The sequence below is a fragment of the Arvicola amphibius genome, chromosome 5 (assembly GCF_903992535.2).
Source record: "Arvicola amphibius chromosome 5, mArvAmp1.2, whole genome shotgun sequence".
Lineage (NCBI taxonomy): Eukaryota > Metazoa > Chordata > Mammalia > Rodentia > Cricetidae > Arvicola > Arvicola amphibius.
Window position 1 is genome coordinate 32869018 of NC_052051.1, and position 60948 is coordinate 32929965.

The 60948-nt window shown below is 45.5% G+C and overlaps 1 protein-coding gene across 1 annotated transcript; it reads left to right on the forward strand.

Moving 5' to 3' along the window:
- Nucleotides 1–16776: 16776 nt before the first annotated feature.
- Bfsp1 (beaded filament structural protein 1) lies at nt 16777–53526 on the forward strand. Its single transcript, XM_038331735.1, has 8 exons — nt 16777–17132; nt 27225–27285; nt 34430–34525; nt 36852–36944; nt 40203–40310; nt 49173–49393; nt 51145–51230; nt 52568–53526. Exons 1-8 carry the CDS (start codon nt 16777–16779, stop codon nt 53524–53526), a joined length of 1980 nt encoding a protein of 659 aa, XP_038187663.1.
- Nucleotides 53527–60948: the final 7422 nt, after the last annotated feature.

Here is a 60948-nt window from a genome sequence, read left to right on the forward strand (position 1 = left end):
GGATATTATTTTCTGAAAAAGAAAAACAGCCGGGCGGTGGTGGCGCACGCCTTTAATCCCAGCACTCGGGAGGCAGAGGCAGGCGGATCTCTGTGAGTTCGAGGCCAGCCTGGTCTACAAGAGCTAGCTCCAGGACAGGCTCTAAAAAAGCTGCAGAGAAACCCTGTCTCAAAAAACCAAAAAAAAAAAAAAAAAAAGAAAGAAAAGAAAAACAGAATTCGATCTGAGTTTCCATCCTATTAGCTTGTCTGATGCTGCCAAGCTGCTCTATAAATTTCAAATGCGCCAGTCCTACAGTCACTTGAGCCAATCTCTTGTGGGTAAAAGCCCTACCCCCACGTTATTCACAATCCATTGATAGAATCTATTGACAGTTTATGAATTTCCCCAACTGTATCTTTTAACTAAATCCCTGGTAGTAGAACCACTAGGTAAACACTCATTTAAAGAACCATGATGCTACTGTTGACTATTTCTAGAAATGCTATATGAAGGCACACCAGTGCATCATGCACAGGCTGTCTGGGCTCCTGGCTCATAGCACGAGGTGGATGTTTATGGGTTCTTTCATCTTCTTTGTTAGGGATATGGGAGGTCCTTCTGTCTATGTGTTGATTTTATTGGTTAATGAATAAAGAAAATTGGTTTGGCCTATAGCATGGGAGGAAGAAGGCAGAGTAAGAGAGACACCAGGGAGCTGCCACCAGAGTCAAACATGCCAAAACTTTGCCGGTAAGCCACTGCTACGTGGCAATACACAGATTAATGGAGATGTATTAAATTAATATGTAAAGTTAGCCAATAAGAAGCTAGAGCTAATGGGCCAAGCAGTGATTTAATTAATACAGTTTCTGTGTGATTATTTCAGGGCTAAGCTAGCCAGGCAGCTGGGAACCAATGAACGGCTCTCTCCTCCAACAAGTTAGGAGATACCACTTGTTCACTTTATATTTGTAGTACTTTGGATGAGCAGTGAGTTTGGATGTTTTTTATTTCGGGACAATATGCCTTCTTCAAGACCTATTGCTTTATGTAGATCTCTAAAGAAACAACTTGCATTTCAGCCTTCGCCTCTTAGTAATGGCTGATTTTCTTTCCATTTGCGAAGGCTGTGATCCTTAGGCTCACACAAGCTTTTCAACTGCTTGAACTTTGCCCTCTTTTCTATTGAAAGTTTGTCTTTTTCTTTTCAACTTGTTATTCTTTTAAAAATTGTGCATTTATTGTGTGTGTGTGTGTATGTGTGTCTTGGCACACACATGTAGAGAGGCATGTCAGAGAGCAATTTGTAGGCGTGATTTCCTGCCTTTCACCATGTGAATTTCAGGGATGGTCATCAGGTTTGGCAGTAAGCATATTTCCCCACTGAGCCTTCTCCTCGGCCACTAAGTTTTCTTATGTAGCGCCGTATCTTTATCTTTCATCTAACACGTGACCTTACACTCATATTTTGATTAGTCCTTAACATTGTTTATGGGTTGGGTTTTTTTTTTTTTTTCAGGCAACACATACACAAAAGGATTGCAGCAATGAAGGCAGGCCTACCAGTCTTTTCCTTATCAAGCCCTGAGGCAGTCATTTATTTCAGAAATGGTGACCACACAGATGAATTCTCTTCTCACATGAAAAAGGACACAAACAGCTTCAGAAGTAATAGGTATACTCAGTTTCAGATGGAACTTACAGTGTTAATAATGGCTTAGCCTTTGAGTCTCTCCGGATGCATGGGAAAGTCTTAGCATGTTATTTGTCTGAAAACCTTGCCTGGTTTCAGTTGCTGGGGAAAGCTATTATCTAGTTGCTAAAAGCTTAGAGATTTTGGAGAAAAGAAGAATTTTTTTTCCATTGATGCTTGGCTGAAAGACAGCACTAAAAAAATTGTGACTACAGCTTTAGCTTCCAGAGATAAGTACTGAAGAGGAGGTAAAAGCTTCAAAGAAGATTCAGCACTTAAACTGCACATATCATTCCCAACTCTGTATGGTTTGCTGAGAACTTATAAAATGATTTTGAAAGTTGCACATTTATTTTTTGTTTTATTACCTTCATCCAAGCCAGTACAGAGGAACCGGAGTTGGAGCTCGGTGGCAGGACAGTTTGTCTGGAGTGTACAAAAGCCCTGGGTTCGATCCCTGGCTACAAAAATAAGATAAAGTAAAAATAAAGCGAACTCCGGCTTGTCACTGTTGTTGGCTTGGTGATCTGGAGGGTTGGTCCATTAAAACAACAGTCATACATCATAAGAATGCAAACCTAGTCTTTGGCACAGGCTCCTTCATACCTAGAGCAGTCTGTCTGTCTGTATGTCTGTATTAGGTACTCTTCTGAGCTGTGGTAAAATACCATAACCAAAAGCAACTTATGGAAGAATTAATTTTGGTGTATAGTTCCAGAGAGATAAGAGTCTGTCACGGCAGGGAAGCATAGCAGCAAGAGGCAGGTATGAAGGCGGGAGTAGGAAGCTGATAGCTCACATCTTTAGAAAGAAGCATAAAGCAGAGAGAATAATGCACAGTATTAAGTGATTTTGAACTCTCAAAACCCACCTCCAGTGATGTACTTCCTCCAGCAAGGCAGCTCCACCAAAATCTCTCCATACACGGCTACGGAGAACCAAGTGTTCAAAATGGAAGCCTGTGTGTGTGTGGGGGGGGTGGGGGTGGGGTGGTTCACACAAACCATTTATGTATCCATATCTGTCTAGTATCTGATTACTCTGGGTTCATTATAAACAAAACATGAGTTTGAGTCAAATATAAGGAAAGTATGTAACCAGTCTAGCATTCTGATTCACAGTGAGTAAACTTACTAATTTGTTTAAAAAATTTAGATTTGCTGGGCAATGGGGGTGCATGACTTTAATCTCAGTACTTGGGAAGCAGAGGTAGATGGATCTCTGTGAATTTGAGGATAGCCTGGTCTGCAGAGTGAGTTCCAGGGCAGTCAGAGCTACGCAGAGAAACCCTGTCTTGAAAAACCAAAACAATTTTTTTTTAGATTTGCTTTATTTTATGTGTATGGGTGTCTTGCCCACGTGTATGTATGTGTGCCATGTGTGCGCCTGGTGTACACAGAGGTCAGAGGAGTATGTTGGATCTCCTGAGACTGGAATTCCAGACTCTTGTGCATTACCATGTGGGTATTGGGAACTGAACCTGGGTACTCTGTAAGAGCAACAAATGTTCTAAACCACTGAGCCAGCTCACCACTCACTTTTGCCCCAGCTGGAGAGCTAGGATTATAGGGACTTACTGCCATACCTGGCTAGAATGTCTTTGTTTGTGTGTGTGTGTGTGTGTGTGTGTGTGTATGTGTGTGTGTGCTGGGGATAGAACTCAGGGTCTTGAGCATGCTCAGCAAGAACTCCACCACTAAACTACATCTCTAGCCTCATTTTTTTCTGGTACAGATGCATTTTTCTCTTCAGAATATTTTATTTTATTTTGGTTTTTTGAGACAGAGATTCTCTGTAGCTTTGGAGCCTGTCCTAGAACTAGCTCTCATAGACCAGGCTGGCCTCGAACTCACAGAGATCCACCTGCCTCTGCCTCCCAAGTGTTGGGATTAAAGACGTGTGCCACCACTGCCCAACCAGAATATTTTAAAAATAGTGTTTTTACTTATTCCTTGAAAATTTTCTGCACTCATACAATATGTTTTCAGCAGATACCTCTATTACTTCCTCCAGCTTGCTCTACTGCTCCACACCCATCCCAACTATTGTTTATGGGTAAGAGTATACTGTAAATAAAAATTAATGACAAAAAGTACAATATAGTTGTCTTAGTTAGCATTCCACTGTTGTGACAAATATCTGATAGCCAGCCTATAACCCTATATATCTGTGCCTCTCAGAGTTTTGGAGGTTTCTCTCCATGGTCAGTTGGCCCACTGGGCTCACACTAGGGAGCATCTTAAGGTGGGGGCAAACGGCAGAGGCAACTGTTCTCTTCGTAGTGGCTGGGGAAGCCAAAAGAAGGGGGGTGGGTGGAAGGAGCTGGGGTTTTCCTTTGAAGGCATGCCTCCAGTGACCTCACTTCCTCCTAATTACTCTACTACTGCCCAGTAGTTCTGTGGACTAAATAAGCCTTTAACATGTGAGCCTTTGGGAATACTCAGCAGACCAACTATATTGGGAGTAAATAGATAAGCCAGTAAGACAGCCAATTATTATTGTTATCAAATATTATAGACTGTATGGAACTATGCTGCCATACTTTTTACACAGCTGCAAAGATGGAGGTGTGTTCACACCTGCGTCACGCAGACACAGAAAGAATGCATGGCTGTACAACATTAAGACAACTGTGATGTCACTAGGTGATGGGACTCTTCTTGCTTCGTTATGACCGCTCCACATCATTGTTAGGTATTTGGTCCATTGCTATGTTCTGCATGGCATTATATACAGAAACCAGAACAATGCAGGATGCCTGCCCCCTTCAGCAGTTGCTGCTACACTCTGAAGGCGGCCTCCTCGGCACCACCTGCCATCTTCTGTGCTGTGAGTGTTACACCGTCTGATGCACCTCTCTCCATCCAGGGGGTTGCCTGGGTGTCAGCATCCATAGCCTTTTCCCAGGCTAGCTCTGCTCTGTGTTTTCCTCTGTCTCCTAGAGCCTGGTCAAGCTCCAGTTGCCCACAGTAGCACTGTAGCTACAGTCCCATTACTGTCTGTTTTCCTGTTTAGGCCTCCCTTGCCCTGGACCTTGTCCCAGATACATGACCTGTATTTGAATTCTTGCTTCAAGGTCAGCTTCTGGGGAACTCCAAACTAAGACCAATGTTAAAATAAATCAGGCCGCTTGTAAAAATAATGGCTGATGTCTATTAAGCACACATCATGTGCCAGACAGTGTTCTAAGTACATCACTTAGCCCTCACGTCGACTCCGTTGGACACTACTGTCATTTCCAGTTTTCAGCAGAGGCACATGAGGCTTAGAGGGCTTAAGTGTTAGTAGCAAATCATGAAGCCTTTAAACCTTGATGAGTTAACTCAAGAGCCTGTGGCTTTAATTACATATGCCTTTGATACAGCGCATCAAATTATTTCAAATATCTTCACTAGTCCACATTCGACAGGCTTCAGAGAACATTTTGCTAATGGGTTTTGTTGATAGATGAGCTTATAGATTTTTCTTCGTGCTCTCTCAGCAATAATGTTGCACAGTGTGAATGGTCTGCCCCCATCCCACTGAAATCAGAGTCGCGTGCAACCTTTCTCTCGCCACGCAAACAGTTCAGCAGTGTTTGTTTTCCACCTCTGAGCTGTTCTTCAGGACAGGATATCTTTGCAGGCTAGGGCTAGATAACACTGGTTAGAGTGTGTGGAGCTATGTTTTCAGACTTCCCCTCTTGCTGATTTTGTGAAAACTGGCTGCCCAGTTTAAAATTTATTACCTGATAAGCAGAGCTCAGCATTTCTGCTGGCAGCCCCTGGTTGAGCAGGTGTGTTTTCCCCCTTGTGACGCTGGCTGTGGCGTGTCATCTTTAATTTGAAAGACAGCATTTAATTTGAAAGACCCTGGATGACCTGTCTTTGAACTGGAATGTTCTGATACCTGCTGGCCTTGTCAAGTTTCTTTTTTTCTTTTCCTTTATTACAATGTAAAATACTGTCCTCTCCTTTTGCCTCCCTCCTCTGTTGATCTGGAAACAGCACAGCAGATGCTTGTGTTCCTCGAAAATGTTATAAAGTTGTCTCCCAAGTTAGGTCATTGCCGTTGCAATATCTTTGCTTTGAGAGAAGACTTGGCCAAAAACAACAGAGCTGAGGGTCAGTTATTATTTCAGGGTAAAAAAAATCCTGAGATTAGCCAGGGGTTGTGTCTCCCTTTCCACCAAAATACAGACAGAATTCTTTCAGCTGGGCCTAGGCTATTTTGAAACCAATCTCTTTTTCTCTATTTAGAGCTAGGCTTAGTTTACTGGCTGACTTCCCCAGCTTTTGAATCTGCCCCGTAAAATATTAACTTTATAAGGCAATTTATCATACATCAATTTTCAGAAACCTTTGAGCCATTGTAAAATAAAATCGAACTCTAGAGTCAGAGACCCTAATTTTAGTTTAGGATTTTAAAGATATTTTTAGCTTATTGGTGATGTGTGTGTACATGTGTAAGTAAGTGTGCATGAATTTGAGGTGTAGAAGTGCCACAGTGCACACGTGGGTGTCAGAGGACAGCTATTGGGAGTTGGTTCTCACTGGCCTTTTTTTTGTTTGTTTGTTTCTGCTGCTCTGCATAGGCCAAACTGGCTGGCTCCTCAGCTTACAGGATGCTCTCTGATCTCCACCTCTGGTCTCACAGTAGGTAGGAGTGCCGGGGTTCCAGCTGTGCACCACTGCGCCTGGCTCTTTCTTTTTCTCCTAACAGGGGTTTTGGCCCTCTAACTCCAGTGGTAAGGGTTGCACGGCAGGAGCCCTTACCCGCCGAACTGAACCATCTCACGAATTCCCCATCTGATTTTTAAAACCGGGACTTTAAATTTCCAGCATCAGGTAAGACAATATGACCAGGAAGACTGAGCTCTTTCCTTGTGCTCACAGAGACAGAGGACGCCACTAACGTCTCAGCTGTCAGGAGTTGGCATGATTTCGTACTTAAGGTGAAACCAGGAAATGGTTAATTTTAACAGTCCACTTGCCAAGACGGGAACCGGTTTCATCTTCAGGGTTTGTCAGTTCCTATGTTGTAAATACTTTCACCATGATTGACTTCAAGGCGCTGACGTCAAGGTCAACCATGTGGCAGATCCCCTGCAAGTTTAAGGTTTGGCTCTCATGAGCTGCTCAGAAGCAGCTCTAGACAGTCCTGCGGGATGACTCAGCCAAATCATGTCCCCTAAGCAGAGCTGGGCTCCTTGGTTTGTTATCTTTGTGATATCCTGGATGTACCATGGAGGTTACTAGAACAGAACACAGCAAACCCCGGAAAGAGCAGTGCACTCAGATCTAGCGTGCGCTACTGCTTAATTTTCTGTTGCTGTAACAGAACATCTGAAAATAGATAATTTAGGAAGAATAGAGGCTTGTTTTGGCTTCTGACTTTGTTTCTGTTGTGTTTGCTTTGAGACCCAAGCGCTGGAGCCAGGGCCACTCTCATGCTAAGCAAATGCTTTATCTAACTGAGCCATCACTCTGGTTTCTAGTTTCCAGGTTAAAAATAATCTGTTGTTACTGTTTTTGAATGATAGGTCAGATTTATTTTCTTTAATAACAGACATGTGATAGCCAAACAGAACAAGTGGATCCTGCCCTGCAAAGGCCAACATAGGAAAATGATCGAGTCCTCATACCGCAGAATAGCTGCTGCAGGAGCTACCGGCCAGCTTCCTGAGGAGGGACCCAGGGTTGGGCAGAGCCCACCCCCTTTTCTCTCATACAGCTTAGGGGGCCATGGAGCAAGACATGGACAAATGATCAGAACAGCAGAAATGGAAGTTTGAAGCTGGCCGGGAGCTGCAGCAGCCAATCCTCTGGGTCTCCTGCTGCAGGCATCACATCCACAAGACCCTGGTGTGTAGGGGGAGAATTGCAGCACCTGCTTTGTTGTGTGTGATGCTGGGGCTCCAGGATTGCCAGGGTTGATGGGGTTACCAGAGTCAATATGGTCACCGAGACACAAGAAATACTCTAAAGTGGTTGACAGTACCAACTTCTGCAACCTCTAGGATATCCTCGTCACTTTCGGCAGCTCGCACACCTCCTTGTTCATCAGCCTCAGGCCACATCTTGAATCTCTTACCTTCAGTGGAAGTCTTCCAACCTACTCTTCTTCCTTGGCTTATGGTTCTTGAATCTGGGAAGTCCCAGGTCATGGTGCTGGCAACAGCTCAGCCTCTGGTGACGGTCTTCTGCTGCTTCATCGTGCAGAGGAGAGCTGGGGATCTAGTGGCCACATGAAGAAGACAGAAAGTGGTGCCAGGCTCCAGCACCACTGGCCCATTCCGGGAGGTGGGTGTTACTCTGGCTCTGAGGGTCTTGTCTTAGGACACAGCATCGGCTGAAGAACTTGTTCCCAAACACTGCCACACGTAGAGATGGCAATGCCAACTACTGGCTCAGGAGTAGTTCTGTGGCAGAAGATTTCTTAGCATGCACAGGATCCTGGGTTTCATCCCAGCACTTCAAGAAGAAATAAAACGCCGGGCGGTGGTGGCGCACGCCTTTAATCCCAGCACTCGGGAGGCAGAGGCAGGCAGATCTCTGTGAGTTCGAGACCAGCCTGGTCTACAAGAGCTAGTTCCAGGACAGGCTCCAAAGCTACAGAGAAACCCTGTCTCGAAAAACCAAAAAAAAAAAAAAAAGAAGAAGAAGAAGAAATAAAACAAACAAAAAGCAAAAACAAAGCAACTCCCCTAAATATTCCAATATATTGACTCTGGAAGACACGGCTGTGCCTTTGCACTCTACCCAGGGAGAACACACCCTCTTTAATTAGCATCTCCAAGTCGTACAGTTAGGGTCACTAAGGACAGCCCAAGAGCATTTTCAACGCAAGGGCCACTTACAGCTCTGTGGCTGGGGTGAAGACTGCTGTGTTCAGCAAAGGCTGACCACAGAGCAAAATAAGCAGCTGGAGTCAGCCTGGATGCCTTTGCGACGGGTTTTGTTTTAGGCTCATATCTGAGGAGCCACAGCCTTTGAGGAGGCCTGGGAAGTGTCCTCATTATCCATTGCTCACAGATCTCTTTCTCGTTCCCTTGCAGCCCTTTCCCAAGGAATTAATTTCCCCTCCTCCCAATGTTTCACAACTACAGTCATTCTGCTGACTGGCATGTTGTTTTCTTTCTTAATGAACGTATTGGTGTTCTGCTCCTATATATGTCCTCTAATGATGAAAGATGTCATAAAGCTAGCTATCAACATGGAGAGAAGTGGAGAACAGAGTAGATTTCAATTTGAGGCTGCTACTAAATTTGACTCTGCCCTTTGAAACAGTCCACTCAGCAAATCTGGAGTACAAGGCCAGGCCTTCCTCAGAGCTGCTGATAAGAGGCTGTACAAGGCTTTATCTTTGGTCGCACGATATCTGGCTTTCTGGTGAAAGTTTCAAGATGACCCTCCCAACATCCAACAATTTGATCTTTCATTTTGAGGTTCTATCTAAGGTTTATCCACCCCTCCCCCTTTTGTAACCAGGCTCTTAGTGTCAGAAGTTTTTACTAAGTTGATCAATGAGATACCAGGTTGCTCTGAGTTTCTATGTCACTAATGGGAATAGATGAGATAAAAAGAAGGTTTAACAGAAGAAAGCTTATGGCAGGGATAGTGTCTGAGGTTATAGACAATGTCAAGAAACCAATAAAATACAGTCAGGTGCCCAGGGAAAAAAGAGTAACAGTGGGAAACATTTTAAGCCTAACAGAGCGAGAGAAATTTGGAGGGAACACTTGTGGCAGAGGGGTCAGGATAGTTTCCTTGTTCTGCCAGTGACTGCCACATGCCAAACTATACAGGAAACTGCTGGTTGGTGGGAAGAGAGGCAGATGATGTGGCCGGGGAGGGCCAAGCATTCAGGATTTAAAGATTTTGTTTTAGCTGGGTAGTGGTGGCACATGCCTTTAATCCCAGAACTTGGGAGGCAGAGGCAGGTGGATCTTTGTGAGTTTGTGGCTAACCTGATCTACAGAGCAAGTTCCAGGACAGGTTCCAAAGCAACAGAGAAACCCTGTCTCACAAAACAAACAACAAACAAACAAACAAACAAACAAGTTTACTTTAAGCATGTGTGTGTGTGTGAGCACATGTGCACACATCTGTGCACACACATGAGCAAAATGCCCTTTGAAGTCAGAGCAGGGCTTTAGATTCCCTGGAGCTGGAGTTACAGCTGGCTGTGAACTTCCTGTTTGGATGCAAGAGAGTGCACACTTTTAACCATGATCTTGGTCACCGAACCATCTCTCCATCCCACATCTAGGGTTTAAATTGCCCTGGAGAAGGATGGAGGGCAGAGCTCTGAGGATTCACAGGTAGAAGATGACTGATTGAAACTGATCAGATCAATGTTGGTCCCATCTTCATGAAGCTATAGTCGAGGAAGAACAACCCAATGGGCAGTTCTACCAGGATGGGGGAGAGCTGAATGAAGACGCTGTTAAGGACATGAATGTATAGAGCAGAAGACTTTTTGAGGTCTATTTGCACACATTAATATGTATCAGTAGTTGGGCAGGAGGTCAGATGGTTAGGACGGGTCGTTCTCTGAGTTTGTTTGTTTTAAGTCCTGTCAACCAATGGAAATTTTGATAGAAAATGTAGGGGCTGGTGAGATGGCTCAGCAAGGAAATATATGTGCTGTCAAGACTGACAACTTGAGTTGCATCCTTGGGACCCATGTGGTGGAGGTAGAGAACCGACTCCCACAGATGGTTGTCTGATCCTTCCCTCAAGTGCTATAGCATGTGACTACTGATTCCCTACACACATACACACACACACAAACACACACACACACACACACACAGAGAAAGAGAGAGAGAGAGAGAGAGAGAGAGAGAGAGAGAGAGAGAGAGAGAGAGAGAGAGAGAGAGACAGACAGACAGACAGACAGACAGGATGAGAGGGAGAGGGGGAGACAGAGAAAACTTAATAAATTTAAAAATTACATATTTTTAAAAAGGAAACTTTTAATTAGGTTGGTAGTGGCACACACCTTTAATCCCAGCACTCAGGAGGTAGAGGCAGACAGATCTCTGTGAGTTCGAGGCTAGCCTGGTCTACAGAGCAAGTTCCAGGACAGCCAGGAGTGCTACAGGGAAAAACCTTGTGTGGGGGAGGGGCGGGGAGAAAGAGAAAGGGAACTCTTCTGTGAGAGTCCGAAGATGAGAACTGAGAGGACACAGCCCCCACGAGCCTCCTGTGCTCCTGGTGTGCAGGACTTGAAAACAGCCCAGGAGATAGGCAGCTTAGGATAGCACTACTTCCAGTTTCAGTCAAATCTGGGAAGACAGTCAGCCTTGGAGATGTTTCTTCGTGAAATATTTCAGACAGTCCCATCTGAGATCATGGGAAAGTAGTCCTGGACAAAGCAGACACCTCTGCACCCCCAGAACCCGCCCCCCCCCAAACAATGGCTATCTCAAATGTATATTTAAGTGGTTTTTTTGTTTCTGAGACGGGGGTCATTAGGTCTGGCTGGTTTTGGTCCCACTCCCACTGTAGAGCCAAGACTGTATTGAACTCCGCTCCTCCTGCCTCTGTCTCGAGAGTGCTGGGATTCCAGCTGTGCACCAGCACAGCTGTGTGCTTAAATGTAGGTGTGAATTTCTACCGGAAACAACTACCCAGGTGTCGGTCCCCATTTCTGTGGGATCCATCCCCTAAGTGATTCAAAGCAGGGCTTGAAACACCCTCCTTAAGTTTTTAAAATCATAGTAGCAACCTACTATTGTCCTGCTTTTGTGTGGTGTGTGTGTGTGTGTGTGTGCACGCGCGCGTGCTCACGCATGCACACATGTGTCTTCAGTCAAAGAACCAAGCAGTCAACTGTCCTTCCATAAATTTGGGTCATTTGACACTTCCGTTTGCAAGAGGTAAAAGGCTTAGCACCCTCTTGCCTTTCTATTGCTTGACTCTCAAGTTTCACTTTCCCGAATGTTCTCGGAGTCAACTACGTGTACAACTACGTGTACAACTACGTGTACAGTTGGAGCCAGTTCTGAGTGTGTCATCACCCTTCATATTAACTTGCCACTCCTTGCAACCCTGAGCACGCATTGCTGTATGTCTGTAGAGACGGGGCCTGCTTGGACCACTGCCTGCATTAAACAGGGATCCTGGAGCAGAGTCCGCCCCGTCTTTCCAGGGTCAATGGATACCTTACTCAGAAGGAGGCTTTGCCTGGCTTGTCTTGGCTTTTGAACAGGTGCACTTTGCCAGGAAAGCTTCAAGCAGCAACTGGGCAATTCCTACTGCCCCGTGCTCTTTGCAATTACCCTGAGACCTTCTGGTAGGGTGCTCAACCTTAGTACAGTGTGGCCCTCTGGTGGCAGACATCTTTACGTCATGGGAAAGAATGTGAGCAAGTGACACAGGCCAGTGAGTTTAAACATCTGTTTACTTTCCCTGGTTTAGGGGTTAGGCATCACAGGACCCCTCTCTGTGTCTTCTTCCCCGGTCTTCACTTGATCATCTCTCTGTATGGCTGTGCTCTAATCTCTTCCCATAGGGACACCAGTCATGTAAAGACACACCCTATTGACATCAGTCATCCTTAATTGCCCTTTGCAAGGTCCTGATTCCAGGTGAAAATCACATTCTCAGAGGGTCAGGAGTCAAGCATGTGGGGATTGTTGATGAGTGAGTGGGTCAGAGGAGGGGCAATTTAGCCCATAGCAAGCAAGGAGGAAATGTGAGGGATTCTTTAGATCAAATCAATTATTGAAAAAACAATAATAAAAAGGGCTAATACACATTTAAAAAGTGTTAAACATGATTAGCCATCAGATAAATACAAATTAAAACTGCTTTGAGGGCTGGAGAGATGACTCAGAGGTTAAGAGCACTGGCTGTTCTTGCAGAGGTCCTGAGTTCAATTTCCAGCAACCACATGGCGACTTACAAGCATCTATAATGAGATCTGATGATCTGATGCCCTTTTTTTTGGGGGGGGGGGGAATTCAGGCATGCATGTAGATAGAGCATTGTATATATAATAAATAAATAAAACTAAAAAAACTTCTTTGGGATGCCACCCCATTTCAGGCACAATGATATAACCAAGAAATCAAACTTACATTTTAAAGAACACCACCCCTTTCTGTTTGTTAATGGGATGTTTCTCATCTGGAGTTTCCTGGATACTTTCTCACGGTTGCACCCGGGGCATCCCCGAGTTATAGAAGCAAGAATGCAAGCATGAAAGAGGGTGCTTCCTGTATGTGCATGAGAAGTGTGGTGATCCAGTACCTGTAAGTGGTTCGTCCCAGTTTTCACTGCTCATACTGTGACCAGGTTGGTTAAATCACCTACTGAAGTGATGGGTCCCGAATTGAACCTTGTGGTTTTTTTTTTTTATTCTAATAGCATTCATTTTCTACCTTCACTCACAAACTAGGGGCTTTTCATTCGATGGCCTGTTGAAATTCTCTCCTAACCTGTCTCTAGGACCAACTCATTCATTCATTCATGATTTCTTCAACATACCAGGAGCTCTGTTCCTACTGAGTGATTGCTCAGCAGCCTGCACTCATTGGGTTGTTGATGTGAAGGACCAGCTCTTATCCCTTCTGTTCACTTAGTAGTGCACTTGGAGTTAAATGGGGTCATGTAATTTGCTTTGGCCAGTTCATTGATATTGTCTGGAAACGTTCAAAGCCAGTCTATGCAATCGTTCTTTCTCTAAGATGAATAGCAGGACTCAAAAACAGTGGCTACTTCAATAGCCTGGATGTCAGAATGGATAAGCACACAGAGCAAAGGTTATAGCTAACCTCAGACAGATGTGTATCACGAGCAGTAAATGAACCTCTGCTGGTTAAGACCCTAACACTGGGGTATTGTTATCACAGGCATAAAACAGCCCACAGGCGCTGGTTCTCTGTTGGTCTAGTTTGCATTCTGTCACTGGGATGGAACTTTCTGACTGAAAGCAATTTGGGAGGAAGGTTATAGACCACTCTGGGTCTTGTATCTTGGCAGGAGGGACTCATCTTGCTCAATTATTAACTGAGTCGATGCACACACCACCATGTCTGGCTTATTAGTAGATAAGTTTAAAAAATATTTGCTGCATTGTATGAAATGGGAACAATGCTTCCTCTTCTGTTAGATTTCAGGGCTATATTTGTCTTCAATGGGGTTATTCTGTGGGGTAGATGGGATTGGTGTTGAGTCTAGAATGATGGAGTAATACACCCAAAACCTTGCCATAGTCTGAGCGAGCCACCTGCTCATTCATTTGAAGTGTGCATGCTCTCTTGTGTGTGCATGTATGGAGGCCAGGATGTTGCGGGAGCTCCTTCCGCTCCTTCAGCCAATAGCCGATGAGATACCAGCCCATTGGGGCATGGTCTCTCTCTCTCTCTCTCTCTTTTTTTTTTTTTTTGGTTTTTCGAGACAGGGTTTCCCTGTAGTTTCTAGAGCCTGTCCTGGAGCTAGCTCTTGTAGACCAGGCTGGCCTCGAACTCAGAGATCCGCTTGCCTCTGCCTCCCGAGTGCTGGGATTAAAGGCGTGCGCCACCACTGCCCGGCCATGGTCTCTCTTTTTAAAAATGCGGCTACTTCCCTCCACTCGCGCTCTGGCTTCTGGCAACTAGGCTCCCTTCCTGATTGCACAGAGGGCTGTTGGCTGGGACGGGGATCTGTAAGTTTTTCCCCTTTAAATAAATAACCATTCTATTAATCATAATTCCAAACTGGTGTGGGATTGTTTGTGACTTACGCCTTCACCAGGACTCAACTCCAGGTGTCTTCCTCTCTCACTCTACACCTTAGGTTTTGAGGCAGGGTCTCTCACTGAACCTGTAGGTCAGTGGTTCAGTAAGCTTGCTGGCTGGAGAGGCCCTTAGATCTGCTTGTTTGTCCCCCAACCCCAGCTCTGAGGTTACATAAGACTAACAACAGCACATTCTACTTTTACATTGTCACTGGGGGGGGGGGGTGGGAACCTCACGCGTGGGAGTCCTTTATTTACTGCGCCATCTCTCCAGACCCCCGTTTAATTCCTGACTTTGGTTGTCTGTGATCCTGTAATTTGACTGAACAAGAGGATGTGAGTGAACTTGCTACAAAGGAGGCCTGGATGGGCCTGTTTGGCAGGGCTTCTGACATTGCTAACTCAGAAGGACACAGGGTATCCAGAGGGTGCTGACTTGCAGCTAGAAGAAGCATTCCACTGAGCTGGGGAGCCAGAGCGTAGTGTCATTGCATGCCACTTACTTAGTTTGGGGTGGTTTGTGCTGTAGCAATGACTGATTAACACATGATGTCACAGGTCATGGGTGATTTACAGTACTCGTTACATGTGGGTTTTGCTCTCTGAGAAGCAGGAAATCAATTCACCATGCTACCAGCAGTGTGTGGGACACCCACAAAAATACCCACACACCCTCTTCCAGTTGACCATGAAAATTTATATGTCTTAGGAGGGAGGGACAGAGGAAGGGGGAGGGAAAGAGGGAAAGAAAGAATAGTCACAGCACCACACATACAGATTTTACATGGATTCGGTCCATACTGAATTCTTTTTTTTTTTTTTTTTTGGTTTTTCGAGACAGGGTTTCTCTGTAGCTTTGGAGCCTGTCCTGGAACTAGCTCTTGTAGACCAGGCTGGCCTCGAACTCACAGAGATCCGCCTGCCTCTGCCTCCCGAGTGCTGGGATTAAAGGCGTGCGCCACCGCCGCCCGGCCTGAATTCTTATTATACAGGCTTCTTGAAGTGATAATAAACTCAACAAAGACCTAAGTGATCTTTGCTATTTTTAATAGCTAGCTTTAAGTTGCAGCATAATTATGTGCAAACCATATGGTTGGTAATATATGGTATTGTTAATCCTTATTTTAGAAAAGAACAGTCCTTTTTGATAATGACTTTTTAAAAATTGTGTGCAATATAGGTGCACTGTACGTGGTTATACAAATGTAAGCATGAGCAGCAGGTGCATATGTTGGGGCCAGAGGAGGACATTAGGTGTCTTCCTCTATGGCTGTCTGCTTACTGTCCTGAGACAGAGTCTCTGACAGCGCTGGATGTTTGTTGTTTCTCCATCAGTCTGTCTCCCGCTCCAATGCTGGAGTTAGAGGCCTGCTCAGCTACACCCAACTTTGCATTGGCACTGAGGACTTGAACTTAGGTCCTCATGATTGTACAGCTGGCACTCCTCCCCACTGAGCTATTTCCTCGGCCTCTGATAATACTTTTTAAAATATTTCAATGTGACAAATATTTATATTCAGGGATAGTCTTGTCAAATAGTTATTATTTTCAGCATCACATTTTGCTTTAGAAGTTTCCAAAGCCTAGCTATTGAATTGTGTGAACATATATATTTTAAAGCTTGTTATCGAGTACAACTGCTATTTCTATAATAAAAGTTAAAATGAGGGTTGGATAGTGTATTAAATCCTCAGACTATAAGGATTTCTATTATGTCCAGAGCAGTTACTATCAACTCTTTGGTGAAAGAACAAGGATAATGGTTCAGAATTACTAGTCTTGTTTCCTAAGTCACTGTATGTGTCATAGATTCGTCAGAAATACATACACAAAGGTACTTGTAAGAAATTACTAGAAACACACCTCAACACTTATGTGATAGACCATATTATCTTCATGCATAGTTAGAAACCTCTTACCCAAGACAGTCTCTACATGTTAAAATTACAATGGCTTAAATAACCCGAAAACAACAACAGCAAACCAAACAGGTATTAATTAGGTTCCATAATGAAAGCAGGAAGGGACAGGAGAAAGTGCCAGGCACTCTGCTGCAGGACTCATTAGAGTTTAGCAAGCTGGCCTTGGGTCACCTACACAGTGCCCAGGGGAACCAGTCAAAAGAGCATCATGCACCTCTTGTGCCCTGACCATCCATCCAGTCACGCAGCAACAGGCCTCCACAATGGTGGAACAAAGCGGTCCTCGCCTAATGCCCCTTCCACCCGGGCGCTGTATGGGCAGCTAATCCGGCGCACAAAGCGGGCTGAGGCTACCCATTGTTGGCCGCCCGCCCTGAGGGCACATCTGCTGACGGGCTCTGGAACGTCCCAGCGCTGCAGGCTCGGTGCTTATTTAGCGGGCGCAGAGGGGGCTGCGGCCTCCCGGGAGCCATGTACCGTCGCAGCTTCGTTTTCCAGGCCCACCAGGAGCGCTACGAGCACGCCCAGCCCGCGGGCCCTGCCGTTCAGCCCCGGGGAACTGCAACCGGCCTGGCGGCACTGCAGGCTCTGGGCGAGCGCGTGGTCGCCCAGGTCCAGCGGGCCCGGGCGCTCCAGCAGCGCCATGCCGCCCTGCGGCGACAGCTCGACGCCTTCCAGCGCCTGGGCGAGCAGCCGGGCCCCGAAGACGCCCTCGCCCGCCACATCGAGGCCAATCTGCAGCGCGTCCGCGACCTGGTGGCCGAGCGTGCTCGGCTGGAGAGGCAGGAGGCCGAGGCGCAGCGAGAGCTCGACGAGTTCCGGAGCAAGTAAGAGGCACTGTCAGAGAAACTGAGGCCGGGCGCAGGGTGGTGGGTTGGTGGGGGTTGGTGGGGGGCGTGGAGGTAATGGGGGACAGGTGCAGACTGTCCTGCAGAGAGGGGCGTGCGGATGCATGGGTCCTGAAGATACCCAACTTCCAATTCGATGGCACCTTCCAGTTCCCAGCACATAGTTTCATTTGCTTTCAATGTGGTTTGTGATGTAGGTGTAATATGCCGTGAAACGCACAGATTTTAATGGCGTAGTTCGAGTTTTCAGCGCTTACTTTGAGCCAACACCCAAATAAGCAAGGTGGTTTGCACTCGAGGTGCAGCGCCCCCTGTTTTGATTTTAATGTCAGCAGCCATTGCTTCTGTTGGTTCTAGAATTTCAGAATGTGCACTCTCACATGACCAATTTCTCTGACTTCATAAAATTTTTTAAATTTAATTTTCCTACAGGTATATATTGTACATTAACCATATTCCTCCCCGTACCCTTCTCCCTTCCCTTTTCTCATCTCTCCCTCATCTCATTTATCTCCCTTCTCCCCTAACAATTTCATTTCTTACTTCTCGTATATATGTGTCTATGATTTTATGTTAACTATATAAAATCTAGGAACCACAAATGAGAACACATATTCGTCTTCTGAGACTAACTGGCTTCGTTGGCTTAATATGATCATCTCCAGTTGCAATTGCATCCATGATCCTGCAAACAGCCTTACTTTCTTCTTTATGACTGAAACACACACACACACACACACACACACACACACACACGTCTGTCATCTATCTTCCTTTACACATTTTCCTCATCCACTCTTCTGTTGTTGGATACCTATCTTGGTTTCATAATTTAGCGTATGTAACTGGAGCTTCGGTAACCATTGGTGCAGTACTAGGTTTTTGCTATGTCTCCTGTGTTGTAACCCTCACTTCCAGGTCCTTACTGGATTATTTGGCAGAGAGACTGAGGTTCAGATTGCGAAGGGATCTAGAGGGCCAGATCCATGATTGGCTGTGCCGGACATGGACTTCAAGTCCACATGTGCAACGCCTAATAGTCTTAATGGCGTCGTGGGTGACATCTGGGAATTAGGTTTGAATGTGTGGTCTCCAGAGTCTGGATAGTCAAAGTGTGTCCAAGGCCCAACGGCAGCATCTGGGGCAGCCTCAGCATCAGTGGGGAGATCACTGGAGCCTCTTGGGCCTGGGACTCTCACAGCTCATAAGTCAGAGCCAGTGTTTTAGCAATAATAGTTTAAGATAAGGTTTAGAAGGCTTGCTCTCGGGAATGCCTCCTCCACTACAGATGGAACTAGGTATTAATACCACCTAGCACTGTTAGGAAGAAAGAGAACAACTTATCACCTTTCTAACGTAGAGAAAGAGGTGTGTCTTTTGAGGCAGCTGGCCACTCTAAGAACTTTCTCCAGGATCCACTCTGGCTGGTATAAAATGGAGGGCCCACAAAGCTACCTGCTGCAGCTGCATCGCCACTAGAGGAAGCCTGAAACCAAGCTGGATGCCTGTCAGTTGGAGGCAGGATGTAGAGTTGAGCTTCGTCTATTCAGTGGAATACTATGCAGTGGTGCAGTGGTAAAAAGAGCAATGTGTTATCTTCATTAAAGTTTTTTAAACTGGGGAAGAATAAAGAGGTGGATTTTATTTTTTTATGCATAAGTTAAAAAAAGCCCCCACCCATACTGATTGCTTGGAGGGGATGAGGAAGAATGAGCAGAGCAGGAGACTTGTTTCTCTTTTTATTGAAAATAGATTTTTTTTCATGTTCTATATTTTGATCATGGTCTCCCTCCCCCAGTGCCTACCAGATCCTCTTCACTTTCCCTCTCACCCAAAACCATACATTTTCTTTCTTTTTCTCATGAGAAAACAAGCAGGTATCTAAAAATAATAAAATAAAATGAGATACAAAGCAGAAGCAAACAAAACAAGCCAACAAATGGGGAAAATGTCAAAGAAAATGCATAAGTAACACAGAAGATGCTGAGATATACCCATTTGTTTACACAGAAAACCCACTACCATATGGAGACCATACTGTATAAGCAAAATATCTGTAAAGTTTAAGAAAATCCCAGACAAAGTGTTATGAAACTAAAAACCTTCAAAAATACTGGTCTGACGTTGTCCATCTGCAGGGCTGGGGCCCTGCCCTGAAGTGGGGTTCATGTACAGCCAGTGAGGCTCTGTTGGAGGAAATGGATTTCAGGAGGGAGACATTTACTTTTAATATAAAATAACTTTCAAATATATTTTAAATTTTAAGCCTGTGAGGAAATTATCCATCAACAAGTTATATAAATTCTTGGGTATAGTGGCTTACCTCTATGGTTCCAGCCATTGGGAAGCTGAGGCAGGAGGGTTGGCATTAGTTCGAGGCCAACCTAAGCTACACAGTGAGTTCTAGACTAGTTTGGTCTACAGGGTAAGACCTGTTTTGGTTTTTTTCAAAAACTGAAAGATAAATAATAGAATTTATATAAATTAACCCAAAATACATATGCCTAGGCTCTCTTCTAGACTTCAAAGAGGCCAAGAGTTTTCTCTTTTGAGTCTGGGTCTCATTATGTTGCTCTGGCTGACCTGGAACTCTATGTAGAGCAAACTGGTCTTGAACTCATAGAGATCTTACTGCCTCTGCGCCCCTGAGTTCAGGGATTGCAAGTATTTATCTGGACACTCAGCGAGCTCTTTCATTTTTCATGGGCTCCGCTGGTCCCTCTGGCATCAGCTGGATTCTGGAGCCTTTGTTTTATGGTAGGCGAAAGGTTTGCCTCTAACACGTTCTTTTGTCACCTGCACTTGAGTGTATCTACCACAGCCTATTTATTGATTCATTTCCCATCAGTCTCTCTGTCCCTGATTTTGAGCCACAGAAGCCAGTTTTCAAGACGAGAATCTCTCCTGGGGAAATAAGTCTTGAAAGAGCCTATGGCAGCAGGGCTTGAACAGAGGCATCCTTGTCCTGGCTTAACACTCTGTCCAAGCAGAGTCATGGAAAATCCATTATTGAATTCCTGTACAGTGTGACTCAGAGGTAGGCTTTCCCTCAGATGATGCTGGTGACCCAAGAAGTACAGGGAAGTATAAAACTGCAGGCTTGTCTTGGACTGAGGATGACCTTGGATTTTTGATCTGCCTGCCTTCATCTGCCTTGAGCTGGGAACACAGCTGTGCTTCACCCCACCCAATTTTATTTGGGGGTTGGTGATCAAACCTAGGGTTTTGTGTGCATTCTGGGCAAGCTTTCTACCAACTGAGCTACGCCCCTAGATTCCCCTTCTGGGTTTTGCAGACTATAGAATGCCATACTAAACTGCTTACTTCATTTGGGTGGGCCAGTAAGACCCCCTTTTGGCAGGGGTGGTACAGTGCACATAATATGAAAATACCATCTTAATCACTTGCCATATATTGTTAGCTGGCATTAAATACATTCACAGTGTCATGTAACTCAGATACCCAAGTCAGCCTGATGGACTGGCAGGATGCCCTGGGTCCTCGGATAGCTGTCATCTGCTGTGACTTGTACTGCTGCCATGAGCACCAGTCTCTATCAGCTCAGGGGAGCCAGTGGATTTGGCAGACTATCAGTCAACTTGGCTTTTTTTTTTTTATCTGAGGCAGTGAAAATTATCTGGGGCTGGTGAGGGGGGCAAAACTTAACTCCTGGGGTCCACAAAAAGGGAAACACACACACAATCTCCAACATGTCAGGATCCCACCTAGGGTGCTGATAAATGGCAAGCCTCAGCAGGTCAGAGGAACTGAAGAGATGTGGAGCAGGCAAACTCCTGGACAGATAAACAGACACATGAGGACTTTTCTGAGGGTCAGAGCTTAGTTCTTCATTTTATTATTCTATTGTTGCTTGTTCTACTCTATTTCTCTGATGTTTCCCTTCCGTCTCTCTTAATGTCTTCCTCTAACTTTCTTTCGACATCTTTCCTGGTGTTTTTCTTCTCTCATCTCTTTATTTTTTTCCCTTATAGTTTCCCAGTAGAAAGATTCCCAGCAGAATCTTTCAGGAAATATAAAAATTGCAATGTGGTTACAATATATTTTTTCAAGTGAATGAGTATAATGAATACAAGTAAAAAACAGCATGTTTTCCATATCACATGAGTAAAAATTTTATGTATTACAGGTGAAAAAAAATTATCCCAAGAGCCCACATACATTCATATCCAAGCAACTTGTTATAGATTAACAGAGTGTAAACAAGCAAGGTATTTTTCTCAGTGAGTTCTTTTACTGGAAGGCTGCATTTTTGCAGTTACAAAGAAAGGATCAATCATTTTATTATTTATCTCTAAAGGTAATCTTATAAGGAATCTCTAAAAAACCCACAAATCTAAACTTTTATATATGAAAAAGAATCAGTCAGCTCTATTTTAAATTCTCAGGGTGCATACCCATTCATCAACAGTTTTTTTTTTTTATATCAGGAAGCTGAGGGCAGAAATGGGTATAAGGAATTCATCATCTTTGATCACCAACCCATCCTAGTAAGTAAGAAAGTCATGTCAGTCAATAATAATTGGGCTGCTTTGTTCTTGTTCCCTGACCTTAAAGAGTCACTCACTCAACCGTGTGACTTTCTAAACTTTAGATTCTTTCCCAAGGTTTCCACCTTAAAGCTGTTAACAAAACATCTTAATCTAATCTTAATGTTTTTTGTTTGTTTTTTTTTTTGCTTTTTTTTTTGTGTGTGTGTGTTTTGTTTTTTTTTCTGTAGCTTTGGAGCCTGTCCTGGAGCTAGCTCTTGTAGACCAGGCTGGCCTCGAACTCACAGAGATCCGCCTGCCTCTTCCTCCCGAGTGCTGGGATTAAAGGCGTGCGCCACCACCGCCCGGCTCAGTTGATTTTCTTAATCATTCACGGAAGCCGCAGTCTGCACGGCTCCTCAGGAGGAACTCCCGTGTTCCAGTTGTGCACCACTTCCTTGTTTCAGTTTTCTTATCCTCTGCAGCCTCTGCCTTATCAGAGGCAGGGCCAACATTTTATCCTGTCTTTACCGATGCTAATTTTCCCACTAAACTAATCTCTATCATAATCTCTTACTATATTTATTAAAGGCTCTCAAGCATCAAAATTCTATATAAGCTAACACTATTATTGTATAAAATCATTGCTTCAGTTGGGCGGTGGTGGCGCACGCCTTTAATCCCAGCACTCGGGAGGCAGAGGCAGGCGGATCTCTGTGAGTTCGAGACCAGCCTGGTCTACAAGAGCTAGTTCCAGGACAGGCTCCAAAGCCACAGAGAAACCCTGTCTCGAAAAAACCAAAAAAAAAAAAAAAAATCATTGCTTCAGTTCAACAGTACAGTTTAGGAGGAAGTCACCTCCATAATAATCCACAGGTAAAAATGCCCAGTAGAACAGGATTTTCCATGAGACAATCATACTGCCTTAAAGGCAGGGGAGTTCTCTCCACACCCATTCACACCATGACAGATACCAGGGAAAGTTGGCAGCAGTGAACACGTAAAGACACAGTGGTAGCAAGAGACATTCTGGGGCCAAGGTTCTAGGGGCCTTGACTATCCGAGATTCATCCATAGGAGCTTTGCTTCCTGGTGAGCCAATTTACTGAACCTAAGCTGCCACCCTTGCTCCTCTGACATGGTCACTGGCAGACTTGAAGGAGCAGGACTTCTGTGAGACCTCCCCAGGCAACAACTATATTGAGTTTTGCTGGTCTTCTGAATTCATCCGGTTCCAAGCTGTATGGCCACCACAGAGCAGTTCTGCACACTCTGAGGATGATTTAAATATCTCATTGACTTATTCACTACCATTGCCCCATGGAGAAGTTTTAATACTTTCTCTTAGATAGTGGGATTTGAAAATCATTATAAAATAAACTAACACACACACACACACACACACACACGCACACACACACACGACGCATGCACGCACGCACGCACGCACGCACGCTTGCATCCCATATATGCGTTTGCATTCTCAAGGTGAACTGACAGCAGCCAAAGCCAGGTGAGAATCACGCAGGAAGTGGAAAGCAGGAGCCTCGAGGCCCACAGCATGCTAGATGCTCTCCACCTGAAACATGGATAAGTTCACAGTCATATTTTCAGTGCATCAAAGACTAAAGAAAATAGCAGTGAGAATCATAAAACAAGGAAAAGTATCAGACTACAATGATTTATGCAGTCAATTATCCAAATTGCTAGAAACAAAACAATTTATATAAACAACTATATAATGAAACACAAAGTATGATTTTACATTTTGAGCTCACTGATATGAATTTGGGAATTCGTATCATTAATTTTGTATAATGAAATCACTTATCTTTAATATATCTAGATGGATCTTTATAGCATGAGAATTACCCACGAGACTGTGTTGCTGTGCTCATTACCAAACATGCTGTTAAACTGCACAGCCTCTTGGATGTTTCTAGCAGGAAAAAGCCAGGAGAAAATTAGATTTTTTTGTTAACAATGTTATTCTCAAAGATAATAACCCATTTAAAAAAAAGCAAGTTCTGGCTCCATTAGAGTCCCACAAAGGAAAAGGACTATACCTATGGCATCTTGGTATGAAATGTAAAACTAATTCAGAGATGCATAAAGAACAACAAGCTGCTCAGCCCATTTGAAACTGGAATGCAATTTTGATTGGGTTTGGTTGTCTTTCTGGCCTTTTTAATTCTGAGAACACAGAGGTTACACATAGGACAGGGTTGTCAGTACCTGACTTTGACCCATTGGCCAAGATGTCCAGGCTCTAGACAGTTGTACTTTCTGGGGTGGGCTCTGTGTTAATTAGAAGTGGTTCCTGTGGTGAGTGACAGAAGCTGCAAAGTGACATTGGCCTACTTCATATTTGTTAGGATGGCTAACAGGGGACAAGTGTGTGCAAGGATGGGCTGCACTGGCCTCACCGAGAGGTAGCTGAAGGTGTGCAGCCACCATAGAGAACTCTCTCTCCGAAAGCTAGATGCAGTATTGCTGAGTGATACAGCATTTTTACTTCTCAGAATCCTCCCAAAACACTTAGCCAGGCAGTGGTGGTGCACACCTTTAGTCCCAGCACTCAGGAGGCAGAGGCAGGCAGATCTCTGAGTTCGAGGCCAACCTGGTCTACAGAGTAAGTTCCAGGATAGTCAGGGCTACCAGAGAAACAAAACAAAACAAAACAAACGAACAAACAAAACCAAAACTAAATAAAACAAAAAAAAAAACCCACAAAAAATGGAAAAAACAAGCAAGCAGACTTGAAAACTGGCACTGCCCACCCTGCTCATAGCAGCAATTCATAATAGCTGAGCTGCATAAGCACTGGGGTGCCGTTGTCTGAGGCGTGTCTCAGCAAATGCGGTATATGCAGGAAATAGAACAGCATTCGGCCTGAGAAAGCCAGGGAGTTCAGGCATGTATCGCAACATAAACAAACCTTGAGGACACAAGGCAGACACAAGAAGAAAAATCCTGATTCTATGTGAGGTACTTAGAGTAGGCAGATTCCAAGAGACGGAGTAGAATGTTGGTTGCTAAGGACTGGGGTGGGGATGGATGGGCATTAGTTTTAATGGGCAAAGCCTGGGGTGAGGGCAGATAGGGCATTAGTATTTAATGGGCGTAGCCTGGGGTGGGGGCGGATGAGGTGTTAGTATTTAATGGGCTCAATGTTTCACTGTTGCTCAAGGTGGAAGAGTTCTGGAGGCAGACGGTGCGGATTGCTGCGCAACACATCGAGAATACATTTAATGCCATTTATGCTTAAAAGTGGCAACTCTTCGCTGGGCATGGTGGCTCATACCTTTAGCCCCAATATTTGGGACTCAGAAGCAGGTAGATCTCTGAGTTTGAGGCCAGTCAACAAACACAGAGAATTCTAGGCCAGCTGGGGCTACATAGTGAGACCTTGTCTCAAACAAAACGAACGAACAAACAAAAACAAAACAAAACAAAAAACAAAGGGAAAAAAAAGAGAAAAAGTGAAGGCATTTACTGCTCTTGAAGAGGCCAGGATTCAGCTCCTAGCATCCTCTTCAGGAGGCTCTCCACTTCCTCCAATCACTGCTTCTAACTCCAGCGCCAAAGGATCCAACTCCTCTTGTGATTCCCATGGGCACCCATGCTTATGTGCCCCCTCATATACACATAATTAAAAATAGAGGTAAAATCATTTAAATAAGCAGTGAATCTTATACATGTATATTTTACCACTCAGAACATAACACTGGCTTATCCAAGATGTATGTTCTTTTCTCTCTTGGATAAAGTCTAGGTGTGTAGTTTAGTGTGGGGCTCTGAAATTCTGAAGTTTCTGTTTGAACTTCAAGACAGCCGCACCCATGTTTTAAACTGCAGGACACATGAGGTGATGCTGACTTACTGTTGTCTACATTACCTGGAAGGGCCCACACAGACCTATGCTTCCATCCTATTGGCTAAGACTCAGCTACAACCATTCCTGGATGAAGGGCTGGGAGGGCTGGGAAGTATAGCTTCCTTCTAAGCAGCCTGGTGCTTGCTGAACATCAAGGGTTGGAACTCCTGGAAGAAGATATGAATGAATATTGGGGGCAGATTACATGGAATGAGGGCCGTGGTCCATTGGGAAGAGCCCTTCTCTCTCTGACCATAATAATTTCTGGGATACTTGTCTATCATTTCTTAGAACTTTAGGAAGAAATGAAGTAGGAGAGAATAGCATATTCCTTGTGGCAGGTGAGCTGTTAACTGTTTTGAACTGGGACTCCCTTGCTCAGCCAAGGTGGTGTGGCCATCAAACACATCAGAGTCATACTTTACTCCGAGTCCTACACCCTCTTCTATTAGTTTGGAATCCTTTAGAAACCCAATCAGTAGCTTATTTGAGAGAAGACCCCAAGGAGCATTGATTGGCCAGGGAGTTAGGAAGAGCATCAAGAGCGGAAGGCAGCCAGTATCAAGTGTGTTGTCAAGTAGGTTAACATGACGGGCAGCTACCGCTTGCATTAGTTATCCAAGCTAGCAGATTTATCTTACTAATTTATCTGACCTTTGTCAGAGGCTGAGGGCTGCTCCTAGTGGGTGCTGAGTCTTTGGCTCATTCATCCATTTGCTAGGCAGGAGTGGTGCTGTAAGGATAGGGGCATGGTGCTGGCAGCTTCTAGCAAAGCTTCCTCTTCCTCCTTCTCCTTTTCTGCATCCTCTTCTTCTATTCCTTCTCTAACCCATGTGTGTGCAGGCTGGGGGGTTGTTTATGTGTAAGCATATGTTGTGTGAGGGTGTATCTTGTACATGCACTAGAATGTCAGAGGAAGGTATCTAGTGTCCTCCTCTATCACCCTCCCACTTATTCCTTTGAGGCAGGATCTCTCCCTGCATCTGAATCTTGAATTCTTTTCAGCTAGGCGGACAAGCACCAAGTACGAACAATTCTCCTATCTCTGCCTCCTACAGTGCAGGGTTTCCAGGCATGTACAAAGACTGTGCCTGGCTTGTTATGCGGGTGCTGGGATCGGAACTCTGGTCCTCATGATTGTGTAGTAACTACTTTACTACTGAACCATATCCCTAGCCTGGGGCACGGTTCTCAACCATGTTCTACATCTTTTTCCTAAAGGTAACAGCAATCACTTCCTTTGGTTGTGAGGATAAATGATTTAATACAGAAACACTGACAAGTTGCAAGTGTGAACAAGTACCTCAGTTTGGGAAATTGGTCATTTGTTATAGACTGAATGGGGCAGCCTTTCTCTCTCTGTTTGGAGGCTGTGCTTGGGTTACAGCTATGCTCAGATATAATTCCCTCATCCTTGGGTGCTTGCGTGGGTGGCGGCTGAGGTGCTTTGAGGCTCCAGGGTGGAGGACTTCTGTTTTGCTTATCTTTTTAGGTTATCCACATTTTCTATGTGATTGAGGGTATGAAAATCATTGGGAAGCAGCAAACAAGGAAATGTGGAACGATCTATTTCTCTAAAATTGAAATTACCTTCTTGAAGAAAAGGACATGGTATTATCTGAGATAGAACTTTACACTGGCAATGCGATCTTTAACTGTGAAAGCCTAGAAGCTGCCTAATTCTTCTTGCCTGTGTCTGATTTGCAGATACGAAGATGAGCGTGAAAGTCAATTGGTGCTAAAAGAAATGCTGGACCGGCTTAACAAGGTGAGCGGAATACTGCCTTGACTTAAGTAGCTTCCTTACAGCATCGGACTAAATGGTAGGAGCAACTGCTTCCCGTAACCTCTTTCCCATTATTTTAGGATTTGTCTGTTTCTTGTTATTTTCGTCCTTGACTTGTTAATTTCTCTTTTTATTGTGCTGTACATTTTTCTCCACTCCCCAACTTCTCCATTTCAACTGAATCTTTGTGAGTGAGCTAATGGACAAATGCACCTTATGATGCTTGGTATGTGATCTCATGAGAGAAATGTTAACCACAAAGCTAGGTGTTACGCTAGGTGTATTAACCTGCTTTCCATTAATGTAACAGAATACCTGAGGATGGGTAATTTGTAAATAAATGAGAGTTTTTAATCTCACAGTTTGGAAGTTGCAAGTACAAACCCATGCACTAGAACCTGGTCCTGGTGAAGGGGCTGATGGCTTAGTTCACTGTGGGTAAAAGGCATCAATGTTCGAGCATGTGAGGTGAACTTGCATGGTAAGATAGGAAGCCATAGTTGGGGTAGAGGATGTAAGGCCCTCCCTCCATGGCCCCCTGGAAGGTCCTATAACTTCTTAACACCACTGCATGAGGCACCAAGCTCTCAACACATGGGCCATAGTTCTAGGCTCTCACAATATGCCAGCACTACAATGCTCCCAATGATACACTGATCACAAATGGCAATGTTTATTGTGTAAACTGATAACTCTGCTTCAGTTCTGGCCCCCAAGTTTCTGCTTTGAGTTCTTGCCCGGACTTTATTCAGTGGCAGAGAGAGAGAGAGAGAGAGAGAGAGAGAGAGAGAGAGAGAGAGAGAGAGAGAGAGAGAGAGAGAGAGAGAGAGAGAGAGAGAGAGAGAGACCTGAGGGCTGTACGCTGAGATAAATCCTTTCCTTCCCAATTTGCTTTTGCTGATGGTGTTATGACAGCAACAGAAAGCCCAATTTAGACAAAGCTCTTTCCCCCTGAACTCAGATTGGCCTTACAATTCTCTCTTCAAACAGTAGAGGGGTTACTCAGGGTATTAGCCACTTCCTAGTTTTGCCTAACCTCTGTTGTCAAAGTGGCATTAAAACCGGAACTAAACCTTTGAGAAGCCTAATTTTGTTTTTATCAATATTACCTGCATCTGGTGCCCATTCTTTGTGTGAGCAGCTTATCTCTTGTTCAAACAATGACCCTGGGAGAGGTGTGCCATTGATAACTAGTGGGCAGGCCAGAAGTTAGCATTTGGGATTGTCTCAGGCCAAAGAGAGGGCATTTGAACATGCTAGACATATCAGAAAGATGGCGGTAAAGATAGGCTTCAGCAGCGCTCCAAGGACATGGGCTCTAGGTTGATGGTGAGGCGGGTGTGGGGTGGGGGAATGGTGACTCCAAGCCTGTTGTAGGAGAGCTGGGAGTTTCTTTCATGAGCACCTTGTAGTGCCTAGGTGTTCTGTTCACACTTTTAACTCACCCCATTTTTGGCTGTGGGTATAGTCCGAAGCTGCAGGAGGAGGACCCACTGCCTTCTTCCCTGGCCAAGGCTTTCAAGGACATAGATACCTAGCACCCTTCACCTCGGTGGCAACTTAGGCTCTCGAGAATTTCAGCCCCACCATAGTGACGTCCTGCTCTTTACCCTTGATGGACATTGACAAAGGCTTTAAAAACTTTTGTCATCTCTCTCTTATTACAAAAGCAATTCGCATTCTCAACAGAAAAGTAAGGCAACAGAGAAAGTGAGCACCAAGGAAAAGATGTCCCACTATTCCCCACTCAGAGAAAACAGCTCCAGGACTTTAATGTATATCGTGACTTAGAGGGTGGGTGTTTGAACTGCCTTCCCCACAAGAATAACTCTCATATTGCCACCAAGAGTGTAGGTGAGGGCTAGCATAGGGAGTGATGCAGTCGAGCCCTGGGCCGGGGTAAGACCCTCCTACCCACAAGTGAGCTTCACTGTGCAGAAGAGGAGGGCAGCCTGTTGGTAGAATCATATCACACTGCTGAGTATCGGTGAGAGCCGGGGTGAATCACTTACCTTTCTGAGCTTCAACTTCCTTATCTGTGGGGATAATTATCATTCAGTGGAGTGAGAGAATGTCTCCACGCCCACTGAGCATGAAATGACTTAGCAATATACATGATTCGCCTGTCAAATGGCAGTGCACCGTCTTTGTCTGTGGCGATGGCAGAACATTTGATATGACAGATGCCAGCTTCGCTTCCCCTCACTGTGAAGTGCATAATCGAATGGAATAGGAGATGACTTTAACTGGTTCATAGAGGAGTAAATTTTTCGTAGTTGCAAATTATGTATATTCTTAGATTTCTTTTGTTTTATGTGCATGGGTGTTTTGTTCTCATGTGTGTCTGTGTGCGGCCTGGTGTTTGCAGAGGTTAGAAGAGGGAGTTGGACCCCCTAGAAATGGAGTTATCAATGGTTATGTGTTGCCTTGTGGGTGCTGAGACTTGAACCCAGGTCCTCTGTAAGAGCAACAAGTATTCTTTTTTTTTATGTTGAAAAAGTGTATATTTAGAATTAGCTGGCAGGACTCAGTTTAGATGATTCCAATTTTGTTGGCAACATCCAGAGCATCATAATCAGGAGCCAACCGGACATACGCCTTCTTCTCTCCATCGGGCCTTATGAGGGTGTTGACTTTGGCCACATCGATGTCGTAGCGTTTCTTCACAGCCTGTTTGATCTGGTGCTTGTTGGCCTTGACGTCCACAATGAACACAAGTGTGTTGTTGTCTTCTATCTTCTTCATGGCTGACTCAGTGGTCTTTGATGATGGCATAGTGGTCAAGCTTGTTCCTCCTGGGCGTGCTCTTTCGGTGGTATTTAGGCTGCCTTCGTAGCCGCAGGGTCTTGGGCCGCCGAAAGGTGGGCGATGTGCGAATCTTCTTCTTTTTGTGGCTGTGGACGCCTTTCAGCACTGCCTTCTTGGCTTTCAAGGCCTTCGCTTTAGCTTCCGCTTTGGGAGGGGCAGGAGCTTCCTTCTTCGCTTTCGGCGCCATCTTGACGAAAAGCGCAACAAGTATTCTTAACTGCTAAGTTCTCTCTCCAGTCCCAGTTGGAAATACTTTTAAAAAATGTTTTATGTTTGTGTATGTGTGTGTGATTGTGTGAGAACATGCTGAGTGTGTGTATGTGCCTTCTTCATAAGTCAGAAGAGGGCATCAGATCCCCCTGGAGATGGAGTTATAGGTGGCTGTGAGCCATAAGACATGGGTGCTGGAAGTGAAGCTGGGTCCTCTGGAAGTGCTCTCAGCTGCTTAGCCATCTATATCTCTAGCCCCCCTGAATCATGAATTTTTATGATTGCCCTTTTGTTTATAGCATATTACATAAAAAAGTTGATTTCAACATTTCAAATAAACCTAAGGAAAAGATGAATCCATCTAAAGAAAACCCAGAGTGAATAGTAATATTTGCTTGGGTTTAGTGAAGTCGTGTAAACACTGGATTTGGGAAGGTTCTTGAACCAGCTTGTGGGAGTCCCAGATCAGCCTCTGGTTACTGACGGGGCAGATTTTACTCCCAGAAAGAAATCAGTCCAGGGCCTTCTTTCTCCAGTGAAGGAACTCACCCATGAGCTGACGGAGCTCCAGAGCTCCTTCCCACATGCATGGCAGGCATAGATAAAAATGTTTGCAGTCCTGGCTCACTCTCTGTTTCCTAAGGGCTATCAGAGAAGCTGAGTCCCTCAGAAGCCAGATCCAAAGTCAAGTACTAGAGGTTAAAGATGCCCCTAGGTCTAGATAGTGGATCCTGGTCCTGTGTCGCTTCACCTGTTACCAGATATGCAGGCTACATAGAAGACTTCCTGGGCCTTGCTGTGGGAACGTGACTCACTCATCCCAGAAGCACAAGGTGTGCACACCCCAGGAAATGAGTCTTAGTCATCCAAGATCAGCAGTGAGTGGATATGTTCCTCAGTTGGTTCCCCTTAGCACAGAGAGTCTCACAAGTCCCCAGGGTTTCCAGAAGAATCAAGCCCTGATCACAATGGTGACCTATCTACCTGTCTACCCATGGGCTGTGGACATCATCAGCCGAGAAAGAGGAGGCTGGAAGAGTGGAATCTCATCCTGTTGATGCTCGGAAAAGTGATTCAATTTTTTTTACATCTATTATCTGTCTGTCTATCTGTCTGTCTGTCTGCCTGCCTGCCTGTCTGTCTGTGTGTTTGTGTATGTGTGTATGTTGACATGTGCCATTGCATGTAATCAGAGGACAACTCGCAGGGGTGGGTTCTCCCGTTCTACCATGTGGGTCAAGGGGATTGAACCCATGTCATCAGCCTTGACAGCAGGTATCTTAACCTGCTTAACCATCTTGCCTGCCTTGGACCAGCAATTTTGCTAAACAAGTCTGGAGATGTTCGCTTAGTCAAATCAACTTTTGCCTCTCCATGTAGTCTCAGGGCCAACTCCAGTAGTGTCACTGGCAGGAGGGAGTCACCCTTGGGTGTGGCCATGGGAAGACATGGATACAGTCTTCGGTGCTTTGTTCACATACCTGCCATATAGTCACACTGCTCATGCAATGAGACTTCCAGTACAAAACATTTTTGGTTCTCAACAGTTCACATGTCAAAGCAAGCAGCTCTTTGTTACCCCTTTTGAAGGGAAATAAAACCCTCAACAGAATGCCTAAACAGTGAGTCCAGAGTTGGTGATATGCTCAGCCTTTTGATGGAGCAAGAACAACAGATGATTTTTAAATACATATTCAAGTCTGTGCAATCTCTATAATTCATGGCCACATATATGTACTTGGAAGATTACTGGCTACCAATAATTTCCGAGTTTGCCTATCAGCTGAGACGGCTCCAAGCCATGAACTTTAAAGCTTCTCTCTCCCCTTTCTTTAAAATGAACAATAATTTAGATCAATGTAGCATCTAGGTACATGTGTTTACTTAAAGGCAATGAAAACCTTCAAAGGTTGGCTCACATGCATATAATTCACGTGCCTCTGAAGTTCCCTGTGGGAAAGAGCAGGAGGCTCTGGGGTCCAGGGCAGAAAGGATGGGGACATGAAGCAATCACCTTCAGGGTTACCAGCTTCTACATGACCTTACTCCAGAGAAGAGGAGAGGAGGGGCCTGGGAAGGGAGGCCTTTAGCAGGAGGCTGGATTTTGGAGAGGCTGGCAGGAAATGAACGTGGAGGAAGGGCACCCAGAGAGCAGAGGAGAGAGCAGAGAATGAGGCCAAGGAGAGAGGATTCTCAGCCTCCTCCAGGCAGATACAGAGAACAACTTGCAACATTTTTGAAAAGGGTTTTTGATATCCAGGGTTGAAGGAAATGTGTTTTTAAATTAAATCCTAGTTTGCCAGTGATGTTAATGAACTTGGATCTCTATTCTTTAGCAGCCGAGTCCTGATGGAAGCCTAGAGTTCCCATGAAAGAGTTGTCAAGGATGATTGTCAGGGTTCCTTGAACTTCAATGATCTCTCTGGTTCCTTTCTCAAAAAAAAAAAAAAAAAAAAAAAAAAAAAAAAAAAAAGGCTGTAAAGTCTCGGATGCAGCGAGTAGAAAAGTGTTTTCATAGCACATGCAAAATCCCGACTTCCATTCCCAGCACAGTGAGGTCAGGGCTGTAAATATCCTGGACCACGCGGACCTCACTGTGTGTCCTCCGCACCTGGGAGGGGTGTTGGGATCCTCGAGAGCGTTTGCATTTCTCGCTAGCTCTCAGGGACTGTGATCTGTTTTGTGAGCCATCTACTCTATTTCGAGCTCGCACAAAGTCGGGGTGGGGTTGTTTTCTCAAATTAGACAGTTGACAAAGGCAGTTGATTCGGAAAGATCTAGATGCTTCTGTTGCTGCGGCGTTTGGAAATTCAGCTGACAGCATCTCAGGCATAATGAAAGCACAAGCGTCTACACATTTCTGCACTCTGGCACAAATAAAGGAACATGCTTCCAAAACAAATTCTCATCATATCAGCAACTGCACAGTCCCAAAGCGCCCACTCACCCCTGGGATTTTTGGGGCATTTTATTACATGATTGTCATCCAAGCAAGACATGTGCTTACAGAGCATCTGATTAACTCCTATTTTAAAGACAAGTATTGCATTTTTATTATCACACAGGTGGCTTTGCAATATTTCTCTGTGGGAGCTGGTGCTGGTCCTGCATGATCCCCAGGGGGAGATATGGAAGGACGGTAGGTGTCTGGTAGGATAGGTTCTCCACTCGGCATCCCAGAAAAGCCCATGGCAGGTTCCAGTCTTGTTATCACCTGTAAGTTTCCATTAACATTAGAGGGACCCACTGATCAGCCTGGTCCAAGTGCCCTTGCAAAAGAAGACTTTAGCCTTTGAACTGCACTTGCCGGACCCCTAAGTTCTGTGGATTTGGTTGAAGCTCCACTAAGGGAATAGAGCTGCTGGACATATGGGCTGTCTACTGCCTTTTATGATCTGCAGGAAGATGATCCTTAGCATGTGTAAGGCCCATCTCCATCTCCATCCCAGGAGGCAAAACCAAATAAGCATCTTTGTTTTGATCTTATACAATAGCCGGCTTCTGCGGTATACTTTACGTGAAGGATGGTACCAGTGGCTTTAAGAAATTGTGAGCAGTGCTTTCCAAGGTCTCATCCATCCGTAAGATTCTGAGTGTTTGATCTCTCTTAGCAAAAACAAGAAGTATCTCTAGACATTGTCAAAAACCCCTTTGAGTGCAAAATCACCCCGTAATGAGAACTGTTGCTCTCAACTAGGCCCAGTGACTAGCTTAGTGTTTTGTTTAGAATGCGGCATCTAGGGCTGGCAAGATGGCACAAGGGTGCAAAAGCACTTGCTGTGTATGACTGATGAACCCAGGAACCCATGGTGGAAGGAGAGAATCCACTCCCGAAAGTTGTCTTCTGACCGCCACAAATGCAAGCTGGTGTACTCGTATATACCTCAAGCCTGAACACACACACACACACACACACACACACACACACAACACACACACACACACACATACACACAGGGGCCATGGTGGGGAGGGGAGAGAACTTGCAGTAATCTAGACCCACTGAACAAGACTCTGTGTTTTAGTAGGTCCCCATGCAGTCCCTGTGTTCGCACGCTGGTTTCCGATTCACCTAAGTGTGACCCTGGTGTGACTCTTTTTGTTGCAGAAAGCTGATGAAGCCTTATTGCGTAACCTGCACCTTCAGCTGGAAGCACAGTTTCTGCAGGCAGACATCAGTGTGGCCAAGGACAGGTACAAAAAGGTAACCAGCACATGTGAGAAGGAAACCCCCTCTTCTAGAAAACCCAGTTTGGGGTTGGTTGGACAGAAGATTGCTAGAGTGAGCGACCTGGGATTATATTCCCCTGAACAAGCTTGAGTCGGCCACTGGACAGCACTTACCCAGCCTGGGGTGTATAGAGAGCATCAGTGGGCAGCGCCGAGGTATGCTGGGGATTGCCATAGCAGGTCTGAGTGTCCATACTGCACACTGAAATCTCCAAAATCATCCAGACAGCTGCATCTCTGCTAGGCAGGCAACTGTTTCATCTCAGAAAAATGCAGAAAGGAAGAGTATTTCTATTTTAAGGTATTGTTTGACAACCCTTAGCTGTGCCTTCGAGGCAGCCAGTTGACGCCTTTATTTAGGAGCCCCCTCCTTCAGAGTGTCCTGACCTTTCCCCTTCCCTAGCAGACTCTCACAGGTGTGATGCTGGGGGCCTTGACATGCTGGAAGATCAAATCCTAGTACTGGGGAATCGGGAGTGCGTAGTCTGGCCTTGCTAGGCTGCTTGCTATGTTTCAAAATGTGAGTGGCATCCCGGTGCCACTGTGTGGGCTAACCGTGGGTTAATGGAAAGGAATGCCCATGCTCCCTGAGCGCTGGTCTCCTTCTGTAACCCGAATCTTAGGTCTGTTGAGCCTTGACTTACCAGGAGAAACCTGGAGATAGGAAGGGGCTATTTGCTGGTGAGGCCAGAATTCATAGTTTCCTTCAATTTTCCTTGTTATTTTGAAGAAAAGAGGTAGCAAAACCCAGGAAATGAACCTGCGTAGATTTAGCTACAAGTTGTTATGGCTGTGAAGACCCTTCTCCTAAGGTGAATGGGGAATTTCTTAATTGGCCTTAGGACTCCTACCTGCTCTCACCCCAGGCTGGAATTTCTTGGAGATGCTTTCCTTCTGTGGGGTTCATTTTTTTTAGAGTCCTCATTTCACTGATACGGTATCTGCACCTCTTTGCCAAGGTCCTTACTGTAGCAGGTGGAAGCTGCTCTGTCTCATAGGAAATACGGGGGGACTTCCATATGCCTGGAGCAGCCGCAGCCAGTGGCCAGTGGGATGTAAGATGTAAACTCCCTGGGCTCCTCTTGTCTGGGTAGCAGGACTTGGATGAGCTCCTCAGCAGCATGAGCTCCATGCCCATAGGAATGCAACAGATGGCACGCCCTGCTCGGCCAGTGTCCTTCCCTGTCCTGTTAGCCACATGGCCCTGTTTCATTGCCCAGTTCAGCTGTCCACACCCAGATCTTTCTCTGGAGAACCACTTGTAGGACCCAGCAAGCCTTGTGTTCACTCTCTCCACTCCTTTGTGTGTGCTCTGCACCCTGCACTGAAGAACTCTCTCTGGCATCCTTCCAGCCTCTCTCTAGGCCCTTGCCAACTTCCTCCTCCACACCTTGCAGCTTCCTCCTATTCAGCTTCCTTGTGTCTATCCTGAGAGCAATGCCTGGGGACAGTCTCAAAGCAGCCCAAAGTACCCTGAAAGCATTTAGAACAATAATTAGGGTGGGAAGCTCCCATTCACTATCTGTTGGACCCCAGCCTGGTTTGGAGGGACTCAGGTCAGCCCCTATGGGCAGAGCCTGAGATGGTGACCCATGTACCCCAGTTATGTGAGTGGAGGGATATGACGATAGAGTGAGAGAGGGGAACATTGGTCTCATTGGAGGCCCGAGGTTGGTCTTTTTCCCTCATGGGCCCATGGAAGTTTTCGGACAAGTTGACCTGTGGTTGGTCAAGGCTGTTTTCTGTAGAGGGGCTGTGTTATCAGTCATTGCTCATATCTGGGAAAGGTGCACTGGCCGGTAAAGGTCACCAGGCCTCCCTGCAGATAGTTGGCCCTGTTTCATAAAAGAACTCCCATTCTAGGAGACTTCAAAAGCTTGCCTGAGAGCACGCAGCTTTAGTCAGCTATTTAGTCTCAGCATGGCTGGCTAAACCTGCCCCTTCAGTGAAACACCATTCTGTGCTATCAGAGTCCTTTGCAGCTTCAAGGACTTGTCTGGTTCCCTTTCCTCTCATGTGCTTGCCATCCAGGTCTCTGTGAAGCCAGAGGCAGTGTGGGAAGGTAACCGAAAGGACGTGGCAAAATAAGCCAAGCCTCCGTTTACTCTTCTGCCCGGTTGCTCTCCTGACAACGTGGGATGCCCACTCCATCCCTGCAGCACAGCTGACCCGTCTGTCATTCCTTTGTGCTCACAGCTGTGGGAAAACTTGTGGAGGCACTCATTTCTGGGCTCGCTCAGGACGGGAGGGATGCATCAGGCAGCTCGACTTGCAATGAAAATTCTTTCCCTCTGTGACAGAATCTTCTGGAAATTCAAACCTACATCAGCATCCTGCAGCAGATCGTTCAGGCCGCTCCTCAAGTGTGCCTGGCTACTGGCGGGACAAGGGAGGTAAGCATTGGAGCCATGGCTGTAGGAAAAGCGGTCCAGGCCTGGGGGAGGCCATCCTCTGAGTCTTGTGGACCGAGTTGACCTTCTCAGAGGTTTAGGAGCAAGCACTGGGTCAGATAGCTAGAACCACAGTAAGTTAACCCCTACCTACTTCTGAGTGATGTTCAGGTGTGAGGTTTAGTCTTCTGTTCTTTGTTCTGACTGTAAATGCTGGTAGACTATAGGGGACATAAGCTATCTATGTCCCTTAACATTGCCTTGGGTATCTTCTCCTAGGAAGTGTGAGCTGTTCTCTCTTGCATACTTTAAAAGTGACTGCCAAGATGGCATTCAGAATACAATAATAGACTGGGCAAGCTAGAAATAAAAGAGGATTGCTTTGACTTATGGTTCTGGAGGTTCCGGGTCAAGGGGCTTTTGTTTAGTTACAGTGTTTTTGCTGGTAGTGTCCAGAGATAGTGTAGAACACAACAAAAAATATAATGATGAAAAAAAATACCGTCGTGCCCTTTCCTCGGTGGTTAGGGCAGGCAGGCCAAAGTTTGGTTGGAGTGATGGATCAGATTCCGACAGGGATTTTTGTTGTTTGTTTTGTTTTTCAAGAATGACCTAAGACAGTGAATCTCAGCCCCGGTGCCTATCCCGTTTTTTAGAAGAGTGCTCAAGCCATGTCCCGCACCAATGGCTGGACTCCTCAGAGCAGAGCTGTGCTCTTTGGGCATGCAGAGGGCAGACGGACTGCAGAGCAGAGAGATAGGCTTGCCATACTTAATTCAAAAACAAAACAAACTGAAAGCCGCAAGGCTGAAAGATTCCCCCACCCCAATGCCTTTGATAACGGCTGTTGCTCTCAGGAAATTACAACTTCCCTGGTTACCTGCATAGGGTTTGCTCAAGACTGTGCTGGTCAGTGTAGGCTCAGATGGGGTGGAGCTCCTGAGGTCTAATCTTTCCCTAAGAGCTGCTGACTATTGATGGCAGTGGAGAGGGTACTTATTGTCACCAGCATTGTTCACGTATACACAGGAAAGACAGAGAGGCACAGGTTCAGAAAGTATTCTGTTTTTTGTGAATCCTAACTTAAGAGTTCTGCACACTGGCTAGTTAGATAGACACTGGTTAGTTAGATAGACACTGGTTAGTTAGGCAGTCACTGGTTATTAGGTAGACACTGGCTAGTTAGGTAGATACTGGCTAGTTAAGTAGACACTGGTTAGTTGTTAGGTAGACACTGGTTAGTTGGGTAGACACTGGTTAGGTAGACACTTGCTGGTTAGACAGACATTGAATAGTTAGGTAGACACTGGATAGTTAGGTAGACACTAGTTAGTTAGGTAGATGCTAGTTAGTTAAGTAGACACTAGTTAGTTAGGTAGACACTAGTTAGTTAAGTAGACACTAGTTAATTAGGTAGACACTGGTTAGTTAAGTAGATACTAGTTAGTTAGGCAGACACTAGTTAGTTAAGTAGACACTGGTTAGTTAGGTAGATGACACTGGTTAGTTAGGTAGATACTGGTTAGGTAGACACTTCCAAGTTGTTTCATTGACAATTTGTGGAAGTCACCTTTGCACAAATGAACATTGTTAGGGTTTGAACATGGAATGTTTCTTAGAGGCTCACGTGTTTGAATGCTTGTCCCTAGGTGGTAGCTTGCTTTTGGGAGCTGTGATAGTTTGAATGCAATTGGCCCCCATAATCTCATAGGAAGTGGCTCTTTTAGGAGGTGTGGCCTTGTTGAAGTAGGTGTGACCTTGTTGGAGGAAGTGTGTCATTGTGGGGGTGGCTTTGATGTCTCATATGCTCAAGCTCCTCCCAGTAAGACAGGCCCCTTCTTGTTGCCTGTAAGATGTAGGAGTCTCAGCTACTTCTTCAGTACCATGTCTGCCTGCACACTGCCATGTCCTACCATGATGATAAAGGACTGAACCTCTGAACTGTAAGATAGTCACCCCAGTGAAATGTTTTCTTTTTCAAGAGTTATTGTGGTCATGGTGTCTCTTCACAGCATCAGAAACCCTAAGTCAGGAGCTTAGGGAACCTAGCTAGGGGAAGTGGGCCAGGCCTTAAGCATTTCAGTCACTGGTTAGTGGGCCCTCTTGCTTTGAGCCTGTGGCACTACAGTGCACCGTATTAGGAGCAGAAGGAGAGAGAGAAAGGAGACTTGGGACCCAGTATCTCCTTCAAGGATATGACACTTCCCATCTAACTTCTTCCCACTAGGGCTCCCTTCTAAGGCTTTTGCCACTCTCTATAGCTCCATAGATCAGTGCTCAACCCTTCAACATGTGAACCTTTGATATCCACACCATAGCAGCTCCTTGTGAGGTGTCTGTGAGCAGGGGCTGCCTTCTATACATGGCTTACACTTAGTGTAGACTGGGCTTTGAGTTGATGAGGTTTTGAGGGAGTGTAGTGTACTCTGTGATGAAGGCAGGGTTCCTAAACAATCAGCCTTTGGGAATCACTGGTATTTTTGAGCAAGTAGAGAGAGAAGTCAGGACAGACTGTGAACAGATTGGAAGAGGACTTCCTTCCAGACTTCCAGATCATCCGTAGGCCTGTGCAGTGGCCTCCTCAGGTCCTACTTCCCTTTCACCTTGTGGGGCCAGATAACTCCTGCGTGGTTACTGTGGCATAGCTCATGGCTCAGAGCACAAAATGATTTTCATCTTCATAGGCACAGAACCCGGAGCCAAATGAGCATCTGCACTCCACAGTTTTCTTGTTACAAAAGGGAAGATGAAGGCTTTGAAAGTCAAATGTCTGATTAGTCAGTCTGGGGCACTAAGAGGTCTATGCCTGTGTCTCCCCATCTTGGTTGTCTGAACTTTACTCTTTAGTAGTTCAAGGTTCAGACAGTGGCCGCCATGGGCCTGTCTGACTCAGCTTGGGCGGTTGTCACAGGAACCCTTAGTTTATTGCTCCCAGCTCTGGAGGCGGGAACTCCAAGATCAAGTTGCCAGCAGAATTGACACCTGTCGCAGGCTCTCCCTCATTGTGTGCCCACAAGGTGGTGGCTGGGAGGGTGAACCTCCTGTTAACTCTTTCTTTTCTCATAAATACCAGCTCCTAATGGAGCCCCACATTCATGACCTCATCTGACCCTAGTCACCTTCCAAAGGTTCCCACTCACCAATGCCTTGGCAAATCCGGCATGAACTTGGGGGATACAAAGAAGGGACCCTACTCTTTAACTGTCCCCTCACCTTTGCATTTCTTCATTGTGTGAACCTGAGTCTGGTCTCCTCATGCAGGAGAAGCTGTTGACAGAACGGGAAGTGGCTGCCCTGCGGAGCCAGCTGGAGGAGGGCAAGGACTCACTCACCCACCTGCAGGCGCAGAAAGCTGAGCTGCAGGCCCAGGTATGTTCCACATCCCTAGCAGGGTCCTCTACACATTTTATAGGAATGGAATATGCAGGCATAGGTATGCATTTCTGTGACTGTTACAGACTCAACACCTGCATGTCCTGCACTGTAGTATTCTGATCAAACACTTTGTTTTGCCTTGGTCTGAGGCTTCCCAGGCTGCGTGTTTTAGCATGTAGCTAAGAAGAGTCCTGGGGAAATGGAGCTAGGAACTCATGGACACCCAACCTCGTGGTAGTTCTTGTGTCTCCATCGAGTCATGCCCTTTCCTACCAAGGGTAATACCCCATTTCATGGGGTCATTTTGCCTATGTCAAGCCTGTAAGAGGCAGACACATATCAGGGTTCTAATCCCACATTCACCCAAATCTGGGCGTTCCTGTTTCTTCTTTCCTGATGGTCTCTTCTTTGGAATTGATGGTGGCTGGTAGGTGGTTTGTGCCAGTGTTTGCCTCTTGTTAGATATCTGCTAACACGAGGCTCCCATGTCTGTTTCTTTTTAGTTGTGGCTTTTATGGTTCACAGTCTTGATTCCTTCATGTTTTCTTTCTTGTTTCCATGCAGCTGGGCACAGTGATGGAGAATATTGGGTTTAAATGCTGCACTTCCTACAGCTGGGTAGCCACATGTCCTAAACCAATCAAATTATATTTAGTAGATAAGTATACCCAAGGAACAAAAGAGAGTAAGATCTAAGATTCTGACTAAAACCTGGGACATCAGATGGACATGTCACTCAGGTCCTGCCTTCCCGCCCACAGCATCGGGAAAAACTTAAAACTTTTCCCAGATTCACATTTTATCTCAGCCTCCGACATCCTGCCTTCCATCCCCGCTGGTCTGCTCACGAAGCTTGCACTGTGCAGCATTCCCAGGGACACTGGAAAGCAGCCAGGGACAGTGGTTGTCCCCGAGCTGAAAATTACAGGGGAGAAATTGAGTCATGACCCTAAAATGCATTCTTCTCAGGATATAATCACAGCTCAGGCACTAGATACTTTTTGGTGACTGTGATTTTCTCTGAGGACCTGAAAGGGAAGAGAAGGGAGGAGAGAAGGGGGAGGGTAGAAGGGAGAGACAAAGAAATTTTATGTAGAGAATGTGAGTGTTATATGTGTGTATATGTGTGGGATGTATATATGGTATGTGTGGTACATGTGTATATAGGGTCTGTGTGCAATGTGTGATCAGGTGTGATGTGATGTATTTGTGGTATAAGTGTGTAGAGCATACTGTAAAGTGTGTGTGGTATGTCTATTGCATATGTGTGTAATGTGAAGGGTGTGTTCATGCAGCATGGTGTTTGAAGTCTGTATGTATGTGTATGTGAGATGAGTGTAAATGAGGTATATGTATAGCATTTACATGTGATTTTTATATGAAGTATGTGATATATCGATATAGGGCATATGTACATGCATGTGGGATGTGTGTATTTTGTGTGTGCATGTGTGTATGTGCTCTTTACATGTGACTGAGGAAGTGGGTATAGGTTCAGTCATGGTTATGGAAACTCTGGTTTTCAAACTGTTAGCTGGTGTAAAATGCATTCAATAGAATGGACTGGTATAAAAAAAGAAGACAGTTCTGTGTCTGAGAACTGAGAATAAGAAGGAACAGAATGGGAGTTAAAAGTGTAGAGTAATTTTGGAAAACCTTTGTCTTAAATATATCTGTATATGGTTGACTACATATGCATTTGCTCAAATGCACACCTATGATGTGACTTAGGGTGTGAAATATGTCACTTTCTGTGGCCAGGGTGACAGAGTTGAAAACCACAGCCCTAGATACTAACGAGATGAACCCTAGCCTGGTACAGAAAATTCTAGCTCTGAGGGCACAAAGAATGTTCCTCTTTCTTTGGGTACACATCTGTTTTGTTGACTGTAAAAATGTGACATGTATATGGAGGGTGTAATGTATCTATGTAGGGTATATGTGTATGCATGTGGAACGTATGTGTTGTGCCTGTGTGGTATGTATGACTCAGGATGCAGGTGCAGGCCTGCCATGGTCCCAGAAACTCATGGTTTTCAAACTTCTAGCTACAATTCATTGAGTGTGAAATGACAGGATCAGCTTGGTTCCTGGAACATGAGGAGGAACTTTCAGGTCACGTCCTGTTCTCACCTTATGCCACTACTGAGACTTATTTTTTTTTTTTGAGACAGGGTTTCTCTGTAGCTTTAGAGCCTGTCCTGGAATTAGTTCTTGTAGCCCAGGCTGGCCTCAAACTCACAGAGATCCGCCTGCCTCTGCCTCCCAAGTGCTGGGATTAAAGACGTGCGCTACCACGGCCCGGCTTCACTTCTGAGACTTCTAAGTTGATCTCTGTGTCTAAGGCAGGCTCTCACAGCCTCATCTAGGCTCCCCTCCTTCCCCCTAGGCTTTGGCAGTCTGGTGAGGCTTGTGAACCCCTACTCAGAAAATGTTAAAAGCAAGCCAATTATATAAAGATAGTTGTCGAAAATTACCAAATAATTCCATGTGTTATACACCTATCCTTGACTTGAGAGGCCATGTTTTGATGAGTCCATGGCAAGCTGAAATAGGCTGAGGTGAAAATGGGTTCTGCCCATCTATCTATTGCACATCCTGACCTCACAGCGCAGCACTCTATGGATGGTCTCGTGTGCCCTCTTCTAGTCGACTCAAAATACGGCTTGCTGCCCCCACTGTGCTCTGCAAGAGGGCAAAGTGCAGAACAAGAAGATTGGTCTGTGCAGATGCGCACTGCTTTCACATATCAGCAAGTGGGCCAGCACATGCCTGGGACTGTCTGCAGGGGCTTGGGCAGCCGCTTGTCAGTTTCCAAGGGGAATTTGTCGTCACATCCCCGCAGATCCTAACGTTCATGCATGCTCAAGTCTCTGAAGTGTTTTGGTATTGGTATTTGTATATAACCTATGCAATTCTCCCATATGCTTTAACTTACACCACCCAATATAGTGTGAGTTCGGTGTAAGTAGTTCTATTTTTTTTATTTAGAGAAGAATGAGAAAAAGGGCTATAATATATATATATATATATATATATATATATATATATATTCAGGAGAGACACAATTAAAAATATTTTCAGTCTCCAATTGGTCAAGTCCAAGGATGTGAACTCCTTGGACTTGAGGGTGACTGTATTCAGTAACAAAAGATAGCTGTGGGTTTATTGAAACCCAGGTTTGTAGCCTTCACAAGTGGCCCCAACCCAGGTACATGAAGTGCCTCTTGCACGTGTTCTCACTGCTCTGTAAGTCAGACAGAGGGATGAGCATGGTTGGCCTCTCTGCTCTGGCTCTCCCCTGAGGAAGTAAAGGAGTGGGCACACCAGGGTCCCAGCGGGAGGACCTCATGGGAGAACTTGCTTCCAGGTCACTCATCACTCATGTTGTTGGTAGATGTCACTTCTATCAGTCCATAGTAGGGAGGACCTGTTTCCTTGTTGACTTTGGTGGTAGAGGTCGTGCATTCCTTGGCCCAAGGCTGTACCATCTTCAAAGCTAGCAGCTGCACATGAAGTCCTCCAGTGTCTAATCCCTTGGCTCCAACTTCACTTACCTGGCTCCTTCCTCTTGTACAAGCTTACATGGTTAGGATTAATTTAAATAACTTACTTTTTAAGAAAGACTAATTAAGAACTTAACACTCACAAAGTCAGTTGCCATCTAGCATATTCATGGTATAACATTGGGACCGAGTTCACAGAGACCGTGGGCTTGTCTAATTAGCTGTTATTGAAAGCAACAGTTTCTGATCACCACTGGTGTAACAGTAGGCACTTGGTGGATATGTATCATGGATTTGCAAGTTTCCAGGTCACAGTGATGGTCCTGGTTCAGGAATCATGGTTTGAGAACCACAGGTGCAAATATGGGTCACTGGGGATATGAGAGGTGTGGCAGGTGTGGGGGATGGGGTAGGGTTGATCAGATTGTTCCGTGACTGATCTTGTGAGTTCCAGGCTTGAGCCTGGTCACCTCTGGGGTTTTGCTGGTTTAAGAGTCTTTGTGCTCCCACAGTGAGTAGCTGACCTCTAAGGGAGGTTTGGTTGCATAGCCTTTTAGCCAAGCCAAGGCTAGGACCGGGGACAGGACCTTTGACAGGGCTGCAGCAGATGGTTCTATCTCTGGTTAGGGTTTTTGATACTTCCTGAATGCTCCACGGTTGGGGTCTTCAGGTTAAGGTCCCTGGCCCAGCAGCATCAGCATCATCTGGGGACTTGTTAGGTTCCGGATGCAGACTCATGCAAACTCATGGGTACGTCCAGACCAGCCGGGGCCTGTCCCTGTTTTAACAGGCCCTCCAGCCGATTCCACAGGCATTTGAGAGACTCTAGATCCAGCATAAAAGAACAGAGTCTGAGAACGGAGCTGGGGACCCCTCCTTCAAGATGCTCAAGTCTCCAGGAGATGCCAGAGGAGAAATGACAGGCAGTTTGGTGTCGAGGGGACCTGAATGAAAACTCCTATTGATTGTCAAGCAGGGCGCACCCAGGCCTCTTTTTTCATTAAGGTTCTCATTGCCATCTAGTGGTGAGATTTGGAAGTTAGCGCTCAATCCTGCAGAACACAGGCTTCTCCTCTTCCCCCAAACAAAACAAAACAAAACAAAACAAAACAAAACAAACACCACATTTATTTGCTGGTTTTGTGCATGTGCTCATGTGTGCGTGCATGTGTGCGTGCGTGTGTGTGTGTGTGTGTGTGCTCATTTGCGCGTGTGTGGAATTCTTAGACAACTTAGGACTACTCTTAGAAATCAATTCTTTCTTTTATCATTTGGGTCCTGGGTCTCAAACTCAGGCTTGGTAACAAGCACCTTTACCGACAAAGCCATCTTACTGGCTGTATTATTATGTCATTACTTTGCATAAACCGACCCATTTATTGTTAGATGTCTCAAATAGTAATGCTTCTGTTGGTCTTTTAGTTTCTTCTGTCCCCTGATGGCTGACTTGACTGGGCAAGGACGCTGTTTTCCATAGTGCCAATGCCTGTGGCCCATCTCTCCATCTTTCTTTAGTCACGGAAGGAACGAGTGAACAGGTGTGCTGCCTGATTCCAATTTTCTCCACCATTTTTTAGAGGGAGGCACCTGGGCTGCTCCTTCATTCACCAGCAATTGTGACCTTCTTGGTGCAGTAAGCCATGCCACGTGACCTAGGACTGACCCCTGAGGGCCTCTTTCCCCCCTTTTAAATAAAGGTCTTACACCCAAGGACATCCTGCTCCTAAGAGGGCTGGGGCTGGCGTTCACTGCGCAGATGGGGCGTGTTGTCCAGCTCCTGCATGGGCTTCTGCTGCCCTGTGCTGCTCTATGAAGAGATAGAAGAGGCAGGCCATCCAGTGTGCCAAGTGGTAAACATTCTGCTCACTCACAGTGTAAAGCACAAGCTTCCGCGTGGCTCATGCGTTCCACCTGCCTCTCCCTCCTGGGCCATGCTGCCCCACTCCAGGTAACCCTGGCCGCTCTTCTTTTCTTTGGACTCCTCCTATGGCGCCTGCCTTTTAGGAATACGTTCTTTCTGGAAATCTCTTTCCTTTTTCAGTAGCAAGGACAGGTGTTTGAGGTGCAGCTGGTTTCAGCGCCAGTGCTTGAATCACCTGTGTGATTCCGTGTCTCACTCTCTAATAGCTGGGTTAGCGGTGGCTGGTCCCCAACACAGTGCAGGGATGCACATGCTAAGCAGCTCCCTTAGCCACATCCAAGCTTGTGAAAGTGAGGATGACTTAAAAATATTTTTTTTCAGATGCATACTTTTTTTTTTTTTTATTTTTCGAGACAGGGTTTCTCTGTGGTTTTGGAGCCTGTCCTGGAACTAGCTCTTGTAGACCAGGCTGGTCTCGAACTCACAGAGATCCGCCTGCCTCTGCCTCCCGAGTGCTGGGATTAAAGGCGTGCGCCACCACCGCCCGGCTCAGATGCATACTTTTTGTTGAGTTATAAAAGCCACATTCGCATAGACAGAAGTCTAGATTCATCAACAGATGTCACACCGTTGGACACTGGGGAAGCTGGATGCAGGAGCTGGGAGAATCCCGTGGAGTATTAGCTGCCTGTTAAGGTTGCAAGGTGGCTTAGACACATGCGTGGACAATCACGCTATCTGAGAACATAGCCTCTAAAACGCACATACTTCTTCAAATGAACAACCAACCAGCAAACTCTCTGCCACTGAAACAAAAATAGCAGACCGTCAAATCATAAATTATAAAAAAAGATCACACTTGTTCCGTAGGGTAGGAGCCTGTGGAGGACTTTCCAAGTCCCTAACTTTAATCTTGTGACAACCCCTTGCTGTCAGGCTTACAGTTTAGACATTGTCTAAATGAAAACCCTCAAGGAGATCTTTGTATGTGGTCACACTGAATCCCGTGTGTGTTCAGTGGGGAGAGCTGGTGTGCCTGATTGGTAATAGATGGCAGTGCACTAGGGCCTGTAGTGGAGACACACACACACACACACACACACACACACACACACACGTGCACGTCTCTGTGTGTTTGTGTGTGCATCTGCTGCCACTGCTCACCTGTAGCCTGGAGGAGGATGGGATAGAGAGGCCACAATTTCAGGAAGTGTCTCACACCCTATACAGTTGGGTTTGCATTTTGTTGGTGTTGATGGGAAAGTCACTTCACCGGTATGCCTCAGTTTCCTCATCTGTAGCAGGGGGAATAAAAGCAGCCCCGCCCTGATGAGACCGTAATGAACTTGGTGAGTTGATCCATTACTAGGATACACACTTTCCTACACATCAGTATTCCCACTCTAGACAGGGAAGCCATACCCAGGAAGGACATAGGTTCTTTTCATCCCTCCCCTTTCCTTCTTTCCTTGATTGAGGACCATTTCATGCACATGCAAAAGATGAACAAGGATGCTCTCAAGTTTTGAGTCTCCATTCCCTGACACGGGGTTCCACACATTCCCTTGATGTCACCCTGAATCAGCTCTGACATTCAAGCCCCAGAAGGGTCTTCCAATCCCCTTGTTTCTTGAAAGCGGTTCCTGGAGTATGTGACCACTGTGTATGCACAAGAGCATGTGACTGCCCCAGCAGGTGGCACTGTGACTTGGTACTTGACATTACAAGTGACTGTTGGATGGAGATTAATTTTGGAGGACTAGAAACCCATGGCGACTGGCCTAAACAGGAAGTTGTAGTTTGAAATAAATTTAAATTTCTACAAGGTTGAAATTTCTATCACATCTTGTAATCCTCTGTCCCAGCCTCCCCCAAGTTCACGTGTTATAACCACCTAGGACAATGAGGAAATCCAGCAAATTCACAAGGATGCCACACTTCCCAAGTGATGATAGTACCCATGTTGAGGCCCTGTGCCTTCCTGAGCTCCTGCTGTGGGGGACAGTGTCTTAGCATCAGCCTTGCTAACTTGGTGATTTGGGGAGTTCTGAAGATTTGTCCCCTCCTCATTTGGGTTCCTCTGATGTATCATCAGGATCTGATTGAGGGTCCTTGTTTTGGGGAAGAGCCTGTGAGAGGTACCATTTCTCCTGACAGTGCTGACTTCAGTGTCTTGGTTAAAGTGATTCATGCTGTGTTTTCTGATGGGAAAGTCTCCTCAGTCCCCCCAAGGAACTGGTTGTAACAGGAAGATTATGAAATTTGAGAGCAGGTATGTAGCCGGGACCAGGAACCAGGATCCAAGGCACTGGCTCGCTGTCTCTCTCCTTTCTCTTCCTTCTCTTGGTACAGGCTCCTACATTATCCTCCCTCTTTGGTTCCATCTCTCTGTCTGAAGACATGTCTCTCTCAGCTTCTCTCTGTACATTTCAAAAGGTCATGGCTTCAGAATGGCACCATACATACATATACCCATACATACCTTACAACACCATACATAATACAAATATCCTTCCCGCACCACACATGAACATTCATAAAAGAGTTCAAACCATGTACCTGCTCCCTTACCCATTCATCCTTCCAATGCAATATGCTGAATTTCCAAATATTACCACTGATAGAAGTGTCTATCTGTCTTAGCAATGATCGTCACCAGGCTACCTAGTGTGGACACACAGGCTCGGATGCAGGAAGCACCTTGAAGTGTACAAGCCTGGAGTTGGATATAGATGTCTGTCTAGCCTTCTGTAGCTTCAGTCATGATCCATGGACCACGACCGTCAGCATCTCACGGGAAGTGGTCAAAGATGTAGTTTGCTAGATCCTCAGAATCCCTGTATTCCCATGCCTGGCAGCACTAATGCATGGAGCAGTTTGAGAAGTGTTGCTCTTGGTAGAAGTAGTTTTGTTCATTTTTTAACGCATACATACCACATCCTTTTCTTCTTGAGATTAGATTTTATCTTATTGCATATAATAAGCTTGTCTCTAAGTTCATGTACAGGCTGTTCACACTCCCAGCAACAATGTAAAACGGCCTTCTTCTATATTTCCACCACATCTTTAAAAACTTAATTTACATTTGTATGTTGTGTGTGTGTGTGTGTGTGTGTGTGTGATATGCATGTGCCTGTGGCATGCACAGAGAAGCCAGAAAAGGATGCCAAGTATCTTTCTCTACCACTCTTGACTTTATTCTTGGAGACTGGGTCTCCTGCTGGTCCCGAAAATAACTACTTCGAGTAGGCTGTCTCTGCAGCAAGCTCCCAGGATCTTCCTGTGTCTCATCCCCCTGACAATGAACTTACTAGCGTGTGGGGGGCTATGCCTGGCTTTTGCACTGGTGCTGGAGATTTGAACTCAGGTCCTTTTGTTTGCTCAGCAACACTCATACTCACTGCAACTTCTTGCTAACCCCTGTGTTAGCTTTTATCTGTCTTGGGGAGAAGATGTGAGCTGTTTCATGCAGTTTGTGTTTGCCCACAGACAGCATCCCTCGAACAAGCCATTAAACACGCTCATGAGTGTTACGATGATGAGATACAGCTTTACAATGAACAGATCGAAAACCTACGGAAGGAGACAGAGGAGGCCGAGCGGTCTCTGGAAAGGTCATCTTATGACTGCAGGCAGCTGGCTGTGGCCCAGCAGACCCTGAGGAACGAGCTCGACCGGTATCATCGGATCATTGAGAGCGAAGGCAACAGGTATGGTCATGTATCTGTACGCATGGCTCTGTCTACATCTCCATTCTACAAGTCTCTGTGGAAGGCCCGCTATGTGCTAGGCACCGTTGGAGGGACTAGTGATGTGGTGGGCCAGGAAACGCAAACACCCTTGACTTGAAGATGGCTGACTCTGTGGTAGAGAGTGTGGCAGAGCACATGGTTTGGGCAGAGAGCATGGGAGGGATGGTGGGGATGGTTGCAGGTATGCACGCTAGTTTTAAGTAGATTGACCAGAAACAGCAGATTTTAGGGGGCTGCTTTGTGCCCTCTGGGAACTGATGGTCTAGCAGGTGAGATCACGGGTTTATGTCTCCTCCGCTACGCAACACTGAGGAGTGCTTAGAGTTGCTGCTATTGCTGACAATGCTACCCTTGTGATTACTGTCTGTGTGATCAGTGCAGGGCTCCTCCATAACAGAACTGCGATAACCCCACTTACTGCTGGCAATTTCCTCTTTCTCTAGGCTGTGCGGATAGCCATCTATAGATAAGCTTCAGAGAATAGGTCGGGCATCAAGTTGTGGCTTTTTCAACATCAGTCCTCCCAAAGTTTTGAATTTAGGTTGAAGGAGGCCAGGAGTCCTCCTTTTCCAAGCGCGTCACAGCAGAGTTCAGCCTGCTCCCGGTGCTCTAGCTTGGCTGTGTGCCTGGCATGGACACTTGGCAGGAAAGCAAGCTTTTGTCTGTTCTCTCTCTAGCAGGAGCCGTGTGTCCTGGGGTAGCCCCACATTATGCTTCCATTTCTGTGAATGCTTTAGCACACCTGTGAGAAGAACTGGAGAAGTGTATCTTGTGTCCTTTTGACAGCTTTTTTTGTGTTAGGGAAAGAGCATCCCCAAAAGTTTATGGTGTACCCCTGTGGCTGACTTAATGTCACCTTCGAAGTAGATAAAAAGAGATAAACATGGTACAGTATGGAACAAGCAACTACTGACCATTCTACCTAGGTCCAGTAATTTCTTACACCTTCCCTCAGTTTCTTTAAACAGTTTTATATTTGCATATTATATGTTATTTAAAAATGTTATATATTATCTATCCTATTTATTATTTTATGTCCTATATTCTATGCATTAAATCTTATATGTATATCACATATGTGTATGTCACGTATATGTGATATACATATACATGACACAATATCCTAAATATATATGTATCACATATATTGTGTATCCCATATAGAATATCTTGCTTGCCCTGAATATTTCAGCCTCGATTGGCTATTCTTTAATTGAAAAATGAAAGCCCATAGGCTCCATCTGATAAAGAAATCATGCTTTAGATTCTAAGTAGTCACTGTTTAGTGCCCTTGGCCTTTTCATAGTTTATGACTTGAGCTTAAAGAAATGAGGACATCTTTGGTGTACTTGCCCAGTGTGAAGACATGGGGACATCTTCAGTGTCCTTGCCCAGTGTGGTAATGTCGATGAGGTTAACAGTTTGTAATGTGCAATTCATGCACACTTCCATCTAGAGAAAGCTCTCTCTCTCTCTCTTTCTCTCTCCTCTTATTCTCCTTTCTCTCTCCTCTCAGTCTCCCCTCTTTGCTTTTATTCTCCCTCCTCTCTCTCCTCTCATTCTGCTCTCTCTCTTTCTCTACACACACACACACACACACACATTTTTTCCATTTTTGCTCAAGAATCGAGATTTGATCTTGTCCCTCACTCTGTTTGTTTTGATGACTTAAAGATGGTGTCACCTTTTTTTCTGGTTCTTTCTGCCAGGTTGAGCTCAGCTTTTATGGAGACTCCCATCTCTCTGATCACCCCGAGCCATGGGGACTTTCTCAGCCTCGGATCCAGTGTGAAAGGTAACGTGCCTCAAGCTCAGCTCTGCCTTCCAACCCTGGCTTCCTCTGCTTTCTTCTTCTGTCTAGGCAAAGCCAAATGATTGTTGTCCTGCTTGCCACCCATGCTCCCTTCTGACCTGTCTGGAAATTCTACATGTGCACATGTGTGTGCAGGTGCATGTGGCTGTGCATATGTATTGTTCCATAGGTGACACTCTGTTTTGTTTTGCTTTTGTTTGTTTGTTTGTTTTTGTGATAGGGTCTCACTAGGTAACTCTGGCTGACCTGGAGCCTGCAATGTAGACTAAGCTGACCTCAAACTCTATGGAGATCTGCTTGCCTCTGCCTTCTGAGTGCTGAAATTAATGGTACACACTACCTTTATTTATTTGGACATTGTCTCTTATTGGCCTGGAACTTGCCTACTAAACCATCTGCCCCCTCGCTCCTCATTCTCCTGCTTCTGTTCTCCTAGCACTGGATCATACCACCACACCTTTTTCCCCCTCCTCTCATGGGTTCTGGGAGTCAAACTCAGGTCCTCATGCATGTGAAACAAGTATTTTGTAGACTGAATTACCTCCGTAGCCCAGAAATTGCTTTCATGTGAGAGAGATTGCCTTTCCTCTCTCTTTATTATGCTCCCTGGAATAGAATATGTAACTGAGCCAAGAAGTTATGAAGAGAAGGTTTATAGGGGGTAGCCCACCCAGGAACGCCAGCCTCAACATGAGACATTTAACTGCAGAAGAAATACAGATATGTATCTGTTTCTGAATTTGATACCATTGATTCCTCTCTCAGCTCCAAATGAAGGGAATGGTAGTCAAGGAATAATCACAATCAGGTTGTAGGAACACTGTAGGTAGATGCCATCTCCAAGCCTGAACCTGACGTAGGCCTAGCAGTCTTGCCTTGTGCTTCTTTTGAGAGAGGTAGAGAGATGGCTGTGTGGAGCGAGTTCCCACTGTGAGCTCTCTACCTGGCACCCTGCTGTGAGAACGGGGTGGGGGAAATGGAACCCAGATGGGAGTTATTCCTATTGGTCTCATGGTACAGTACACGTGTCTCTCTGTTACTCCAGCTGAGGGTGACAAGTGAGTGTCAGAGAAAGTGACATCTTTGGGGAAATCCCAGAGGGACTGTATGACTCACGTGAAGTTTCCCAACTGGTTGAGCTGGGACCTCAGCATGGGTGACAGATCTGTAGTTGCTTTCCTGTTGTTTGTGGCTCAGCCAGGACATTCACCTGTTGCTGGACACTCACCTTCAGCACTGCTGTCTTGTTTTTCAGCAGATGTCATTATTCCCGCTCGTTGACACATGTGTTGGCATATGGCCCCTGTGCTTTTCCTTAGATCTCGCCAGGGCTGTGCAGGATATCACGGCGGCTAAACCGAGACTAAAGGTCCTCCCCAGGAGCCTCCCGAAAAGAAAGGAGCTTATAGCTCAAGACAAAGTGGGCGAAACTCTGGAAGATGGACAGTTAAAAACTCTGCAAGAACCAAACCCAGGGCAGGTGGGACTTAAAGCCAACAGTGACTCTCAGCTGGGACCAGGGGTTGGACAGGAAGGAAGCCCAACCCAGGAGGGGGGTCCCGAGGATGTACCAGATGGGGCCCAGATAAGCAAAGCCTTTGGGAAGCTGTGTAAAGTAATCAAAGAGAGAGTGAGTGGCCCCAAAGAGCCTGTGCCAGAGCCACCCGCTGACCTCTTCACCAAAGGGCGGCATATACTGGTCACGGGGGATGCCAGTTTTGTGGACCCTGAGTTTTACTCCTCCTCCATCCCAGCTAGAGGAGGGGTGGTGGTTTCCATTGAGGAAGACTCTATGCCTCATGATGGCCATGTGGAGCCCTCTCCTGGGCAGCCCATGCCACCTATGGAGAACGGACAAGGGGTTCCCCAGGGCAGGGAAGGTGACCACTCAAACCACCAGCAGGTTACAGATAAGAATGGGATAGGAGCCAAGGAACCAAAAGCCCTGGATGCAAAAGACGATGATGGCCAGAAGAAAGATGAGGGGCCCAGGCAACCCTGTTCTGTGATCATACCTGGTCCCGATGGACCATCTACATCCCATTCACAAACATCGGGGTCCAATCAGGGTAGACCAGAGGGGTCTGGGAGTAAGAGCAGTAACTTGCCGGCAAAAAGCCCTTCTAAGGCTTTAGCTTTTAAGAAGGTAGAGGTGGTGGAATCTATTGAGAAGATTTCAACAGAGAGTATTCAGACATACGAAGAAACCTCTGTCATCGTGGAGACTGTGATTGGAAAGACAAAGGCCAACAAGAAACCGGGAGAGAAGGGCTCTTAAAATGCCAGGGCGTGACGGAAGAAAGCATCTGGGGCCAGTGTAGATGAAGTGTCTCGAGATGGCTTCCTGTTTGGATTAGATCATAGCTGACCTGTCTGGCGTTGCCAATGAAATGCTTCATTAAAATGCTTTTTTTCTGCTTGCACCATATCTCTTGTCTATTTAATAGGGCCTTGGGTCAGCCGTGCTAACAAGGATGCTCTCTTAACGGTCACCACACCACTGTCTTTTAGGAAGGGACGTGCTCTTCAGCGTGCTTCATTACTGGCTTATTTCTGAGACAGGGTCTATGCAGCACAGTGTGTCCTTGAGCTTTTTATCCTTTTGCCTCAGCCTCTTAAGTGTGCGGGTTAGAGGCCTGGTCCACCATTCCGGACTCAGCTGCTGCATATAATAGGTTCATTATCATCTCAAATGGAGCCGGGTGGTGGTGGCACACACCTTTAATCCCAGCACTTGGGAGGCAGAGGCAGATGGATCTCTGAATTTAAGGTTCATCCTGATCTACAAGGGCTAGTTCGACAGGAAAGCTACAGAGAAACCCTGTCTCAAAAAAAAAAAAAAAAAAAAAAAAAAAAATCTCAAATGGTGTCTGGGTTTCACAGAGGAAAAAGAGCTAGTTGATGTGAATGGGTCATTCATTCCATTCCAAGCACAAGTGTATGTTCAGGTGGCTGAGGGTTTTGTTAGATAATGAATTTGAAAGACACCCACTCCGAGACTCTCACTCAAATCTCAGGATAACAGGACCCCCCAGGAATTCATGAGAGACCGTCCTTGTTGCAATCACACGAGGTTTATTGACAGGACAGGAACCAGTGCATTGGGGCTGAAACTCATTTCCCATGCAGGGGTAGAGGAGTTTGACCCTGAGTAGCTGGGAGAAGGGGTATTTAAAGGAAAAAACTATAACCCAAAGGGGGTAGGGAGGACATCATTGGAAAATTCCGAAAATACCAGTGATCATTGAGAAATTCCGAAAATACCAGTGATCATTGAGAAATTCCGAAAATACCAGTGATAATCACAAGGGGGTAATTCCCCATTTCTCAAGATTATTCTCAAGATTATAATCTAACTTTATGGTCAGCTATTTCCTGGAACAGAGTCACTGAACCGGCTAACCTAGATTTTTGGTTCCTCTCTCCCTGTTTTTTTTGGCTCTACTCTTTCTGCTAGAGGAGTCTGAATTTATCCGGGTCTTTCCAATTGATGAGAAATTGTAAGTTTGAGATCCCTCAAAAGTCAGTCCTGAAGTAAATGTGTGTTTGTTTGAGTGCATAAGCACGTGTGTGAGTGTTCATGTGTGTGCAGTTGTACAACTGTCTTGGATATGTGTGTGTGTATGCATGTGTGTATGCATATATATGTGTATGCATGTGTGTGTATGTGTATGCATATGTGTGTATGCGAGTGTGTGTATGCATATATGCGTGTGTATGTATGCATGTGTGTGTGTGTGTGTCTGTGTGTGGACACCAGAGGACAATGTTGTTGTTGTTCAGGTGCTGTCTACCTTGTGTTTTAGATAGAACCTTTCAGTGGATTGGAGTTTACCAGTCAGGCTAGTCTGGCTGGCCAGCAAATCCCAGGGACCTATCTGTTTGCCTCTCCAGCATACAGATGCCTGGCTTCCTATGTGGTCTTTGGGTAACTGAACTGAGGCTTGTGTTTGCAAAGCTGAGTCATTCTTGTAGCCATCACCCACCAAGCAGACGTTTGAATGTAGAAAGTTTCTCTGTAATAGGACCTTAGGAAGAGCCAGGTGGGAAGTGGAGAGGGAGTCATGGAGTCAGCTAATGGGAAAGGCGCTCTTCTTTCTGTTCCCAGGCGGGGCCAGCTGCGCTGCATTTCACTGAACAGCTTTGGGGGTGAGAAGAGAGCGCATGCCTGAGTTAGCCTGGGCCTGGTGGTACTGACTCACCAACTGTTAGTCCGTGGGAGGTGGCTACTCCGAGTGTTAACTTTGGAGGCCAAGGATGTCCTCAGGAAAGAAGTACTTGTGAGTTTTGGAAGTCAGTCACAGAAACCACGGAAATATCAAGGGCAAAGAGGACATAGGCAGAGCAGATGCTGTCTGCCACAGTACGTGCACCAAGTGTTCTTCTGTGTGAGATGCGTAAAACTTTCTCACCCAGGAAGTACAATTTTCCGTCCAGTTTCCAGAAGCAAACTTGCATGCTACTTTGTAAATGCTGGTTTAGAAGTTAGTAAAGCAGGACCAGGGGAGGAGTTATGCAAACCTGAGGACCTGAGCCCTGACCATGTAAGAAGCTGGGCACAGTGCTGTATTGCAATCCCAGCGCTGGGGAGAAGTGTGGGGGTGGACACGGCCTGGCTTCCGGGGCTCACTGGCCAGTCAGTCCAGCCAGGTGGTGAGCTCTAGGTTCAGCGAGAGACCCTACCTCCAGAACATTGCTGAGAAGCAATCGAAGAAGTCACCCACTTTCTACTCTACCTCTGTGCATGCGTGCACACCAACACGAATGTATACAAACATGTATACACACATATAAGAAATTAGTGAAGAAGTCCAACAGGTACTTATTGACAAAATATTGCATGCCAGATACTGTCAGGGGGAGATTTTTCAGATTTGTTATGACTTCAAGTAATAGCATAGCATGTCACATTTGAGCATGTAAGGTCTTTTGTGTACACACACACACACACACACACATCACTACCACCACCACATATACACACCCCCATATACCTCCCCCACACCCATATACACCCCCCCCATGGCACACAGACTTGCTATGCCAAATTCTATAAAATAGAAACTGTATCAGCCATGGAAGTTTATAAAAAGTGTGTGTGTGTGTGTGTGTGTGTGTGTGTGTGTGTGTGCGCGCCTAGGGTTGAACCCAGGACTTTATATCTGGCTAACTATACTCAGCCCACAGAAATTTCTGAGTTGCCCGTATCTATCTAGTATTCTAGTAACAGTCTAGAAACAGGTTTTAACTTACAACGTCTAAAAAGTTGTTTCTTGACATGGATGCTCCAGAAATACATGAGGGACCAAGTAAATGCGGTGAAGCAGATTGTTGTGCTGGCCTAAAAAGGGAAAACAAGCGGCTGGCAAGAGAGCTGCACGCTGTGTGAGAAAACTGCCAGGGTCATGAACGCCATTGTGGTATGGCTTTGTTAGACACAACAGAAGACTGGAGAGTCACCTTTCATCCTGAGGCAGAGCCTTAAACGGTCTTGTTCCAAATTCATTTGAGGCTTTGGTTTCAAGAAAGAAATATGCTTTTGTTGTCCTTTCTGAAAGATGAATGGAAAAGCCAGTCCATTCTGCAGTTTGAAATATTTATAGCTTAAAAGTGTAAGAGAATGATGTGAGCCACTGGCTGGACTCTGGCTTGCGGGACTGTGGCCCGTGTGTTTATTATATCAGATGCCAACAGCCACCAAAAGGCCTTTCTTTTCCTCACTAAGCTTTTTTTCTTTTTTTGTTTTTTGTCCAGACTGTGTGTTCAGTAAATATCCTTACACAAGAAGGCATGCGGTATCATTTTGGAATGAAAGGCCATTTTATATTATATTTAATCAGCTAGGAAAAGTAGACTGGGAGTCTATCCTGACAGGCTTTGTAAAGACTGTAGGGAGGGGACCAGATGTGGCCCTGCTCCCCAACCCTGTTGTTCTGGTGTGGGGAAGAAGAGAATACAGAAGCAGACAGACAGCACATGGGGAAATCAGACACGGTGCAATGTGGGGGAGGGTTCATAGGGTGGGCTGGTGGAATGACGGGTGGCATCTACCTGGGATTGAGAAGTAAAGAGAAGACGCCATGGGGATGTGACCCGTGATCTGAATGATAAAGGGGGGGCATCCTATGCAGATCCGAGGAAAGAGCATTTCAGGCAGTGAGAATTTTAAGTGTAAAGGCCCTGGGGCAGGAATGGACTTGGCCTGTTTGAAGAGGAGAAATGAGGAGGACTTCAGGGATGTAATGGAAGGAGAAGAGGTCAGAGTGGGAGGCAGAGACCAGTGAGCATTGTTTCCTGTTAGGCTGCCTTGGCCTGAAGGCAGAGACCATGCTGTGCAAAGTGGGAATGGTGTCAGCAGGCGCTTGGGTGTATGGCTGAGCTCTTGGTCTCACCCACCCTGCGACCAGCCTCACTTGCTCATCTTGTTGGGTCTACTGCTGGCTTCCTTTGTTCTGTTTTGCCCTGGCAAGCTGCAGAACTGGCTTAGTTCTTGGCCCCTCTCCTCCAGATCTCCAAACCTTTGATTTCCATTTCTCATTAGTAGCAATGGGCACTCAGAAGCAGCCTCCCCACTGTGTCCAGCACAGGTCTTCACCTTTTCTCGCTCTTTCTTCAGAGTGAGATATCCCGAAATTGCCTCTTCCCCGAGGAAGCTGCATGGCAGTTCCCACTCCAGTTCAGTTCCAAACATCCCAGGCCAGTATCTGCATGCCTGGCTTAGGTTCCCTGTGGTACTGGTTCATGTCTGCACCCAAAGGTCTCAAATCCAGCGGCAGGCACATAGAACTCTCCACCTTAGGATATCCAAAGGCTATTGGAGAGTGCTTTATCCATACACTGAGAAGGCTGGGAACTTTGTGGAGTTTATGCTTCTAAGCAGCCTCAACTGAGGATGGTTAGGACCCAGAGTGGAAAACCCAACCCTCTCCTCCTCTTCTGGTACAACTGGGGAATATGCAACATTAGATCTTGAAGGTCCATGATGGGTCCCAATGCCCAGGAGGAGCCACCTGTCAGCTGCCCTCTACTGGCCTTCCTTCCTTCCCTATTTCACATCTCAACACAGATGCTTCTTTTTAACTAAGCCACTTTCTCTTCATCTCTGTTCTTAGGGTTGGCTTCTGGGAAAAGAATCTAAGATAATAATTGACATTGGTTATTCTTCCTTTCCCAGCCATAATGGGTATCCATAACCCTGGGTTTGTAGTGAGATGCTCTTCTCATTCTGGACTCAACCCTGATCATACTGTCAGTCAAGACATTCTGCCTTCACTGGTGTAGAGCTGAGTGAATCACCCAGTCTAGACCCATAAGACACTCTCTCATTGGTATCAGTCAGTGAATCCAAGACTGAGCATGCTACAGCCTTTCTCTAATGGGTGTGGTCTCCTGAAGTCACCCCTGACTCCTGCTCTGTATCCAGGTTCTCAGACTCTGTGATCTCTGTCCTTTCACTAGGATGGTTTTGGCCAAGTTCTGCCAGTTTTACTTCTGAGATTTATTCCACCTTCTTTTTGTTCCATGAGCTAGAGTTGGTTTCTGTTGTGCAACCCCAAAGGTCCTAAAGCTAATCTACTTCAAGAGGATAGTGGGCATCGAAGTTCCTTATGGAGTTTGTTAGCCATTTGGGTAAGAAACTGCTCTTGCCTGGACTGCTTGATGTTATGCCGTATGAACTGTACTTTCAGGACCCATAGAAAAATGACTGCTGAAGTTACATAAAGAGGGTGAGACAGTCCTTCAGGGTTCCTGCTTCATGAAAGAGCCTTCCAGACATTCTGCAGGACACAGAAGAAAGTACCTGACAAACTGCCAATATAGATGGAAGTGTCTTTGACATTTCCTGCTTCATGGAAAAGTCATTCAGATACTATAGACCTGTAGGCTGAAGATGAATTCTCCAACATTACAGAAGAACTTTGGGTGACTGTCCAGGCAGTGAGATGTCTCTGTTAATTCTAGAGTTTTTGAAATTGCTTACATTGCACTTCCTGTTAACTTAGGTAATATTATATTCTTCTGGGGTCTTTGATGGAGTTGAGGAATAGATAGTTATAATTATAGTTTTCCTTAGTTATGATAAAGGAGAAAGTAGATATAAATATTGTAACTATAATTCTTGCTTGATAACTGTTTTGTTATATGTAATTTTACTATGTTAAAGTTAAAAACTTCCTTTTTATTTAAACAGAAAAAGGGAAATAGTGTGGTAAGTCCTTCTGTATATGTGTTGCTTTTATTGGTTAATGAATAAAGAAGTTGCTTTTGGCCAATGACTCAACAGAATATAGCCAGGCCGGAAAAGATATATAGAGAGAGTAGGCAGAGTCAAGGAGAAGCCATGTAGCCACCACAGGAGACAGATGCCTCTGCTGGAGTTCATCAAAACTTTGCTGGTAGGCCACGACCTCATGGTGATGCACAGATTAATGGAGATGGGTTAGTTTAGGATATAAGAGCTAGCTAGCAATATGTTTAAGCTATCGGCCAAACAATATTGCAAAAAATATAATTTCTGAGTGATTATTTCAGGATTCTGGGTGGCTGGGAAACAAACAAGCAGTCTCCACCAACACAAGTGTGTATCCCGTGACCACATTACTTACCTGTCACCTGTGACAGTGATCTGAGGCCTGGGATCGCAAGGGGAAACAATAAAGTTTAGCCTCCAGCTGGGAATAGTTCATGGGATGGTCTCTTGGGTGCAGGATTTTGATAAGGCAGTGGGTGAGACACTCCATGCTAAGGTAGAAAGGCCAAAGGGTCAGAAGATTCTTTATATATATATATATATATATATATATATATATATATATATATATATATGACAGTCGACATTAGATTTAGGGGATTGACAACTTTATTGAATGACTTGGGCCTCCAAACTCTGTGGACTGAGATTTTTAACTGCCTTTTCACCCTAACTCTGCCCCAGGCCACTCAGGCTGAGAATTAGGAGTTCAGCAACATAGAGCCTTCACTTCCTTGGGCTGAGTTATCAGCCCGGCCTGATGAATTTATCTCCAGATCAGATTTTGCTTCTTGATTCCTTCGAAATCTGAAATCAAATCTGATCAGTTTTTTTTTTAAATGAAAGGAAAGGGTTAAACTAAATGAACAAGAGGCTAAAGGGAAAACTCAGGTGCTCACTGGCTAATTGTAGTAGAGTGAGCTCTTCTGGATCTAGGTGTGGTGTGTCCACCCTTAAGATGCAGTTAATGACTCCAGAAGGGCATGGACTGGGGTCAGTGGCAGGGGGTAGTGTCCAGTGCACTCATCTTGATGTGGCTCACCCGCTGCACTGGTCTCTGTCTGTCCTCAACAGACTTCCATTCTTCAGAGACTGGGATTCTCCTGCATGCTAGTCTCTCTCTGCCAACTCCAGCCATCCAGTCTCTCCGTGTATTTACGCCCCCACAGGCTGAGTGTTCTTTCTCCCACCCTTTCTATCAACTCTTTTTTTTTTTTTTGGAGATGGAGAATCACTTTACTAGACATAACCAAATCATTTGCACTGACCCATGAGACATGTGTTGATGTTATTTTAAGCATATATTCACCTTTTCTAAAATCATTGTGGTTTTATTTTTATTATTTAAAAAAAATCAAATTAGATTCTTGCATCTACAAACACTCTGGCTATGAAGTGTTTCAGCATAAGAGTTCAACACATCTATTTAGCATTTCTCTTTCTATCTAA

Coding starts and splice junctions, on each gene's coding strand:
- Bfsp1 (XM_038331735.1), top strand. CDS start 16,777: ATGTACCGTCGCAGCTTCGTTTTCCAGGCCCACCAGGAGCGCTACGAG. Junction 17,133..27,224: donor CTCGACGAGTTCCGGAGCAA/GTAAGAGGCACT, acceptor TCTGATTTGCAG/ATACGAAGATGAGCGTGAAA. Junction 36,945..40,202: donor CTACTGGCGGGACAAGGGAG/GTAAGCATTGGA, acceptor CTCCTCATGCAG/GAGAAGCTGTTGACAGAACG.